At 43.2% G+C, this 72,089-nt stretch overlaps 1 protein-coding gene across 1 annotated transcript; it reads right to left on the reverse strand.

Moving 5' to 3' along the window:
• Positions 1-14,164: 14,164 nt before the first annotated feature.
• LOC137299691 (serine/threonine-protein kinase PLK2-like) lies at positions 14,165-50,432 on the reverse strand. The gene is made up of 14 exons (XM_067968630.1): positions 50,310-50,432; positions 49,600-49,707; positions 47,014-47,130; positions 44,688-44,817; positions 44,214-44,295; positions 43,013-43,108; positions 35,599-35,797; positions 33,045-33,183; positions 31,867-31,982; positions 30,148-30,295; positions 27,533-27,613; positions 24,972-25,131; positions 21,371-21,500; positions 14,165-14,980 (listed from the first exon to the last, which is right to left on the reverse strand). Exons 1-14 carry the CDS (start codon positions 50,430-50,432, stop codon positions 14,795-14,797), a joined length of 1,815 nt encoding a protein of 604 aa, XP_067824731.1. The 3' UTR covers positions 14,165-14,794.
• Positions 50,433-72,089: the final 21,657 nt, after the last annotated feature.

The raw sequence follows: 72,089 nt of genomic DNA on the forward strand, positions 1-72,089 counted from the left end.
CTGGCTGTAAGGGTCCTATGATAAATGAGTTTGGGCATATAATTACAAAACTGTTAATATGGCACTAACTGGCAATGTCACTCACAGGATGACTCATGTAAGAATTGGAAAAATTGTTATCGAGGGACGCTTCATGGGAAACGTGGTCGTCGGGTAAGGGCAGAATTGGACAAAGTGCTCATGTCCTCTACAAGTCTAGCACAATAACAATGAACTCTTGTGGGGAGGTACTGGAGGGCTACTGTCTTTCGTGCAACTGTACCCCAGTGAGAGTAAAGGGAGGCACCCTTTCACACAGTGGGTTATTAGAACCTGGAATGCTTTACTAGAAATAACTAAGATGCAATGTTTATAATGTCATTTAAAATGGAAAGAAAGAATATAAAAGGATACAAAAAGAAGGCAGGTTTAGAGTAGGCAGCTCCATTTCAAGAAAAAGAAAGTAGGAACTTGCTTTTACATAGTGCCTCTCATGACCTCAGGACGTCCCAAAGTGCCTTACAGCCAATGATATGCGTTGCGCAGTAGCACAAACTTGATAAGCTGAATGGTCTCCTGCAACGCAAAAGTCTATAAAGTAGGAAGAGGGGAGAAAATTGGTACAAAAAAACACTTAACAGGGAAAAAAAAATCACCCATTTAATTGAAAAGAAACTATTACATCTACTAAGAGGACAAATTTATGCACTTTTACTCCAGACCATTAAAGCACATTTATCAAACTCTGAGCTGCGCTGCTGTGATCAGATGTGTTTTCAGCCATGTATGGCTCCCTACCTTCATTTTTCTAGGAAGAATCCTGCAGCACTGCAGTAAAGCAACAGGCTTTTAAAAGTACTGGAGTACTGCGGGTGAACTATAATGTTAATGTGAAAATTGTGATTTGGGTCTGTACATGTTGGAAAAGGTCATCACTGTTAACACAAGCAGAATAATTAATTCTATTTTAGTCTTTCATTTTATATCGGACTCTATCTGCTCAAACTATATTAATGTCACAAGTGTCACTGACAATGAGGAATGAGTATTGCACTGTAACATGCTATAATCTATCGTATGGACTTTGTGGAATGAATAAAACATATGTTTTTATTCCAAATTTTCTTCTCTCCCATCCTGAAGATGTTCACTCACACTTGGATACAGTTCCACGGCTGATTGCCCAATTCTAAGAGGAGTCACGTAAGAATATAAGAAATAGGAGCAGGAGTAGGCCACACGGCCCCTCGAGCCTGCTTCGCCATTCAACAAGATCATGGCTGATCATCGACCTCAACTTCACTTTCCTGCCTGATCCCCATATCCCTTGATTCCCTTAGAGTCCAAAAATCTATCGATCTCAGCCTTGAACATAATCAACGACTCAGCATCCACAGCCCTCTGGAGTATAGAATTCCAAAGATTCACCGCCCTCTGAGTGAAGAAATTCCTCCTCATCTCAGTCCTAAATGGCCGACCCCTTATCCTGAGACTACGCCCCCTTGTTCCAGACTCTCCAGCCAGGGGAAACAGCCTTTCAGCATCGCTAGTGATCATGACCAGTAACTGGGTTTCCCCTCTCCCCTACCTGGTCTACTGATGCTGAGGCCAATTGTAGCAATCACGCTACTATCCTGATGCAGCACAGAGCAGGGATCAAACCATGGATCTTCCTGGTCAGTGTAGCTCAACATAACCACCATGTGATGCGTTTACCCACTAAGGCATTTGTGAGGAAGCAGAAACATATCTTTTATATTCAAGACATAGAGGGGTAGAAATCCGTCTCGGGCGGTAGTGCAAAACGGGCGGTGTCTATGAGCCACCCGTTACACTCTCCGCTCAAAATTCCGTTCCATGGACTTCAATAGAACGGAATATCAAGCAGGGCGTATAACGAATGGGGTGTATAATGGGCGGCCGATACGGTACTGCTTGTTTAGTGCCACCGCCCAAGACGGATTTCTACTCCAGAGAGTTAGTTTCACAACAGTAATACTGTATGTTAGAATTTCTAAGGCCCATAATGGATGGAGATCACAGGCTGTATTTTGTGCAGTTTCCTGCCTTGTTCTCCCACTGCTCTGCAGAATCGACACTTCTATGTCCAGATAAATTGTACCATGGAACGATATCGCACCCCAAACCTATTTAAAACAAAGAACCTTCCTTCGATATCTAACCTGTGTCATAAAGACCTTTTCATTACTATATCTACAAAGTGAACACACATTTCAAAGTGATCATTTTCACCTTACCGTACCAGTTTCGGATGACTGGAGTAGGGAAATTGCAGTGTATTTGGAGTGTGTGTTTGATTTTCTGGTAATTATGGAATGTTATCTTTGAACTAAATAGCTGCCATCTGCTGGAAGTCTTGGGCATTCCAAAGACACCTTCAATGTGTTGATTATTCCAATCTTCATTTGAAGAAAAAATTAAAAGAAAGACTTGCATTTATGTAGCGTCTTTCACAAACTCAGGATGTCCCAAAGCGCTTTACAGCCAATGAAGAACTTTTGAAGTGTTGTCACTGTTGTAATGTAGGAAACGCGGCAGCCAATTTGCGCACAGCAAGGTCCCACAAACAGCAATGAGATAATGACCAAATAATCTGTTTTAGTGATGTTGGTTGAGGGATAAACAGCATCCCGGACACTGGGGAGAACTTCCATGCTCGTCTTTGAAATAGTGCTACGGGATCTTTTACGTCTACCTGAGAGGGCAGACAGGGCCTCAGTTTAACGTTTCATCTGAAAGATGGCACCTCCAATGGTGCAGCATTCCCTCAGTACTGCACTGAACTATACTGGCAATGTCAATTCAGCACAAATATAAGGATATCCTAAGATATTTTTGGTAAACATGAGTCATGAATTGTGTATGTGTTAACAAAGGGGCTTTCATACTGGCCTTTTAGTACCATTGGTCCATGGCGTGTGGGTCTTGTGTGGTGGATGGTAATCCCAATGTAAACTTGCTTGGATTTGCAAATCAGGTTGTCAGGAAGATCTGGCTGATGTCACCTGGGGCACTGCGATCAGTTTCAGCACCCTGGGCTAAAGAGGGCAGTCATTCAGGGTTCCTGTGCCATTCACCGTTGCTGGAAAATACATGTGCGTGGACATGGGGTGATCATGAAATGAGGCTTGGCTGTGCTCCCTCCATTGATTGATTAGCCTACCTGCACTCATCCTCTAGCGGCGCCCACCAAGAACGCCCACGTGGTCACGGTACCAGAGGACAACTGTGACCTGGGGAACTATACTTCAGCAGAAATCAAATCTGTCAGGAGAGGAAGAAAAACAAACAAACCTGTTAGTTGGGTGGGGGAGGCGAGTATTTATTCTTTGGCATCTGTGTTTTGGTTTCTATGGTGATGTTGATTGATTCATAAGAACAGAACAGAAGAAATAGGAGCAGGAGTAGGCCATACGGGCCCTCTAACCTGCTCCGCCATTCAATAAGATCATGGCTGATCTTCTACCTCAACTCCACTTTCCCGCCCTACCCCCATATCCCTTGATTCCCTTAGTGTCCATAAATCTATCGATCTCAGTCTTGAATATACTCAATGACTGAGCATCCAAAGCCCTCTGGGGTAAACAATCCCAACGATTCACAACCCTCTGAGTCAAGCAATTTTTCCTCATCTCAGGCCAACTCCTTATCTTGAGATTATGACCTCTGTTTCTAGACTCTCCAGCCAGGGGAAACAGCTTGTCAGCATCTACCCTGTCAAGCCCTCTAAGAATTTTATACGTTTTAATGAGATCACCTCTTATTCTTCTAAACTCCATAGAATATAGGCCTATTCTACTCATGTGTTGGTTGTGGGTGAAGGGGCATCCAATCGTTGCTAGTGTAGGGGAGAGGTCTTCACATTCTTTGAGCGTCCGACATCACTAGGTATCACGGCTTTCTTTTCAGCTTCATGAATATCTGAACTGTTGATCTGTAAGGAAAATAGGAGAATCCTCAGCTCTGCTAGCTAACCGTAAAGCTTATATGCAAATCAAAAGGCCGGTACCATTCATTAAAATCAAATTTGTCTCAACTCTGCAACTCCATTCTCCCCAACCAAAGCTTGAGTGATCATGGTGATCCCATCTCTTCAGAAGCCTTGTAATTATGCTGGTCGCCCCGAAAGCACATACATTACTGGCTAGCCTCAAGTAGCCATTCCTCCCTTAATTGGCTCCATAAAGCTGTGTCTGTTCTCTGTACTTGTCATAGTTGCAAGCTCAGACTTTAATATTCATCGCAGTGCGATCAGATACATTTTTAATAATGCAGCATGTGGCTGAGGGTATCTGTTTATTCCAAGGAACAGTCTGTTCCTAAGCTACAGAATCCATGGTAGGGTAAGTGTGGAACTGAGCCAAAATTTAAATCTACCTGAACTCGACTGGTTCCATCTGGCTGGATCACGATCTGGACTCTAATGAGCTCTATTTTCATTTTTTTAAATTTGAAAAACAGCAGAGCTCATCTTATGAAGTGATATTGAAAATGACCCATCAATATGTTCCTTCAGTCAACAGTTCAGATCGGGGTTCAGCATTACAGGTTGTTAAATGATTGGGTCAAATCGGTCCAAGGCATTGATGGTACATTCAGGATGATTCCACCATCTCATGCTTTGGGCGGAGACCATAGCGAGTGTGGGACGGAAGTAGGCTACAACACCACAGCCCCGATTCTCCCATCTGCACTCTCGGTGACCACAGCCCCTCACTGGAAGCACGGGATCACTGTGACATCCTAACATGAGGACATGCATACTAACCACACCGAGGCCTAGAGTAATGAGTAGGCAGGAAACAGCTACTTGGAAATCAAGGTTCCCTGAGTACAAAAATGTAAGAATAAAGCTGAAATTTGAACAAGACCCATGTTGTTTCACTGACTATATCTCGTTTTGTTTTTAATATCGCTACTGCTGTTTCCAATTTTGATGATAGCTCCTTCAGGCAGGATGATCCAATGGTCCAAGCTGGAGATCCCTGTCCATGCGTAGCATTAATGTCAATCCATGATAAGCTCATAGCTCAACTCCTCGGATATGGAGCCAAGGCAGGTAAATGGAGTTGAGGTGCAGATCAGCCATGATCTAATTGAATGGCTCAATGGCCTACTCCTGTTCCTAATGTTTCTATGTTCCTTCGCGTTCCCCTTCATGCTCCACTGCCACACTGTGGCTAGTCTAACTGCACAATGATAGTGATTGAAACTAGAGTTTGAAATTGTGAATTTACTGTTAGGAGCTCAATTATTGGAGCTGTCACACAATCTCATTATTTTGTTGTGTTTATTCAAGACTTTGTGAAAGTATTTCATTCCTCAGCCTTTTAGTGATGACTAACAAACACAGGTATACCCCTCAGTATATGTTGATATCAATGCTTGGGTTTCATTATTTGAAATAAATGTTGGCCAAAGACAACGTTTCAAATACATCCTCTCTGCACCATGTCTGGTTTAGAGGGAAAACACAGTTGGCCTTTTTAGTGTGACCAGCCTTTGGACCTTAATACAAATGGCAGATATTGTGTGTGCATCTGTAAACTGACACAGGATAACAAACCTACCTACAGGAAAGAATTCAAATAAAGTTGGTTTGCCAGAATTGGGGGCCAGCAGATTTCATGAACAAAGGCACCTTTGAGTTCTAATAGTCTGCACTGATAGTAGCTAAACATACAGGGCCTGAAATTCATAAGTTTGCGACCCCTGGTGGTTACACGGTTACCTGGTGGATACCTGGTGGGATCACACCCAACAGTACCCTCCTGGGCATACTCCACCAGAGTTTACACGGTCAGTGGGAGGGCATTTCATTGACATGGTTAGGTGGGCAAAGTGCCAGTATGAGAACATCTCATCTCAAGTCTTCTGGAAACTCCAGCGTCCACATGCTTTGTGGAGGGGGTAGGCCCAGGACCCCCAAGCTCCCAACACCCCGACCAAGGCCCCACTGGCCCCCTAAGCAAGGGGGATGATCAGACAATATTTTAAAATTAAAATTATTCAGGAGTCCGGGTCACTTGCATGTCCTGAAGCCCACCAGTGTGGTCCACTGGCTTGGCATACTGACCACCACAGAAACATTAGGTTCCCTTCTGGGTCGAGGAACGGGAACTCCCAATGTAGGCTGTCCCTGTCCCTGTCTCCGCCCCCTTGGCCTCATTTGCATTATTTGGGGCAGGCGGAGGTTCCGTCCCATACAAGGCAGCCAGTAAACTCCTGCAAACAGCAGAGATCTGGCTCAACAGGGTTTCTGTCATTCTCTTCTGGATTCCACTGGTCTCCACGGACTGGACATACTGCCATGACTGTGTTGCTGTCAAGTCCTGGTCTGACTCTGGAACACAATGGTGTGAGGGTCCCTTGGAAAGCTGTCTCATGCCACTTGGTTGACGTTCATGTAGAATCTAACCACACTGATGTATCAGGTGTTTAAAAATACTTAAGCACCTTGGGACGTTTTACTACATTAAAGGTGCTATATAAATGCAAGTTGTTTGGTGTTGTTGTTGGCGATCGTGCTCTCAAGCCATAAAAAATTTACCTGCCAAGGAGCCCAGAGCTCAGAACTCTCAGTCTCATTTTAATAGTTGGAATTCATGGGCTTCAAATACACGTTGCTTTCCTGGCCTGCCACAGGAGCACAGAAGCGGAAAATTTACCTTTATATCACAAAATGTACCTTTACATCCCTAACCCGTTTGGAGAGATACAGATGTAACTAGAAGAAAAGCTAAAAAAAAACTAGGGGAAATGAACTAATCCCATAACCCAGTCAGCATTCAAAGGGAAGGCAGGAGGAAGAATCAACATGACAGTTGTTGTAGCCCTATCTCCGACCCACGCTCCTTTCGAGTGAGGTTTCCCATTGGGAAGACGGGCGGTGAATTTACCTTTAGATTCCAGACTCAGCTTTCATTTATACTAGATGTAATTTAAATCAAGGCCTATGGTCTATTTCAAAAGGATTAAATTAAGTTTTGAGTTGACAGATCTGTGCAATGTTACTCAATGAAATATTGCAAGTGAAGGCAAGTGAAGACAACTTGGCACAACCAACTGCAGCAAGCTAGCATTTTGAAAGTAGGATCTGACCTGAAGCTACACTCCCAGTGTTAGCTATTAAATGCAATCTCTTTTACCCATCAGCTTTTATAATAATGGACTGTTATGTGAGATTGCGAGACTGACAGTAGCACTGGCTTCAACTGTTTTCGATTCTTCTTTAAAATAATCAGAGCACATTTATTTTTTATCAGGTTTTGTGAAAGGAGGGCTGTGCATTTTCAAACTTTAAAGTTTTTCAATGGTAAAATACTCGGCGATTTCAACCTCCATTTCAACTCACCTTGCTCTCTCCCCTCTGAGTTCACTGCCCTCCTGTGCTCCCTTAACCTCACCTTCCATAGAAAGGTTCCTACCCATATTCATGGCCACCCCCTCGACCTTGCTATCTCAAGTGGCCTCTCTATTCCCATCGTCTCAATCACAGACAAGACCATCTCTGATCACTTCCTTGTATTCCTCACCACTTATATCCCTCTTCCCCCTCCCAACACCACTTCCTTCTGTGTCCACCCCTGGAAAAAAAACTCTCCTCCAAGTCACTTACAATGGCACTTTCAAACTGTCTAGCTTTGGCCCTCTGTTCATCATGATACTTCTGCAGCTATCAATCACACCCTCACCTCCACTTTTGATGCCCATGTCCTCAGTGGAACCCTTACTATCTCCCACCCTGGTCGATCCCCTTGGTGCGGCCCCCATCTTCGCTCCCTTAAGTCCAAGGGATGCAGACTTGAACATATATGGCGCAACTAGTTTGATGGCATGAGAGCCATTAAACGGGAGGTGAAAGAATGACAAATGGGGTGAAGCTCCATTTGTGGTCCCAAAATGATGAATAGTTTGGAATAGGAGCTGCTTTAACATTTAAAGGGACTCAATCTTTATGAAAAAGTTCTGCCAAACCTTTTTCCTATTTATTTGCACACACATAATATGATGTGTGATTCGTGTTGGAATGCATCGTGCACTTGACATTATTCAGCTGCAAATTTTCTGGCTCTTCCTCCTTCCCAAACATCAAATGGTTTGCCAAACACTTTATCATGAAGACCATGTGGCTTTAAATGCTAAACAACTTGAACAAAGAATTAACGGATTATTGTACTAGAAGCAATATATTGTCGAGTTTATTTGACAGATGTCAAAGATCCATAATTGATGAGTGCCACAGGTATAACTGAATAATAAGGGCTTTCTAATGAACAAAATAAATCTTGTGATCTACAGCCACCTATGGGTTGTTGAATTTATTAGTACATTAGCATTTAGATGTGGAAAAGGAATCTTTGCAAAATGACATTAATGTCAATGGTTGTCATGCTTATCCAGGTGTAGGATCGGTATTATTATTGTTCTTCTTGTGATGTCAATGAACGCAGGGCCACTCAACTGAATGCAGTCCACACAGTCAAGTGCATGACAGGGATTGTGGGGGTTATTTTCTCTCTTGCTCATTTTTCATTCTTTCATTTGTCATGTTCATTTTTCGGTAGGAAGAGATTTTGCCTTCAATTTTGATTTTGGATGTTTGAAATGAAGGAATAAATCAGTCTGACTTAATTTGTGAGAGCAAAAAACAGATCCATGACTAAAACTCAGCAACTGCGGCAGAGGATTATGGAACATCAACGGAAGGGCCGATTTTCCCATAGTGTGCTCCAAACAGCAAGACTCCAAGCCAGTACCATTCATTCAGAAAACCGAACCCTGACGTCTTCAACATTGAACCTGACATGTACATTGTAAGGAGACACGGCCCAGCTCTCAAAAATTCTTTGTAGGCGCTCCTTGTGTATTGTGGGAAGCCTTGATACCCTCGGGTATTTCATGCTTGCAATCAAATTTTTTTTTTTGCATGGACATAAATGTGAGTTGAGACTCGGATTTGAACTCTAGTCTCACAGCCGAGAGTTGTAGCTGAAACAGCAAACTTATTTTCTATATTTTTATATAACTAATTCTCACAATTTCAAAGGAAAGCAGAAAACTGACAGGTGAAGGGTCTCCATCCAAAGGATTATTCCATCTTTTTTCTTTAAGATATAGGCTGATATTTCAGGCACGATACTGAAGGAGGGCTGCATTGTTGAAGGTGCCATCTTTTGGATTAGAAATTAAACTGATGCCCTGTCAGCCTGCTCAGATGCAAGTAGAAGATTGCACAGCATTATTCAAAAAGAGCAAGGAGTATTCCCAGTGTCCTGGGCAACATTAATCTTTCAACCAACACAGCTGAAAACAGGTTATCTGGTCACTGCTGTTTGTGGGATCTTGCTGTCTCCAAATTGGCTGCTGCATTTGCCTACACGACTGACTGCACTTCAAAAGTAATTTATTAGTTATAGAGCATTTTGGAATATCCTGAAGACATGAAAAGGGCTTTATAAATGTAAGCTCTTTCTTATAAATACTGTACAGAGGAAACTTCCCCAATGTATTCACAGTGTTCCTGCAGACACTGACCAGAGGAATTCTTGCTCCTCTGTTTTGGGGACCAGAAAATACACATTTTAAAATAGTTAAGTAGCAAGGGCTTGTCTTGTGCACAGAGCAATTTCTGTGCCAGATGAGTGGCTAAATGTTTTGTTTTGTATTTTATGGAGTTAACCTCATGACTTAATATATCTTTTTATAGTAAAAAAAAATTGTGCGTCCAATTGTGGCTAACAATTGCAACCAGTGACTCAGAGTTTGAGAGCCACTATCTGCAACAGGCTCCTGTTTATTGACAGGTGCTTATCAACCTTCCCTGAGAAGTAAGTAAAAAGCTTTGTTATCTTCGGAAGCACGACAATATGGATAAAGCAAATACATGGTCATGGGTTACCAAGATTAGCAATGGCTTACTATACATTCCCGCAGGCATGTTAAAATCCTACATTCAGGTTGTATAAAGGATGCATGATGATGGATGTTACATAATGAAGCAATCTGCCAAATGACGTGAAGCCTAACCCTTTGTAATTTTTGTGTTTACTGGGTGTGAGTAATTGTGAGTTTCCAAATAGACAGTGGCGTCATTGAAGGCTGTCAGTGTTTCGGTGTTGTCTGCTGGATATGCATGTTCACCTTGCATCCGTGTATACCTTGTGACAAAAAAGATACAGCACTATTGGTCCCATTGTAAACATTGCAGGATCTTAAAATCCTGTGTTATGCAGTCAATGTCGTCAGCAGTTTTTAAAAAAATATTTATCAAGGGGAGGAATATTAGCATTGGGATCACTTTCCTTTTTCGAGCACCAAGTGTCAACATTAAACACTCCAAAAATCAGGGCCAGATGCACAACATAGCTCCCCTTGCCCTATATCAGTAATCCTTAACCTCAACCTTAGAGGACAACCTGCAGCCTCGGTGTGACACTTCCAACCCCCTTATCAGGTATCTTTGTGTGAAGGACATATACAACCGTAGCCAAATTACTGGAAGCTTTGTGTGCTGTGGGTCTACCCTACTAGGAACTGTGTTGAAGTGGTCTAAACTTATTTCACATAGGAGGCTTATAGTCAGCGGGGAGGGGAAACCTTCATCTTATTGGTCAGGGATACATTCAAATCCAAGCTCCTGAGGTAAAACAACACTAGAGTAGATTTTCAGGTCCAAGTTCCAATGCAAAACTAGCCAGAATTGTAAGCCAATTGGAAAATCTAGGCTGTAAGGAGTTTTCCTGGGTCAGTTCATTCCCATAAATATTCACAGCTCCCAAATGCAGCTTTGGTCTTGTGCAGGGAGTTAGCCTAATTGTAAAGAACTGGTAAATCACACAGAGCCATTGGGAAAAATAATCAGCCAGGGTTTCCAGAGACAGAGTTGGGCTCAGCTGTGATGCCTCTCATGGTAAAATAGCCTGCCCACACTCACTGCACAGACTTGCACATGATCAATGGCCACTTTGCCAAGGGTGGCTGGTGCTAATGGAACTGTACCCCAGCATGAATCATTGCCTTCAAGTGAGGAGGGGAAAAAACTGGAAGGAAAAGACAAGAGTGTAACTGCTTCCTCTACCCTTGCTTATTATAAGTTCTATCACCCAGAAGGACAAAAGCAACAGGCACATGGGTACACCATCACTTCCGAGTTCCCCTCCAAGTCACCATCCTGACTTGGACATATATCACCATTCAAGAAGGAGCCAGATAGATTTCTAGACACAAAAGGCATCAAGGGGTATGGGGAGAGCGCGGGAATATGGTATTGAGATAGAGGATCAGCCATGATCATATTGAATGGCGGAGCAGGCTCAAAGGGATGAATGGCCTACTCCTGCTCCTATTTTCTTTGTTTCTATGTTTCCTTCATCATCGCTGGGTCAAGATATAGGAACTCTCTACCTAACAGCACTGTGGAAGTACCTTCACCACCGTGACTGCAGTGGTTCAAGAAGTAGGCTCACCACCTTCTCAAGGGCAATTAAGGATGGGCAATAAATGTCAGTATTGCCAATGACGCCCACATCCTGAGAATGAACTTAAAAAAAACATTGATTGGGCGTGGTCCAGGACTCTGTCCTGGGGGTCTTCCACCTGACGTTATTGGCCATGCAAGGAGCAAGTGGAGGCTGCACCCCTTACACGATTGATCGGAAGATCCCAGAAATGGTGGGGACCTGGCCCAACCATGTCCCTGCCGCTTTCCGGTGGGTTCTGCAAGATCCCTGCAGGAGTCAGGTGGAACCCATATGGGAATTCGGGTTCCCTGTATTTTACTATTTCAAGCCATTCAAAAGAACATTCCAATCAGACTGGCACATCTAGTACCTTGTGATCAACTAAACAAAGTGATGAGAATATTTGGAATTCTTAATATACCCACATATATCTTTCTATACCGTTATAATAGAAACTGGACTAGATGGTAATGAAGAGATGTACAGCAGGAAGAATGCTGCTGCAATCCATTACTCCCTTTATGATACAAGAGCAGCAATTCTAAATATAGCGTATACCACATTAACGTAGATCTTCATTATTTTCTCTATAATTTGGACCACACAGGTATGTTTTTCTTCATTCCCACTTGTAAGAAGAGTTACTTTATATCCTGTTAGACGATATGTATAACCCATGCGAGCAGATCTCTTGGGCATGACGATTAAGGTATCCTTTACTCAGCCTTAGTGACTGAGGTCTCCTTTGGTCAGGTTAGTCCGCCACTTCCTGGGATCATTATTTTTTCTCTCACCTCAGTGAAATTAACTTATTCTCCGAATAGGTTCCCGCCTAGTCTTTGAAAGTTCAGCAGCAGATCACGAAGAGTGCTGTTCCCTAATACTTGGAATCCTTGTAGCCATTTTAATGTCAGCCACGTGTCTCTCATTGGTCTTGAGAACCTTATGGTGAGTCAGCATAGTTGGGAAGTTGTGAGCTACATCGTAAAGTTGAGGCTACTGGTGGTCAGCGCACTTTAAAAAAAATGTATTCTTGGGATGTGGGTGTCACTAGTATGACTAGCATTTATTGCCCATCCCTAGTTGCCCTTGAGAAGGTGGTGGTGGGCCTTCTTCTTGAACCATTGTAGTCCATGTGGTGAAGTATACACAGGTGCCTACTGCTCCACAATTCCACAGCCATGGAAATTGTTGCGGGATTTTTCCCCCACTGTGGAATTTCTCCTCTGCCTCAAAAATGGCAGAAGCAGAACATAGGAACAGGAGTAGGCCATTCAATTAGATCACAGCTGATCTGCACCTCAACTCCATTTACCCTCCTCTGTTCCATATCTTTTGATACCTTTACCTAACATAAACCTATCGAGCTCAGTCTTGAAAGCTCCAATTGTCCCTCAGCATCCACAGCCTTTTGAGGGAAGAGAATTCCAGATTTCTACTGCCCCTTGTGTGAAAAAGGGCCTCTTGATTTCCCTCCTAAATGGCCTAGCTTTAATTTTAAGATTATGTCTCCTCGTTCTTGATTCCCCCACCAGAGGAAATAGTTTCTCTGTATCTTCCCTATCGAATCCTTTTAACATTTTAAACACCTCGATCAGATCACCCTTGTTCGAATAGATGTGAGACATAAGGTCGGCTTTTACAACAAACTTTTTCAATTAGCATAAAGGTCATCCGGGGGAAGGCAGAAGACATCCATAGTAACTGAGTTTAGAGTAAAAGCTGACTATACTGATTGCTGTCCTTGGTTCTCTTGCTGATGAAGCTGCTATTTCATATTCTGCTATTGTTCCTGTTTCCATAATTCAGGCCACCTGAACCCTCCTCCTACCTTTTATTATTATGTGCTCTTAGGATGTGGCATTTATTGTCCATACCTAGTTGCTCTGAGGACTTTAAGAGTCAACCATATAATGTGGGACTGGAGTCATGGGTTGGCCAGACCAAGTAGTGTGGCAGGTTTTCTTCCCTGAAGGGCATTAGTGAACCAGTTGGGTTTTTACAAAAATTACAGTAGCTTTCATTGTCATTTTTTTTCTGATGCCAGCCCATAAATTACCAGATTTATGGAACTCAATTTCACAACTTGCAGCAGTGGGATTTGAACTCACAACCTCTGAGTTGATAGTCCAGTACCACAACCACTAGGCTACCATACTCACTCCTTCTGCTGGTTACTGGCTGGTTCGTTGACTACAGACAGTGGACTTTCTGCTCGTTTCTTAATCTACTCTCCTTTTCATCAGCTACTGTAGCCATAGCTTTTCGCATCTCCCCATCTTGATTTGGGGGGCAACTCTGACAAGGCGGGACTTCAATGCGCCATAGAGATGCACCCCTGACTCTGGCCATATTTCCAGCCCCAGGGTCATTAACATGTGGGTAGCAGGCTCCCTGGACTCCATTGTAGAGTCTCATCCGTCTAGGCCAGAGTCTGGGTCCATAGGGCTTCAAGGGCCTCCTGCAGGGGGAGGAAGAGGCAGCCGGTGAGTTGCCTGTAAAAGAAATTTACTATTTTGATAATGGAGCTAGTACACAGCTGAGCGTTCTTGCACAGGCTCCCTCCTCTTCAGGCCCTAAGCCTCATCTGCTGACTTCTGAATACTGAACTCCACGGCCTAACAGGCTGCTCCTGCATCCTGCGGTCAAAGAATGGCAAGAAACATGGTGAAGCCTTTCTATTTTTATTTCAGAATTCCAGCACTTAGAGTTTTAAAAAATCTATATTCATTTAACTTTTTAAAAAAATATATAAAGGATTAATCGTAGTGCATCATGAACCCTTGCCAATGGTGCTTAGTCCAATGATTTCACTGGTGAGAGAGAAATCTTCCAAGCTTTTTGTTTCCATGGGCCAATTAGGTATGGGTCATAGAGATTCATGGACCAATTAGATGTGGACCATAGAGATTCATGGACCAATCAGATGTGAGCCATAGAGATTCCTGGACCAATTAGATGTGGACCTTAGAGATTTGTGGGCCAATTAGGTATGACCATAGAGATTCATGGATCAATTATGTGTGGGCCATAGAGATTTGTGGGCCAATTAGGTGTGGCCGTTCAGGGGTGATGTCAGGAAGCACATCTTCACACAAAGGGTAGTGGAAATCTGGAACTCTCGCCCTCAAAAGGCTGTTGAGGCTGGGGGTTAATTGAAAATTTCAAAACTGAGATTGATCGATTTTTATTAGAAAGGGTATTAAGCGTTACAGAACCAAGGCAGGTAGATGCAGTTACGATACAGATCAGCCATGATCTAACTGAATGGCGGAACAGGCCCGAGGGGCTGAATGGCTTACTCCAGCTCCTATGTTTCCTATTAAGTTCAGTTACAACTGCTGCAGCATCCAATACGTGTATTCCATGCGTCTGCGCACTTCTGCTGAACACCCACATAGCAGCAGTGTGCTCAGTCTAAATGTGGCATTCATCCGGTCCCGATTTATAAAGGTCAGTACATACTCCTCTTCATGATTGCACAAGATAATCTTCGTGTGATCATGGTAGAAATTAACCTGGCATAAAAGTAGAAAAAAACGTCATTGCACAGTATCTGATAGGGGAGATTGAATTTATATCACACATAGCAGCTCTTTAGAAAGGAGGAGGCTGCAGGGTTTAATTGCCTACTTGCCAACAGGCAGTAACACAGAAACACATTGTACTAAGGGAACGTATGTTCACTCAACAATGGATAAGGTTAAAGATGCAGTGTCACCAGCGTTTCGATGGGGGAAGAACGTTTATGGTATACACCCAAAATGGGACCCGTTAATACCTCTGCCCTTTCAGGTGGAAGTAAAAGATCCGATGACACTCTTTTGAAGAAGAGCAGGGAAGTTGTCCCCAGTGCCCTGGCCAATATTTATTCCTCAATCAACATCACTAAAACAGATTATCTGGTCATTATCACATTGCTGTTTCTGGGATCTTGCTGTGCGCAAATTGGCTGCCGCTTCCTAGATTACAACAGTGACTACACTTCAAAAAGTACTTCATTGGCTGTAAAATGCTTTGTGACATCCTTTGGGAAGTCATGAAAGGCGCTAAGTAAATGCAAGTTTTCTTTTTTTTCTTTGATGGCAGCAACAAGCTGTGAATCCATGAATCTCTTTAATAGTGAGTTAGAAAATTCAAACATGGTGAATTTTGGGTCACCTGCCTTGCTGTTAGTGGCCCTCAGGTATATCCCAGAGGGATGGGACCGGGAGGGGGGGAGGGACAGCAGGAGGGAGCCCATTGCATATGGCAGTGGCCCGACTCCTGCTCAGCTCAGGGCAGCCCAATTTGGCAACGAGACCCTAAAACAGGTGTTAGGCTCTCACGGGCAGCTGCAAAGAGCTTAATGTCTGTTTCAGGTGACTGCTCCGAACGCCTGTAAAATCATCCAACCCAATTTCGGGAATCGGGGGTGCAGTTAAAATGTCACACGCATCCCGAAGACATCATAGGGATGTAACTTTGCCATTTAAATTAGCCCCTTGGCTCTGGGGAGGAAGCTTCCCGTGCCTGAATTCAGGGGCTGGAACATCCCGCGACCCCCGCCATCTTAATCCCATGTCCGCATAATTCTTGCTGGGCCGGGGGGTTAAAATCAGGCCTTTATTGCTTCAGGTAGGAGTGGTATTCAAGGAGCAAAAATCGACAAACTGATTTGTCTAGTATTAAATACATATCTTCCAGCCCTCTTGCTAAAAGCATTTAACTCCTTGAGAGTAAACCTCAACTTTAATGTAAATTGTACCAAGATCTTTCCATGGCAACACGGTCAGAAAACCCAAGATTCTCCAACCGGCCACTAGGAGGTGCCCCGGTCTGATGAATATCCCACTCTTCTGGGTTAAGCATCTGTCCACCTACTTAGTGCCTCACTGTGACAGCGCAGCTGAAACCAGGATCTCACCAGGTGGGAAATCGCAGGCAAGGGCAATGATTTGTAACAACAACAACTTGCCCTTATAGCACCCTTAATGTAGTAAAACCTTCCATGGCGCTTCACAGTTGCGTGAACAGAAAAAATTTGATACCGAGCTACATAAGGAAGCAGTAGGACATTTCAGAGACAGGTTTTAAGGAGCATCTTGTAGGAGGAGAGAGGTGGAGAGGCAGAGAGGTTTAGGAAAGGAATTGCAGAGCTTAGAGCCTAGACAGCTGAAGGCTCGGCCGCCAATGGTGGGGCGAAGGAAACAAACATTAACACATTCACATGAAATTCCTCTGTGTGCTATTGCATTTGCTAATCCGTGTACTTTATGTGGATTAACAATTAACGCATGGGGGGAATTTTATGCCCTGTCTATTACAAATACCACTGAGAAGTTCACTCTTATGGGATTATGGGAAATATCAGTAATAGACATTTCCCCTTTAACTTCCTTTACAGCTACTCCCACAGGTTTGGGCAGACTGAAAGATCAACAACCACGCTCATTCGGCTAAAAATATCATCTGAGGCAAGACTGTCACTTCTAATCTAACACCACCTGCTCTTGTTATCCATTCTTGCCTGCCTATTTATTTTTCTTTTGTTGCTGTTGATTCAAAAAAGCTTTTGAGGTTTCCTTTTTTATCTCCAAAACAATATTTGGTTTAAAGGCAAACCATGATTGAGTCACCATTGAACTTGATGGCCTCTGTGATACATTTTTAACATAAGATTCTAATTATAAATTGGAGAATGGGTGAGGAGGTGGGTTACCACATTGGGTAACATAGGAATTGCTAGACGATAAAAGACCAAGGTCCATCTAGTTCGCCTTCTACCATCCTGGTAGTCGCATGGTACAATGATAATGGAGTTGTTGACTAATCATGGCAATCGGTGTCTATCAATTAGTCTACAACAGACCCAGACATGACGTGAGGAAAGCCCCAGTAACGGAGAACTTTGGGAATCATAGGTCCAAAGTCAACTTTTCCCTCCCAAGCATGCTACATACTATATCCCAAAGTTTTATTTTCACAACTCTGCGTTGCTGGTCTGAGCCTCACCTGCTGCCAGTGCACATTGTAAATTCAAATGAGTTGCTGACATTTTACAAACCAAAAAATGGTCTCAGAATCCTGGGCAGGGCTGAATTTCCAATGTGCGCTGTTGGCGTGCGAGGCTCTCTCATCCCCCTTCACCACTCCACCCACCACCAGTATAGACTCATTAAATTACCGCTACTGTCCTCTCACTTTTAGGACCTGGCTCAGAATCCAGCTCGGACGCAGTGGGACGCAAGATAGCCCTGTGACAATAATCAGCGCAATTCAAAAAAAAAGCAATTCTTACATGAAGTGCTTTGGGATGTTTCTGAGAGACTTGTCTATAAGGTCTATATAAATCTTTTTTTCTTACTGTCTAGTAATACACTCTAGCCAAAGGGTTTATCCAGTATATAATCTAAGACACAGGTTTTAAATCTATAGCAATGCCTACCTTCCCAGACCACTTAAAAGAAAACCTCTAATCCTTAAAGAACAAAGATGCCCTACAGGTAAGTACTTTGAATAGGAAGTACATATCCAAAAATGTTTCTCATTTAGCAAAAACCTCAGTGGGGATGGAGTTTAAAAAAATAAAAAGACACAAATCTCAATTGGTCTGGAAAATGGCCAATTACACTGACATCAGCACTGGGTTGCAGATGTGCTCCACAGGGATCCTCTTGGCTAGTGTCACCAGAATGCGTCCCCTTGACGTTTTGATACAGGAAAGAGATGTCTTCTGGCCTCAACGGAGGAGCCTTTTAAATGAGATAAACGCCACATGGAACACATCCTAAGGGTAAATACTTTACATTCAAAATGCTGACCCAGAAAAGTTCCTTCTCCTTTTAAAGCCCTAGTTTCAAAGCATTTATCAGTGCTAACCACATTGCCTTCTAGATGACTGAATGCAGTTAACCCTTTGCAGTTAGTTTCCATCAATACTGTGAAGAGCTGCATGGCATCCTATGATTGATGTTGGGGTTATACCACGGGTACTGTTTAAAGTGGTCCCCACTGTTATAGTGGTACAAGCTCTTTTATCAACTTGCAATGGTGTCAAATTGGGGGGATAAAAGCAGTTCACTGCGTATGGATCCTAATACAGCATCGGTATGCCCGCTTGTCCGAAGTAATCTCGGCAGAAGAGCTGCGGATACTCTAGAAAAACGCACGCCGGGAATTTCCTCTGTCGCTCTATCTTTGGCGGAAGTTCCGCGGAATCTCCCAGTTTCCGCGCGTAAACCGAGGGTTTCTGCCAAGCTTCCCCCAAAGTTGCAGCAGTGGAGCGGGAAAGGTCCAGAGGAAATTCACCCCCTTAATATCAGTTAAAAAAGAAAATGACTATGTTATCGGCCTTTTGCCAACAATGAAACTTTAAGGACAGTCCAGTAGGAAAGGAAAAATCACAAATGCTGGAAATTTGAAATAAAAAGAAAAAATACAGAAAGGCACAGCGGTTCGATCAGTATCTGAAAGAGAAAGGCAGCTTCATGCCTTTAAGGGGAAGCTAGATAAGTACATGAGGGAGAAAGGAACAGAAGGAAATGCAGATAAGGTTAGAAGAAGTAGAGTGGGTGGAGGCTCGTGTGGAGCATAAACACCAGCATAGACCAGTCCAGCCAAATGGACAGTTTCTGTGCTGTAAATTCTATGTAATTCTACGTATTGTTTCAGGCTTGTCCCTTCATCAGATCCCCTGGTAGATTTTGTGCATTTCCAACATTTAGTATTTTTGCTCTACTCTATCGATATATGGCTGTCAGTTAAGATAATGTGTGAGGTTATGAAACGTACCTGCAAAGTGCCATTGCTGAACAGCATCATAACTGCCCAAGCAGACTTCAGCCACCGAAGTAGGTAGCGTTGGTTCTGAGTTTCTCCAGGTGGTGGCTGCACTGACCCACCCTACAAAGTTTGTTTTTTGAAAGTCAGTACAACATGTAAAGATTTAGGTCTTATGTCAATGACCTACCATTTTGTACGCAGTAAATTCTACAAACAGCAATGACCAGTTGATACAATCCTAGAAATTATGCAGTGTTATATTATCGTACAACTGCTTAAAGAAACAGCTCGCATTTACATACTGCCTTTCACAACCTCAGGATGCCCCAAAGCGCTTTACAACCAATGAAGTACTTTTGAAGTGTAGTCACTGTTGTAATGTAGGAAATGCGGCAGCCAGTTTGCACACAGCAAGCTCCCACAACCAGCAATGAGATAATAACCAAGTAATCTGCTTTAGTGTTGTTAGTTGAGGGATAAATACGACACCGGGGAGAATTCCCCTGCTCTTCTTCGAATAGTGCCTTGGGGTCTTTTGCATCCACCTGAGAGGGCAGACTGGGCCTCGGTTTAACATTTCATCCGAAAGACGGCACCTCCGACAGTGTTGCACTCCCTCAGCGCTGCACTGGGGTGTCAGCCTGGATTATGTTCTCAAGTCTCTGGAGTGAGACTTGAGCCCACAACTTTCTGATCAGGAGAACCTCCGGAATTTCAGGGCCACTAAGTTTATCGCAAGATTGTTTTAAATAGGTTATTGCGCTGCAGTATATCTTTATTTACAGTGTGCTGCTTGTGCATTCAATCACTTGCGGCATGCTGTTTATTTTGTCTCTGTTGTGAGCTGCATATTTTGTATGTATTTTGGAGTAAAAGCACAGACAACCAAACTGACCCCATTAACAAACAATTTTTGACACCGGGAAGGGAAATGCAGGCGCAGGGTCGGCTGCTTTAAGATCTTAACAAGCTGGAAAGAACAGAACACTTCATGCAGACCATTCACTTATTCTTTTCATCTGTTCCGGATGACTGACCCTCGCTGTCTTTCCAGCCTCTCTTTCTTCAGCTTGGCTAATTATGCAATTTGGAGGATGTCAATTTGACACTCTAAAAACCTGACAGCCAGGGACTGCTCATCTCTTATTCAGTCACCCTCTGCCAGTGAGGCATTACTCCCAGATAAATCTCTATCTGTCATTGTACACTGTGTCAATTTTCAGTAGAAATGTCACGGTACCAATGCTCAGTACGATTACCGGCACAACTTTTAATGAACAGACCTTTTTAAAAAAACATCTGTTCCCAGGAAGTGGGCGAGGTTGGTACGGTCACACTGACCGTCTCCAGTTGCCTGGAGAAGAGACGGTGGTGGACCTTCTGTGGCAATTGTTTTCGCAACTGAGTAGCTTGCTGGGTCAATTCAGAGGGCATTAAGAGTTAACTATTTAATGTGGAACTGGAGTCACACGTAGGCCAGACCAGGGAAGGGCATTAGTTGGAGCAGTGAACCAGCCACTTTCTGGATCATCGTTTTTCATAAATGACCAGAATTATTAACTTAAATTTTAATTGCCATGGTGAGAATTTGAACTCAAGGGGTGGGGGTGTGGGGGGAGGGGGAGAGAAAAGTTTCAACCTCGCCAGCTGGGTGGTAACCTGGGCGAGCGGATTGCCCGCCCATTATCGAACCCGCCCGCTTTTCGATCTGTTCCTCCAGCTTACTGCCCAACCGATGAAGTTCAAAATTACCCCCATGATCGCTGGCATTCTAGTCTAGTACCATAACCACTATACTACCATACACAGCATGACACAGTATTTATTTCCACCACAGTAGCAACTGTTCCTACACAGAACCAAATAACAGCACAGAAAGGACATCAACATCTCAACTGTTCCCTGTTGCCCACCTTCCATACACCAATCCTCGACTCTCCACAATATACGCTCAGTGTGAGCTATCCTACCACTCTCCACTTCCAAAGTTCAAAACTGGCATTAGACCCAGGTTCCAGAAGTGAAAGGGCACTGTACCACCCAATCACTCTCAGATCAAGGTGCTTTGCACCTTTAATGTCAGTGATGCAGTTTGACAGAGCCCATAGTGCAGGTGGCCACCGTTTTACGCTTAAAATTATTACCTGCATCAGGTGTTCTTCCATGTACTGAGTGAAGAACTGCAATACTGTCAGCTGCTCACTCAGCTGCCTGGGGACATCAGTCATTGGAAAAACGGACCAGTGCCCAAGCTCTGTACAACAACACACCGACCTAAAATGAAAATGAAAATATTATCTTGCATTTCATCAATTTAATATTATAAAATAACAGTGTTTCCTCTTGAAAACATTATCCAGCTAGAAGGATAGAAAAGTCCAAACCATGGACATTTCCAACGATATTGGCAATGCTGGTCCTTAGTCGGTCTATCAGAAGATGCTGGTTGGAACCCTTCACGACCGGCGCACTGTGGCTGCAGTGTGTACCATCTGCAGGATGCACTGCAGCAACTCGCCAAGGCTTCTTCGATAGCACCTCCCAAACCTGCGACCTCTACCACCTAGAAGGACAAGGGCAGCAGGCACATGGGAACAACAACACCTGCACGTTCCCCTCCAAGTCACACATCATCCCGACTTGGAAATATATCACCGTTCCTTCATCGTCGCTGGGTCAAAATCCTGGAACTCCCTTCCTAACAGCACTGTGGGAGAACCTTCAGAGGCCCTATATGGGTCAAAGATTAAAGTGAAAAAAATGTAACCTCCCCACAAGGATACAAAGTCAGGCATTATGATATAATCAATTGTCTCTGGAATTGATTATCTTTTTTCTTGAGATGTTTGGGGCCTTATTAAGGCCCAGTGTTGAAACCAGGCCTTCTCACAAAAACAGTGGATTCTACTGCCTTCGGAGGGCATACTGGTCAGAGTTCCTGGGGTAGCAAGGGAATTGCACCCCCCCCCCACCCACACAAATCTGCAAACAGACTTGAGGATGCAGGTGCAAGACTTATATACGCCTCGTCCCTCACTCCCAGTTCAGAATTATGGCCACAGTGTAATCGAGGCGAATACTTGGTGGATCCTAGTTTTGATTCAAATTCCTGAATCATAGTTATTAGTCACTTAAAAATTATTACATTTGAACACGTCGTGCTGAAGGCATCTAGGACAGGGCGGGAACACTGTGCCATCTACTTCTCCTATAAGAACAAAAGAACTTAAGAAATAGGAGCAGGAGTAGACCATACAGCCCCTCGAGCCTGCTCTGCCATTCAATAAGATCATGGCAGTTCTTCAACCTCAACTCCACTTTCCCGCCTGATCCCCATATCCCTTGATTCCCTTAGAGTCTAAAAATCTATCTATCTCAGCCAACAACTGAGCATCGACATCTGGGGTAGAGAATTCCAAAGACTCACAACCCTCTGAGTAAAGAAATTCCTCCTCATCTCAGTCTTAAGTGGCCGACCCCTTATCCTGAGAATATGTCCCCTAGACCGCTCTGTTTTTTGTCCGTTAACCAATCCTCTATCCATGCTAATATTTTACCCCCAACCCCATGAGTTCTTATCTTGCGTAACCACCTTTTATGTGGCAGCATATCAAATACCTTTTGAAAATCCAAATATACTACATCCGCTGGTTCCCCTTTATCTACCCTGCTAGTTACATCCTCAACAAACTCTAATAAATTTGTCAAACACGATTTCCCTTTCATAAAACCACGTTGACTCTGCCTAATCATATTATGATTTTCTAAGTGTCCTGTTACCACTTCCTTAGTAATGGATTTCAGATGACTGATGTGAGGCTAACGAGCCTGTAGTTCCCGGTTTTCTCACCCTCCTTTCTTGAATAGCGGGGTTACATTTGCAACCTTCCAATCCGCTGGGGCCGCTCTATAATCTAGGGAATTTTGGAAGATCATAACCAATGCATCCACCCTCTCTGCAGCCACCTCTTTTAGAACCCTCAGATATAGGCCATCAGGTCCAGGGGATTTATAGGCTTTTAGTCCCATTAGTTTCTCCAGTACTTTTTCCCTACTGATATTAATTACTTTAGGTTCCTCACTCTCATTAGCCCCTTGGTTCCCCACTCTTTCTGGTATGCTTTTTGTGTCTTCTACTGTGAAGACAAATACAAAATATTTGTTTAACATCTCTGCCATTTCCTTATTCCCCATTATAATTTCTCCTGTCTCAGCCTCTAAAGGGACCAATGTTTACTTTTGCCACTCTTCCTTTTTACATACTTGTAGCTCTTACAATCCGTTTTTATATTTCTTGCTAGTTTACTTTCATATTCTATATTATCCCTTTTTATCAATTTTTTGGTCATCCTTTGCTGGTTTCTAAAACGCTCCCAATCCCCAGGCTTACTACTCTTCTTCGCAACATTATAAGCCTCTTCTTTTAATCTAATACTATCCTTAACTTCTTTAGTTAGCCACGGATGAATCACATTTCCCGTGAAGTTTTTATTTCTCAATGGAATGTATATTCATTGAGAATATTGAAATATTTCTTCAAATGTTTACCATTGGCTTTGCAATCAAGATCCAGTACACCATCTTTTCCTTGATTTCACTGTTTCTGAAAACTGTGGAACTCCTCACCTACCTCTGTCTGCCGTTCCTCCTACAATCTGCAGGCTGCTAAACCCCCAAATTAGCCACGCCTAACCAATTTTTCTTCATTTATCTTGTCTTCTCTCCTACTCCCTCTCACTCTTGGTGATCTTCTGCACTGTGTGCTTTGACCCTTCACCTAGCTTTCCCAACTTTAAAAGACAACTATAAAAATGGAACATGGGAGTGAAAAATCAATGCCTACTTTTTAGAATTCTGGATCTAACAAGGGCCCAGACATGATGATCGAAAATAAAAAAAAATCCTAATGGAGTTAACCTTGACTAACAGTCTGATTCTGTACCATGTGATATGCTCCTGAACAAATCTGAAGTCAAATCCACAGAGAGAAAATCCCAGACTATCACATCACTTATGGTATATCCCGCTCACCCTCTACTTCAAAAATCTATATTTTTCTGTTTTAAAACAGCTGCATGGATCATTTTCTGTAATACTGAATGTTACCTCATAATATGGAGAAATCCATCAGACACTGGCATAGAATTTCCACAGGGGTTTTCTAATCTTCTGCCGTAACTTTGGCAGAAGATTGGCAAAAACAAACAACGAAATGGCGTGAACGGTCATTTACGCCGTTTCACCAGGGTTCCCGCTGCAGTTACAGCAGGATATTGGCAGAACCCCCACGGAAATTGCTCATGATTGTGTAACGTCTTTAAGATGAGACATTAAACCAAGGTCAGGTCTGCCCTCTCGGGTGGACATAAAAGATCCCATGGCACTATTTCGAAGAAGAGCAGGGGAGTTTTCCCCAGTGTCCTGGGCAATATTTATCCCTCAGCCAATATCACTAAAACAAATAATCTGGCCATTATCACATTGCTGTTTGTGGGACCCTGCTCTGCGCAAATTGGCTGCCGTGTTTCCTACATTACTGCACTTCAAACATATTTCATTGGCTTTAAGGTGCTTTGGGATGTCCTGAGGACGTGAAATGCGCTATATAAATGCAAGTCTTTAATTAATAATATTTAAGAAATAAGCATGAAAATTATAATTAAAAGAGGTTTTATTTTTGTGAATCTTGTAAGCAAAGCATGCACAGACGCTGATGCAATAGATCTACGTCCCAGGGTCACTTACTTTGCATGAGGAAGTAGGGTCATGTGTGATCCATTATTCAGGAGAATCCCAGTGCTGCTGTCAGACAACTGGTAGCCAAAGCCATATTTGTTAGAGTAATCAATCCACTTTGTGACCCACAGTAAGGAGCAATTCAATTGGTCTTCAGGATTCTGGTCACCTGAACAACAGTATAAGAAAGATAAATAAATTAACGGATAGAAAATGAAAATTGTAGAAAACTAATATGGACATTTGTCAACTTTGGACTTTTACCTGTAAGGCATGTTCGGGATTTTGTTTTAATTTATGCCATGGTATTGCAATAATGATTGGATTCAGCTTATAAGGGGTTAACTCCCAAACCCAGCAGACATGGAATCCAAACTGTTGCCATTTAAAATTGGAATGTTAATTAGGATATATTTGGGAATTGTTGTGTTAAAGCAATGAGAAGATACATGGGGTCAGTTAACTAAAATGTTCACATTATTGAGTAACATCTTGTACCATCAGTAAAGATGGTCTCCCTTGTTTTCAGTTAACTGTGGTGGAATACCCATTGTGGATTAATAAAATTAAAAAACACATATTGTGTACACGCCTACACACACAGGACACAGAAAGATCTGACTGCGTATGCGAGCAACCTTTGGCAAAAAAAAGTTTTGTTAGATTAGGAACAACTAGCTTGAAAGTGACCTATTGCCTAGAACAGTGGCAGAGTTTTATCCTTATTGTTTTTCATGGAATAAGAATCAGTAGAAAGCTGTATTCTGTATATTTGTGCATTTTGTGTATAATAACCCAGTTTGTTGCTTTACAATCATGCTGCGCTCACTGGAGTGCTTTTCAGCCCATTTTCCATAAAGACAGAAGAATGCACATGGTGGCACATGTGAGATAAGAACATAAGAAATAGGAGCAGGAGTAGGCCAATCGGCCCCTCGAGCCTGCTCCGCCATTCAATAAGATCATGGCTGATCTGATCCTAACCTCAAATCTAAATTCATGTCCAATTTCCTGCCCACTCCCCGTAACCCCTAATTCCCTTTACTTCTAGGAAACTGTCTATTTCTGTTTTAAATTTATTTAATGATGTAGCTTCCACGGCTTCCTGGGGCAGCAAATTCCACAGACCTACTACCCTCTGAGTGAAGAAGTTTCTCCTCATCTCAGTTTTGAAAGAGCAGCCCCTTATTCTAAGATTATGCCCCCTAGTTCTAGTTTCACCCATCCTTGGGAACATCCTTACCGCATCCACCCGATCAAGCCCCTTCACAATCTTATATGTTTCAATAAGATCGCCTCTCATTACAGTGACCAACACAAACAAGTTTTCTCCGTTATGATCCCTATTGTTTAACCGATACTGGGCAGTAAAGGTGCTCTCTGGATTGTAGGAGATGCAAGATCTACTCGTGGGAGTGACTCATGACCCTGAACCTAACATCACATCTAGCATCAAACCTGAAAATTTGTAACAACGATATTAACAGATCAACGGTTAATGCAGTCATATGCCATCCCTCCGTCTACTACTTTAACCCAAGTATTAAGCCACTTAAAATAAGAGTTTATATCTGCATCAAAGTAGTGGACAGTCTGCATTCAATACCATTTTGTACCGGCTGGGAAGGATTTTGCTTTACAGTGTTCAATGTATCTCCTTGGTACTCATTCCTTGGGATAGAGTGAGACACTATTGCGCTGTATCTAAGGGCCCAAAATTTGTGAAACAAATTTGATGACCACTTTCGAATGCCATTTAAGGCTGGAATTTAAGCTCATGCTCTCTCAACACTTCCACCACGAAAGCTACCCTGCTATACATTAGTTGAGTAAATCAATTAATATTTTGGAAATGGATAGCTGTAAGTTCGCTATCTACATGGCTAGTGCATGAATCAGGACTAGAAGCAGTGCAAAAATCAACTCTTTCATACTCAACTATCCCTCCTTCTTTCCTGAATGTACTAATTCTTTCTTGAGTACACTCCAGCAGGCACCAGCGGTTCACCAGTACCACAATCAAGTAGCCATTCTTCATGCATAAACAGTGAATGTCGGTGAGCTATTCTACCATGGGGGCATCAATGACAACCTCGATTCCACCTTCACCCGATGTTCACATTTTCTAGGAGTCACTGGAATTTAATCAGGAGCAGGAACCTTGGCTAATTTATCCCTACCTTATCCCAAGACCAATTTCAGCACTTCCATCATTAGATCTGCTAACTCTGCACTGATCTAATATTGAACCCGAAAACCTTTCTGGTCTGTGTGGCTCGGCTCTATACTCCAACAACGTTCACCTGAGGAAGGAGGAAGCCTCCGAAAGCTTGTGAATTTAAAATAAAATTGCTGGACTATAACTTGGTGTTGTAAAATTGTTTACAATTGTCAACCCCAGTCCATCACCGGCATCTCCACATCTGGGCTGTACATGAACAAACTGAGCCACTGGGACAGCCAACAGCAGCAACTGTTTTCACAACTACATTTACCAGAAGCTTCAGTCAGGATCATGGGAACAAGAGACTATTTTTTGCTCACTTATGAAATATTTCCGAATTTCTTACCTTCAGGCATGTTTTCCAGACATCCTTTTAAAACCCTCGCAACAGAATCTACAATGCTCTCCACGGTGCAGTCACCCTCACCTGCAAATGAGAAAATCACTTGATATTTGTCTGCATTTTTCAGTTTTAGTTTAACATGCTCGCTGGTCTATCCTGTGATTACAGATGCTAGGAGTGACTCCTTAACACATATTATCAGCTTTAGTTCACAGAATCATAGAAAGTTACGGCACAGAAGGAGGCCATTCAGCCCATCGTGTCCGTGCCGGCTGAAAAAGAGCTATCCGGCTTAATCCCATTTTCCAGCACTTGGTCTGTAGGTTACGGCACTTCAATTACACATCCAATTACTCTTTAAATGAGTTGAGGGTTTCTGCCTCTACCGCCCTTTCAGGCAGTGAGTTCCAGACCCCACCGCAATATGGGTGAAAAAAATTCTCCTTTGCTCCCCTCTAATCCTTCCACCAATTACTTTAAATCTATGCCCCCTGGGCACTGACCCCTCTGCTAAGGGAAATAGGTTCTCCCTATCCACTATATCTAGTCCCGTCATAATTTTATATATCTCAATTAAATCTCCCCTCGGCCTCCTTTGTTCCAAAGAAAACAACTCCAGCCTATCCAATCGTTTCTCATAGCTAAAATTCTCCAGCCCTGGCAACATCCTCGTAAATCTCCTCTGTACCCTCTCTAGTGCAAACACAAGTATCCCAGACGCCTTTTTAACCACCTTATCTATCTGTCCTGCTACCTTCAGGGATCTGTGGACATGCACTCCAAGGTCCCTTTGTTCCTCTACACCTCTCAGCATCCTTCCATTTATTGTGTATTCCCTTGCCTTGTTTGACCTCCCCAAATGCATTACCTCACACTTCTCTGGATTGAATTCCATTTGCCACTTTTCTGCCCACCTGACCAGTCCATTGATATCTTTCTGCAGTCTACAGCTTTCCTCCTCACTATCAACTACACCAATTTTTGTATCATCTGCAAACTTCTTGAACAAGCCTCCCACATTCAAGTCCAAATCATTAATATATACCACAAAAAACAAGGGATCTAATACTGAGCTTTGTAGGACCCCACTGGAAACAGCCTTCCAGTCGCAAAAACACCCGTCATCCATTACCCTTTGCTTACCCTGAGCCAATTTTGGATTCCAACTTGCCACTTTTCCTTGGATCTCATGGGCTTTTACTTTTTCGACCAGTCTGTCATGTGGGACCTTGTCAAAAGCCTTGCTAAAATCCATGTAGACTACATCAAACTCATTACCCTCATTGACCCTCCTTGTTACCTGCTCAAAAAATTCAATCAAGTTAGTCAGACACAACCTTCCCTTGACAAATCCACGCTGACGGTCCTTGATTAACCCGTGCCTTTCTAAATGACGATTTATGCTGTCCCTCAGAATCGATTCCAATCTAGTTATCAATCTTACCACCATACACCATAGATATCAATCTTACCACCATACACAGTCCCCACTGTGTAAAAACTCAGACAGACACATGCATTATGCATGCAGTATACAAAAGCGGTATGTTATTTACACAAGAGGCATGCTCCATTTCCATGGGAGATGTATTTATACAGCTATTTGAGATATGTGAAATGAAAAGTGGCTTCTTTATCACCAGCATAACTAGTCCTGCGAACAAATATCAACTCCTTTGTCATGGTGGTCATATAATTTACCCAGGTTTTGGGGTATGCATGTACAAGAATTAAGGGTGAGACTTTCAATACCAAATCACAGGATGGATCCAGATGAGAGAGACCATTCAGCATTACTTAGCTCATCCATTCAACAGGAAGAACCTGCAGTTCCCCCCATCACACTACCCAACTCTAAGGCTTTTGCCTCCAGTGCCTTTCCTGAAAGTCTATTCCAAGTACTGATTATTCATTGTGTGAAGAAAGTCTTCCTGAGATCAACCCTAAATTTACCTTCAAAAGTTGGAACCTAGGCCCCTTGTCCTACTGTCAGGTTTACCTTTTCTATACCCTGAAATATTTTATATACTTCTATTAGGTCTGCTCCCCCATCACTTTCTTTTGAGACTAAACAGCTTTGGTTTCCTTAATCTTACAGCTCAGGCCTCTGATGTTATGGATCTGCCTTGTGACTTCTCTCTGAATTGCCTCTATATTTGACATTTTTTTAAAATCAAGATGGACTTGCTAATACATTAAGCTGACACACTTAACATTGTTGTGGTTCTAACCAAGATTCTTGCAAATTCCAGAACTCACGCGCTCTCAGTGGAAGTTATGTCAATTGGTATTTTGAATTTCCGCTGCTATACTGAGTTTACTCTAACCTTGATTTACATGAAATCCATGTTTGTGGACAAATTGTGAGTTTCTAAAAGTATTTGGGAGTGATCCCTCATACTGTTTCAACCATGAGTTGCCAGCACTGGTCAGGTGCAATCTCCAGTGTTTTTCTCTTGAACACACTTCCCAAACCTGCTGAAAATCCTCTTAATGTGTACTTGTCACATAAAGTTTTATATAACAATTCTATTTTCAGATCCTCTTCAAATCTTGCTATCGCAGAGGTAGATTATATCATTAGACAAGGTTAACAGTCACTGAAGAGCTTTACTTACACTTGCTGCCAGAATTCCTACTTCCCAACGTTCCTCTTGCCAGCACCCTAACTTGATGTGTATAGTTTGGCTCTAGTTGGTCCTGACCAACGGGAGGTTGTGTTTTTGACAGAGGATATACTGGAGAGATGGGCACCATTTTTTCCATCTGTGCAAGGAAGGACTGGAGAATTACTGACATTATATAACACAATTTTATGATTCAATGACACTTTCCTGCCCATTCATTTTAATAGATGGAAAATCACAAGCTGGAGGGCACAGAAATGGAGAATCCCAGCCCTTTTGGTATTTCAATTAAGTAATGAATTTACTCCAGTGACTCAATTGGTAAAGACAGTGTGTAACTATATAAATCAATGATACTATCACATTACAATCACAAGATTCAGCTTGGAGTCTCCTTAATATTCACAACTGTCAAAAGAATCGGTGTCTATAGACTCAAACTTATCAACTAAACAGAAAATTGTTGCATCTTGCTGGAATCTAGAAAGCAAAGGAAACTGTCTACTTTGCATGCTTTTAATGACAGAGCGGTAGATTTTGACTTTGACACTGAAGTCAATGGTAACAAAAATCGGGAGAGATGTAAAATGGGCTGCCGATTCGCTGACACCCGTTCTACACTATTGCACGAAGTCAAAATTACTCCCAGAGACTTCAATGTCTCCAACTACGTTGACTCCCATTACCGTGTACAGCAATTCTGAAAACTGCACAGTTTTCATTTAAGACATCTAGAAGGGCCATACTCCGAAAGAGATTCACCAGCAATACGTTCATGGAGGTGCTGATCACATTAAAGCTGCTGGAATCTGAGAATACTTGACTACTTTACCTCTCGAGAGGTTAACTCGAAGAAATTACTGTGGCACATTTGATCTCACTCTCCCAGAATACCTTCCCTACTGTTTTCCCACTACTGGTATTTTGACTTCCACTCAGACAGGACTTCAGTTTAACTTCTCACCTGAAAGACGGCACCCCTGACAGTGCAGTGCTCCCTCAATATGGCACTGCAGTATCAGTCTAGATTATGCACTCAAATCTTGGTGTGGGACTTGAACCACAATCTTATGACTCATAGTCAACAGTACTACTAACTGAGCCAAGCTGACATGCTAACATACTTCAGCGCAATCTATTATGAATTATTTTTATCAGGAAACAGTTTGAACTGGGTGATCATAGCTTTGCTTCTAGTTCATGTACATCACACTTAAGGGCATCAAAAGTATGAAAAGAAGAAAGTTAGCCAGTCCCAGCTGTTTTTTCTGACCTTGATAACTTCACATTTCCTCAAGACCAGGGACCAGAGATTTACAAGCAGCTGCCAATCTACAGAAACTTTCCTCAACAATTAGCCTCCAACGGATTGCAAGATGTACCTATTTAGGCAACTTTCCCACAGGGAGTACCGGAATGGCAGCCTTAAAGGGACAGGCCACGTCCCTTTAGCTCCACCATGGCAGCTAAACATCACAACTATGTTTCAGAACCCAGTCTACCGGAGAGCAATGCCACGGAGAATCAGCTAGTATCATAAACTTGCAATAGTCTTTAACAATACAATTTACAGTACTCTGACCACAATTTAATTTAATGCATATACCACCAAAAGTGATCAATAGATTTGAACCATTTACGCCACAATACGGGCAGACATTTTTCTTGCAAGTAGTCTTTTAGAACTGGCTTTCAGCTGTATCAACCTACCTCACCTTCTCCAACCTCACTGCCGTTGTGTCTAATTTTACACTGTTCATTGGCTTTTAACATCTTCAATCCTCTGCTCAGGTTAATTACTTCATCTTGTTCTATTGGGAAATTTTCTACACATAAGGAAATAAAAGATGATTGTGTCTATCATAGCACACTTTAAAATTATTTTATATAGCGATTCTAAATATTGTTGAAAACACTAGTGTGTAACAATAATAATGAACAATTATTCGATATGTTTTTAATATATCAGCATTTAGGAAGTACCAAATTTACCTTTACAATAAAATTATCAGAGAACTGCTTAAAATTTCAGTCCAGTCAGACTGGATCAGAGCCAAGAAATGTCTGGCCCTTTATAAACACAATTGTGGTTTGTCTTTGTTTCACAATAGTAGCAAATTCCCCGTGGCTTTGCTCACGGTAAGTCGGATGATGGGCTGTTTTATAATGACAGGAAAACTATGCTATGTAATGCACAATATATTATTTTGCTGCTAAGGTGGATCTATGCACAACCTAGCCTGCCCTTTTAAGGCCATAAAGTCTGACTATTAGAAACATCCATATCCCTTGATACCCTTACCTGATAAAAATCTGTCGATCCCAATCTTGAAAATCTCAGTTGACCCAGACTGATTAATGAGAGAATGTTTCCATTAGTATTATTGTGAAAGAATGAGAAGGACCTTCTTCACCTGCCCTTATTTTGTGAGCTTGGGATCCCAGTGACATCAGCCTACCACTAGTATGTTTAGTCTATTGGGCTCCATTTCTGAATGTGGAAAATGGAAGTTCAAAATTGTATGACTCAAAATGCAGTGACTAAAACAACAACTTGCATTTATATAGCACCTTTAACATAGTAAAACGTCCCAAGGCGCTTCACAAGAGTGTTATAAGACAAAATTTGACCCTGAGTCACAAAGAGATATTAGGACAGGTGACCAACAGCTTGGTCAAAGAAGTAGGTTTTAAGGAGTGACTTAAAAGGAGGAGAGACAGGTAGAGAGGTGGAGAGTTTTAGGGAGGGAATTCCAAAGCTTAGGGCCTAGGCAGCTGAAGGCACGGCCAATGGTGAGGTGATAAAAACCGGGAATGCACAAGAGGCCAGAATTGGAGGAGCGCAGAGATCAGAGAGGGTTGTAGGGCTGGAGGAGGTTAATGCATACCTGGATGGTCAGGAAATCTCTTGTTGCCCTTTTTCTTTCTGAAGAAGTATTTCCCAGCTCTTTCTAACAGGTTCTTTGATGTGCTGACGGTGGGTGAGGTATAACAGCAGCTGGGTGAGAGATTTTCAGGAGTGAGGCCCTAAAATGTGAGATAAAGCAGCCATACATTTATTTTTTCCAAGTATTAATGCTGTATTCATCCACTGAACTGTTATGGTGGTAGGACTGCCACCCCCCTTTGTCAAGTGAAAACTAGACAGGGAGCAGGATAAGGGGTGGGAACAAGGACTGCAGTTCTGGGATTTGATTTGCCGATGATAAAAATCCATCAAAACCTTAATAACTTTAATAATTAATGTCTCTCTCGAGGCAGAGAAACAAATGGAAAAATGAACCCCTGTTTTAAAACCAGAAAGTTGGCTTCATGTTTATGTTTTAAAAATTTCCACACTCGACTCAAAAACCAGACAGGCAAGCAACCATAAATGACAGCCAGTCACTGAGATGATTGAGACAGACAGGCAGCAAAATCACTTCAGAACGTTGCAGGAAATGAAGTACGATTAGTTCTAGTTGAGTGGGCGATGGTGGTTATTCAGTACTGTTTTAAACTGGGTCCCCTTGATGGCTCACTGGCTACTGAACAATTCAGATCACAAAGGCCCAGGTTTGATCCTTGATATGCTATCTGATCACTCAGCCAAGGTCACTGTAGGAAACGCTAGAATTGGTCCCAATGCCCTGGAACAGTAAAATTCAAAATCACCCAGGGGCCCTGCTCCTGATTACAATTCAGGGACACTCCCCCCTCCCTCCCAACCCTTACTAGAGGTGGACGTCCGGTGAAGACAGGCTATGTTGCTCCCTCCCACAGTTAGCCTTCTGATTTCCATTGCCTAGGCTCACACATAAGGAAAAACCTTAAGTCAGAAGGCTGGCAGTGCTCATGCCCCAGGTGATATCTGCAGAAAAGAAAGCAAGAAAAGTAAAAAAAAATAAAAGGCAAGAAATTTGGAATAAAAAGATAAGGGGCTACTATAGCTATTAAAATGGTAGAGCAGGATCTATGGGCAGAATAGCCTACTCCTGCTCCTATAAATAGGAGTATGATGGTTAGCACATCATTTGATCCTATTGTGACCACATTGCAGAGTACTGGCCAAAAAATTATTTTAACAAATATTCTTATTAATAAAGTGCCTTTTGCTCACTACCTCTTCTCAATTGGCTTTGTCCACAGTGGAAATCTAGACTTTCTTACATTTGACTTCAGTGTTCAGTTCCATTCGCAACCCCTCAAATAATGAAGCAGTCCGAGCCCGCATGCAACAAGACCTGGACAACATCCAGGCTTGGGCTGATAAGTGGCAAGTAACATTCGTGCCAGACAAGTGCCAGGTAATGACCATCTCCAACAAGAGAGAGTCTAACCACCTCCCCTTGACATTCAACGGCATTACCATCGCCGAATCCCCCACCATCAACATCCTGGGGGTCACCACTGACCAGAAACTTAACTGGACCAGCCATATAAATACTGTGGCTACAAGATCAAGTCAGAGGCTGGGTATTCTGTGGTGAGTAATTCATCTCCTACTCCCCAAAGCCTTTCCACCATCTACAAGGCACAAGTCAGGAGTGTGATGGAATACTCTCCTCTTGCCTGGATGAGTGCAGCTCCAACAACACTCAAGAAGCTCAACACCATCCAGGACAAAGCAGCCCGCTTGACTGGCACCCCATCCACCACCCTAAACATTCACTCCCTTCACCACCGGCGCACTGTGGCTGCAGTGTGTACCATTCACAGGATGCACTACAGCAACTCGCCAAGGCTTCTTTGACAGCACCTCCCAAACCTGCGACCTCCACCACCTAGGACAAGAGCAGCTGGTACATGGGAACAGCACCACCTGCACGTTCCCCTCCAAGTCACACACCATCCCGACTTGGAAATATATCGCCGTTCCTTCATCGTCGCTGGGTCAAAATCCTGGAACTCCCTTCCTAACAGCACTGTGGGAGAACCTTCACCACACGGACTGCAGCGGTTCAAGAAGGCGGCTCACCACCACCTTCTCAAGGGCAATTAGGGATGGGCAATAAATGCTGCCCTCGCCAGCGACGCCCACATCCCATGAACGAATAATAAAAAAAAACTTGAGACACATAATTGGTCAATCTATAAATAAAGGTGATTGCAAATAAATATCACTTAAGATAATTTTTTCCCTAACTCCTTCTTAGTATCCCTGCACACCTACAGCTGAGAAGGTACAAGAAGGGACTGGGGGAGTCTTCCATGCCATCCCAGTAGAGATACAATTGGGCTCCATTAGGTGGCACTACCAAGACTCATTTCAGTACATGGAGCATTCCATGTTGGAGGTTGTTTACGCTCCAAGATGATGTGTCACAACATTGCTAACACTGTGCTTTATTCTTTTGGCTTCATTACTTCATCCCCCCAACTCAGAGTATTTTTAAAATTATTTTAATGGTTAGTCCTGCAACAGGAAATTGAAAAACGTATAGCGATATATAGGACACACACCTGTGTGAAAAAATCATGTTGAATGATCTCATCGAGGCTTGGTCGATCCTCTGGGTTCTTTGCTAATAAACTGGCAGTCAGGTGCTGAGCAGCTGGAGACAATGAGTTTGGTATGCTGTACTTTGCCTCCCTGAGCATCTGGTATGTGTCTTTGATGTCTGAGATTTTGAAAGGCAAATGACCAGACAGCATTGTATAGCTAAAGAATGAAGAGAATGCCTTTTATTCTGGTTTGGAACATTCCATTGTGTATCAGCATTAAAAAAAAAATCACTGTGTATGAAAATACATAATGCATCTTTTCCTTTCCCCATCAGGATTTATTAAGGTTTTGCATTTTGGTAAACATTCAAAAATTTGAAATTCTGCACAACATTCCAAAATAATCCATGTCTTCTTCAGATACAGACTACGTTTTTGGCAAAGAAACTTACCTGTGACATTGTTATCCTGACTCCTCTTCTACCTGATTCTAATTACCTATCGTGAAAAGTGCACATGAAAAGGGCATCTGCAAAGAAATAATTACTGAGCTAATTTTGCAGAATCCACTTCACTAATGTTAAGGGGTATTCTTCACTAAGGTGATTTGGAATAGTGATGAACAGGACATCTGGACAATTCATTTCTACGGAAAAACATAACCTCGCGGATTCTGAGTATAATACTACATCTAAAAGGATGTTGGATTAACCCCTGGTGTGCCAAGGGCGAGTTTACTCTTCTCCCAGTGGCGGTAGGGGAGTTTATTCCTAGTCAGTGGGCCCTTCCTGTTCGACGTAAAGTCATTAAAGATTGACTTTGTCACATCTATGACATAACCATTTGATTGGCTGGAAAAAAAAATGGTCCTTTGAGGCTGGTTTTTAGCCAATCAAATAGCATTCTTTTTCAAATTTGCTCTCACCTGCAAAATGGCCAGTGGGAGCAGACCAGCAGAGGGGAAAGGATAGTTGGAATACTAAATTTTTAGTTTTGAGTGAATTTTTGTGCTGACTAAAGCGAGCAATGACCGTGCTGGGGAATGTTTCGTGGGCAAATCAGTCAGGATCAATCATAGAAACATAGAAAATAGGAGCAACAGAAGGCCATTCGGCCCTTCAGGCCTGCTCCGCCATTCAAAATGATCATGGCTTATCGTCTAACTCAGTACCCTGTTCCCGCTTTTTCCCCATATCCCTTTAGCATTAAGATATATATCTATCTCCTTCCTGAATACATCTAATGACTTGGCCTCCACTGCCTTCTGTGGTAGAGAATTTCACAGGTTCACCACCCTCTGAGTGAAGAAATTTCTCCTCATCTCGGTTCTAAATGGCATACCCCGTATCCTGAGACTGTGACCCCTGATTCTGGACTCCCCAGCCATCGGGAACATCCTCCCTGCATCTAGTCTGTCTAGTCCTGTTAGAATTTTATATGTTTCGATGAGATCACCTCTCATTCTTCTAAACTCTAGAGAATATAGGCCTAGTCGACCCAATCTCTCCTCATACGTCAGTCCTGCCATCCCAGGAATCAGCCTGGTAAACCTTCGTTGCACTCCCTCCATGGCAAGGACGTCCTTCCTCAGATAAGGAGACCAAAACTGCACACAATACTCCAGATGTGGTCTCAGCAAGGCCCTGTATAAATGTAGTAAGGCATCCCTGCTCCTGTACTCAAATCCTCTTACAATGAAGGCCAACATACCATTCGCCTTCCTAACTGCTTGCTGCACCTGAATGTTTGCTTTCAGTGACTGGTATACAAGGACACCCAGGTCTCGTTGCACCTCCCCTTTTCCCAATCTATCACCATTCAGATAATAATCTGCCTTTCTGTTTTTACAACCAAAGTGGATAACCCCACGTTATACTGCATCTGCCATGTTCTTGCCCACTCACCCAACTTGTCTAAATCACATTGGAGCCTCTTTGCATCCTCCTCACAGCTCACATTCCACCCCAGCTTTGTGTCGTCTGCAAACTTGGAAATGTTATTTAGTTCCCTCATCCAAATCACTGTGAATAGCCGGGGCCCAAGTACTGGTCCCTGCGGTACCCCACTAGTCACTGCCTGCCACCCGGAAAAAGACCCGTTTATTCCTACTCTCTGTTTCCTGTCTGTCAACCAATTCTCAATCCATGCCAGTATATCCCCCCCAATCACATGTGCTTTAATTTTGCACACTAACCTCTTGTGTGGGACCTTATCAAAAGCCTTCTGAAAATCCAAGTACACCACATCCACTGATTCTCCCCTATCTATTCTACTAGTTACATCCTCAAAAAACTCCAGTAGATTTGTTAAGCATGATTTCCCTTTCATAAACCCATGCTGACTTTGTCCAATCCCGTTAATGCCTTCCAAGTGTTCTGTTATCACATCTTTTATAATAGACTCTAGCATTTTCCCCACTACTGATGTTTGGCTAACTGGTCTGTAATTCCCTGTTTTTCCTCTCCCTCCTTTTTTAAATAGTGGGGTTACATTTGCCACCCTCCAATCTGTAGGAACTGTTCCAGAGTCTATAGAATTTTGGAAGATGATCACCAATGCATCCACTATTTCCAGGGCCACTTCCTTTAGTACTCTGGGATGTAGATTATCAAGCCCTGGGGATTTGTCAGCCTTTAGCCCCATTAATTTCCCTAGCACTATTTTTTTAGTAATACTGGTTTCCTTCAGTTCCTCCCTCTCACTAGACCCTTGGTTCCCTAACATTTCGGGCAGGTTATTTGTGTCCTCCTTTATGAAGACAGAACCAAAGTATGTGTTTAATTGTTCTGCCATTTCTTTGTTCCCCATTATAATTTCCCCCATTTCTGACTGTAAGGGACCTACATTTGTCTTCACTAATCTCTTTCTCCTCACATATTTATAGAAGCTTTTACAGTCAGTTTTTATGTTCCCTGCTAGTTTACTCTCATACTCTATTTTTCCCCTCTTAATCAATCTTTGTCCTCCTTTGCTGAATTCTGAACTGCTCCCAATCCTCAGGCTTTTTCTGGCAATTTTATATGTCTCCTCTTTGGAATCTAATACTATTCCTAATTTCTTTTGTAAGCCACAGTTGAGCCACCTTTCCTGTTTTATTTTTGTGCCAGACAGGAATGAATAATTGTTGTAATTCCTGCACACGTTCTTTAAATATTAGCCATTGCCTATCCACCGTCATCCCTTTTAGTAAAGTTCTACAATCTATCATAGCCAACTCGCACCTCATACTTTCGTAATTTCCTTTATTTAGATTCAGGACCCTACTTTCGGATTCAACTACTTCACTCTCCATCTTAACGAGGAATTCTATCATGTTATGGTCGCTCTTCCGTAAGGGACCCCGCACAACAAGATTGTTAATTAATCCTTTCTCATTGCACAATACCCAGTCTAGGATCGCCTGTTCTCTAGTTAGTTCCTCAACGTATTGGTCCAGAAAACCATCACGTACACACTCCAGGAATTCCTCCCCCACAGTATTATTGCTAATTTGGTTTGACCAATCTATATGTAGATTAAAGTCACCCATGATTATTGTTGTACCCTTCTTGCATGCGTCTCTAATTTCCTGTTTAATGCCCTCCCCCTAAACCTCCACTACTGTTTGGGGGCCTATAGACAACCCCCACCAACGTTTTCTGCCCCTTGGTGATTCTTAGCTCCACCCATACAGATTCCACATCGTGATTTTCCGAGCCAATATCCTTCCTCACTATTGCATTGATTTCCTCCTTTACTAACAATGCTACCCCACCTCCTTTCCCTTTTTGCCTGTCCCTCCTAAATATTGAATACCCCTGGATGCTCAGTTCCCATCCTTGGTCACCCTGCAGCCATGTCTCCATAATCGCAACTGTATCATAACCATTAATATCTATCTGCGCTGTTAATTCATCTACCTTATTGCGAATGCTCCGCGTATTAAGACACAATGCCTTTAGACTTGTCTTTTTAAGATTGCTGGTCATCTTAGTTTTATTTTGCACTATGGCCCTATTTGTTTCTCGCCCTTGTTTTCTCTGCCTTCCACTATTGCTTCTTCCCTTTCTGTCTTTTGTTTCTATCCTTGTTTCCCCCTCCTCTGTCTTCCTGCTCAGGTTCCCATCCCCCTAGTTTAAACCTTCCCCAACAGCACTAGCAAACACCCCCGCGAGGACATCGGTCCCAGTCCTGCTCGGGTGTAGCCCGTCCCACTTGTACAGGTCCCACCTTCCCCAGAACCGGTCCCAATGTCCCAGGAATCTAAATCCCTCCCTCCTACACCATCCCTGCTGCCATGCATTCATCCTGTCTATTCTCCTGTTCCTATACTCACTAGCACGTGGCACTGGTAGTAATCCTGAGATCACGATCTTTGAGGTCCTGCTTTTTAATTTATCTCCTAACTCCTTAAATTCACCTTGCAGGACCTCATCCCTTTTTTTATCTATGTCGTTGGTACCGATATAGACCACGACTACTGGCTGTTCACCCTCCCCCTCCAGAATGCCCTGCGGCCGCTCCGTGACATCCTTAACCCTAGCACCAGGGAGGCAACATACCATCCTGGAGTCACGTTTGCGGCTGCAGAAATATGTGTCTGTTCCCCTTACAATTGAATCCCCCATCAATATAGCCCTGCCACTCTTATTCCTCCACTCCTGTGCAGCAGAGCCACCCGTGGTGCCACGAACTTGGCTCTTGCTGCTTTCCCCTGATAAGCCATCTCCCCCAACAGTTTGAGAGGGAGATGGGCCCAGGGGACTCCTGCTCTACCTGCCCAGTCCTTTTACTCTGCCTGGCAGTCACCCATTTTCTTTCTGCCTGCATAATCTTTACCGGCGGTGTCACAGGTCAGAGTTTCCTTATTCTGTCCAGCACCTAGATTTTCAATTTTTCTACACATCAAACCAGTTGTCATGAAAACCACAGAGGACAGAGTCTCCTCTTCCTTTGACTGGGAAACACTCACTTTCCAGGTACAGCAATGAGGAAATGGTGAAGGACCCACTGGGTCAGGTCTCCACCCCACTAAACTGCCAAGGGATTTCCGAGGCTTTCTCAAACTCAAGTAACAGGGCTGGCAGTAGGCATAGGCCCAGCACGAATATGAAAGTGAGGCAGGATGGAATGTTCCTGGTCTCCCGCCTCACTTTCCTCTTCACCTGCCTGGGGCCCACCTGAAAAAATGGACCGGGACCCTCCGTGGACCAGAGGGTGTGCAAGGGTCCCAGGAGAACTCCATAGAAAGAAGCTGACAGTAAGGTATTTTATTAGCCCTTCCCCCCCATTCCCCCTCTACCCACCCGGAAAACCTTGTTGCAGTGACCAGCTGCTTCCACCCCCTCAATCCCTACACAAGGCCTTGCTGCGGGCCAGACCTTGGCTGGAAGTGCGTCAGTCCAATGAAATGGCCCAGGCAAGGAAAATTGTGGGCACACCTCCCCTCACATGCACTGTACCTGTCAAGCACCCAGAGGGAACCTAGAGAGCCCTTACAAGTTTACAGCACAGAGGAAGGAGACAATTTGGTCTATTGTGTCTGTGCTAACTCTTTGCTAGAACATCTTTTTGGCCATTCTGAGTGAGAACCAAATTTGGTATGAATTTGTGTCAATGGGGGTAATTTTGACTTTAGTATAAAATGGGCGTTATCGGCTTGGCCACCCAGTAAACACCTCTCCCCCCCTCTTTCATTCCCATTGATTTCACGGGTTGTCGTGCATTTTAAACTATTGTCCAAAGTCAAAATTACCCCCAATGTATCAACAATTTTCAGCTGTTGACACGCAGCAACTAAGAACTGGACTGAGACATCCACATTTCATGGAAGATCCTTACGGTCATCAAAAAGAGGGGACAATTGTTCTACAAATATGGACTGGATTTAAACCCAAGCATTTAACGTGAAAGTGTTAACCAGCTGTGCCACCCAGTCCTGCCAAGAAATGTTTAAAGTTTCTGACTAATTATTTCAATGTGGTTTTAAGCTGGATCCCAGCAACAGAAATAAAGCACTGAAGCAATTTTGTCCAGTTGAGCATAGAGTTTCCATCCACACTTGAAACAGGTCCAAAAGGAGTAAATAAAAGAATGACTTACATCTATGTCTCAAAGTGCTTCACATAAGACAATTGCTTTCAAATGTAGTGATTGTTATGTAGGCAAATGTGTCAGGTCATGCTGGTCCCACATGACAGCAAGGTGCCACAAATCACAATAAGATAAATGACCAGTTAATTTTTTTTTCCTAGTGCTGTTGGTTGAGGGAGGAACATTGATAGGACACAGAAGAACCTATTACTCTTCCATGAATCATGTCATAGGATCTTCAACATGCACATGAAGCACGGAACAGGCGGAGAGGGCCTCGATCTAATGATGCACCCGAAGAGCAGCACCTCTGACGATGTACTTTATCAGTAAGGCACTGGAGAGTCATCTTGGATTATGCATCAAATCTCGGAGTGGGGCTTGAACCTACAACCTTCCAACTCAGAGGGTTCAGGCATTTGGCAAGGTAACTTCTCCTCCCTCCCCCAGATCTATTTAAATTCAGATAACGTGCACCGAGAGGAGCTTCAGGTTTTTACCCCACCTCCGCAGTAGCTGGAACACTCTGAAGCTCTGTTATAGAAGGTTTAGTGTGGTGAGATAGTCATATACGAGGGTCTGGAAACCCAATTGCCTCAATGTTATCAGTGCCAGATAAATAAGGCTGGTTTCTGCTGGGCACCTATACGCTATCTTTTTTTTTTGGTTTTCTATTTCTGGAACCTTCTTTATCTGATGTAAGGGAGGCCCCCCATGTGTCATAGCAACTGGTGGATAATTGAGCATTGTTAAACCTCCTATCAACAGGCGTTTGAAAGGAACTTCATAAACTTCTCCCTTTATTTTAAACTGAAACACCTGGAACTACTGTATCGATTCTCCTGATCTCCTGCCATAATTTCACGCAAAATATCAGAGGTATCCCTGGGGAAATGGTGGCTTCCGCTGTTTCTTCATTGTTTCCGCCAAAGTTACAACAGGAGATAGGGAGAATTCCACGGAAATCCTACCCCTAAGTGTCTTTCTTATTTTTTTTAAATAAATTGTAGCTGCCGCTAGTCCTATAAAAATTCTGGCAACCATGAATTTCTTCAAAAAAAATCCAGTGGGTTATAAAGCCTGCAGATAATGAGCGTGTGAATAATTAAGGTTTCACTGTAATCTCTCTCTTAAAAACCTGGAAGATCAATAAACTGGGTTGAAATTATTGTTCGCCTGCTTCAAATCTATTGAGTGCACTTTGGAAACCCAGTGGTTCAAAAATGAATAATTATTTGGGGTGAAATTTCAACTGACTGCATGTTGAACTTAACGTTGAATAATTATTGTAGAAAGGGACAAAGGGTTCATGTCACTAAATACTCATATATCGAGCACATTGTGCAGAAGGCTGACTTACAAAACGCAACCAAGAGCCCAGATATCCGACTTGTACACGTGTCGCCTCATGCTGAGAACTTCTGGAGCTAAGTAACTACGAGTACCGCAGATAATCCTGTTCAAAAATAGAAAAGTGGAAAAAATATACTGAATATGAATTGTCATTTTTAAATAAAATTACAACCTTTTCATCTAAAATAATATTACATCAAATGGAACAAGTGATACACAGAAAGGGATGGTTGTTACCATTCTATACAAGGTAGGTTTGACTTTGGGTGTATGTGCAAGATATGGTTGCTCAATTATATTTTAGTGTGCTCCACACGATGGACGAGTTTCCTCTTGTAGTTTCCTGCGCTGCGCCTGCTGCAGGACCCGTGCTCTTAAATTTCCTAAGCCCACACCCATGGCAGGCCCTTGTACCTCAACTGAGGATGGAAAAAGGAATGTTAGCTGTAAGACCAAAGAGGCCTGCAGCTGTGCTTTTGGTTTCCAACATCAGGGCCTTCTGGCTGCTGCTGATGAAGAGCAGGAGCCAGAGGCTGCAAGTTCATGCTGAGGGAGGGGAGAGAAAATGTACTTTTCATTGAACTTGTGCCTACATGGATCTCTAATCTGCCCCAGGGCCCTTGGAGATGCCCCCCCACCCCCCATCCTGCCACAAACTCCACCATCCGCTCCTTGAGATGCCCCTCCATTTGGACACCCCACCAATATACTGAGAGGAAAATGAGGCGGGAGGTCCAAGAAGTCCCCGTCTGCCTCACTTACATTCTTATTGGCCGTCTGCCTAATGCATTTGCAGACCTTTTTACAAGGACTTTGGAAACCCTTGGAAATCCCAGGGGAATGCAGTAGGGGTGGAGACATGACGCAGTGAGTCTCCCCGCCACTATATTTTCTCTTTGCTACGCCTGGGAGCAGAGCATTCCCAGGCACAACAAAGAGAAAAATCTACCCTCTGTGGTATGCAACTTAAACAGTGAATGCCATGATTACCACCATTAATAAAAACAATGGGCCAGTGAAAGGCTGAATGTCACCCAGCATCCGATGTCAGCATGTGTTTTATCCAGTGCAGAGTTAAATTGAGGTATATCCTGGGATTAGAACATCTGCAACACCTGGACAAGTTTACTTCAGACAAGACATCACACAAGGTGAGTCGGCGTGCAGTGCTTAATTATAATTTCCCACCTAACCTTCAATCTGCTTACCCTCTCTTCTGCTCCTCCAGCTTTGTAGCAAGCCCAAAGTCACCAATTTTAACTTCCATATTTTTATTTACAAAGAGATTACCTGTAGAGAAAAGAAGCCACAATATGCATCTATTGAATGAGTCAGTATCTATCAATTAATGAACACAGTGTATATCAACAGAAATGAGCCAGTGTCTATGAACAACAACTTGCAGCACCTTTAACGTGGGAAAAGGTCCCAAGCCACTTCATATCTCAACTGAAAGATGACACCGCCAATAATGCAGCACCTCTCAATACTTCACTGGAGTCAGGCTAGACTATACGCTCCTGAAGCTTGATCTACAATCTTCTGACTCAGGTGTAATTGTTACCCATTGAGCCAAGCTGACTCCAGTATTCATCAATTACCGAACCACCATATATATTTATTGATTGATAACTTAATATTAAAACAACCAAAAGGAGCTGGTAGGAACACCGACTACTTACTTAACTTTAAGTCTCTGTGCACTATGCCTTTGTGATGCAAGTACTTCAGTCCGGATACTATCTGTCGGAGATAATGACGAGCTTCTGGCTCTGTGAGCACTTTTCTAGCTTTCAGAATGTGAGCCAATGTCTTGGAAAGAGAACGTGCAGAATAGCAGAACACCAGTAAATTCAATGGATTTCAGATATTAGTCATCACAATTGGAATCTAAATCAAAATCTGTTAAGTTTCCCATTATTTGATTTATCAGTGGCCTAGCAAGATAAAGGTAGTGATTGGGTGTAGAGCTTTCTGTAAGAAGTCATGGTCCAACCATCCAAAAGTGCTGCAACAATCAAAGCCACCCAAGCAGAAAATTAAACCCCTAAAATATTATTTTTAATGATTTTAATTACAGTTTATAACTTCTTTAAGAGCAAAGGCACAACATATTTCTTCTTTCACGGGACAGTTATAATGGCCTTTATCGCAAGGAGGTTGGAGTACAAGAGTAAGGAAGTCTTGCTGCAATTGTACCGGGCTTTGGTGAGACCACACCTGGAGTACGGTGTACAGTTTTGGTCTCCTTACCTAAGGGAGGATATACTTGTCTTAGAGGCGGTGCAACAAAAGTTCATTAAATTGACTCCTGGGATGAAAGGGTTGTCCTATGAGAAGAGATTAAGTAGAATGGGCCTATATTCTATGGTGTTTAGAAGAATGAGAGGTGATCTTATTAAAACATGTAAGATTCTGAGAGGGCTTGACAGGGTAGATGCTGAGAGGCTGTTTCCCTTGGCTGGAGAGTCTAGATCTAGGGGGCTTAGTCTCAGGATAAGGGGTCAGCCATTTAGGACTGAGATAAGGAGAAATTTCTTCACTCAGAGGGTTGTGAATCTTTGGAATTCTCTACCCCAGAGGGCTGCGGATGCTCAGTCGTCGAATTTATTCAAGGCTGAGATAGATATCTTGAGCTGGCTTATAACCATGTCTGCATGCTCTCTCTCTGATGATTTCTCTCCTAGGCTAAGGCTTTTTAGCTGCTGATAGGATGCAACTGAGGCAGTAAGAATGAAAATGACTCCGGTGACTGCCCTTCAATTTTCCTCAGTCCATTCCATAAATGTGGCAGCAATCTAATAACTACCCCAAAATACCTTGAACTATGCAAAATTCTTTGTGCTACCCACTTCATAAAGAGTGGTGTAATTCTCAGCCTACCACAGTTATGCATTTCTCATTCATGGTGGGAGAAGATTCACTCTGACAGGATTAATTAAATGGCACTGAATAACAGTAGCTTTTTGAGGTTTCCTGTAACCAGTAACACTTGTGGTATTGCCGATAATTAAATATATTTTGTCTCAGTTCATGTAGAGGTGGAGCATATACTCCACGTTGTATCTTTTTTACTGAACAGCAAGTCTAAATACTGCTGTCTGATAAAACTAAGACAGGAATCTAAACAATGTTGTAACAAATGGTGGCTATTATGTGACCTCATCACTTCACGAAAAGGAGAAATGGAGCTGGGTTCCCTGGGCTCTGTTGGCCAGATTGCCAAGGCTTTCAGCTCAGATATGGTTCACGGGCCATAATTTAGCTACCTACCTCTTGTGGCTTTTTATAGAGACGTATTAGTAAAGAAACTACACAGAGGCTGCACATTGTGGTGGTTAGATCTTTTTACTCTCTGTTTGTTTTCATTCTCTTTACAAATAATTTTAACTTTTTTCTCATTATGTCTTTAATGAGTGGATTACGTATGTAGCAATTATATAGGATGCAATAATCCCACAATATGTTAAAGCAACATTATCAATATGTTGAGCATTACACTCCTTGGGATAATTTTGACTTTGGGTGATATTGATTCAGTTGCCCGTTATACATCCATCCCGATCTTCCATTGAAGTCAATGGAAATGTAAATCAGGAGAGATGTATAACAGGCGGCTGAATCGATATCACCCATTTTACATTATCACCCAAAGGCAAAGTTACCCCCATTATGTTTTCCTTTTGCTGACAAAGGCCCTTTATATCCTTCACTCATTGTGCTAAAGAGATGGTATAGGTTACCAGTAAGTAAACTTTAATGTTCATAGATTGCTCATCTCTTTATATCTAATATTAGATCATAGCCCCCTTGTGTATTACATCAATAATAAAAAATGTCTTAATAGTTCTATTCATCTTGCAAACTTTCACTCGGTTATAAGCCTGCCAGAAATGGTTTGAATCCACTGGGGCTACATGGGGAAAGTGAGACAGAGGTATATGTAGGTGCATTAGAGCTGGTCACTGATTAAACCCACATTGTTTAAATAAACTCCTAAGCTCTTACCTTCCTGCTGCAGTATTCCAGTATGATATAAATATTCTCAGTGTCCTCGAAATGATGATAGTAGGAAACAACATTCCTGTGATGGAGAGTGCTGTGGAGCTCAATCTCCTTCTCAATCTGCAGAACAAAAATGTTCCCTTTTTTAATGTATTCACTGTGGATATAACACTGGCTACACATGGAATATACCAGTGGAAATAGAAATTGCAGGGTTGAAATCACACTGGCCAATATCAGTAACAAATTCCTTTGTCTGCCACATTAACCCATTTATCCTAAACAGGTTAGTGTCTTTATTAAAATAGTGGACTGAAAAACTTCACGTAAACTCATTATCGTGTTCATTGCCCAACTCAATTTCGACCTGAAACGTTAACTTTGTTTCTCTCTCCACGGACGTAATTGGGGTCTCTAGGGTTAAGACTCCAAGATTACATGCCTGGCAATGGAAGCTCAGAACCAAGTTAATTCTCTGTGGCAAAATTGGTAATCTGATACTGAACCAGGCTGTATTCCAGGGCACTGCTAATGATTGATCGGCTAACCTAGCTCACTAATGGTTACTCAGGAGCTAGGATTCTTCCCATTCAAATAATCCTGAAAGTCAATGTCCCATTGGGTAGAGTGGTCCCAGCTAGACAAGGTGAAGGAGCTCTGGTGAGCTACACGGTTTTAGCCAGTTAAACTCCACTCAAATACTTGAGGATCCCTAAGCCTTGGCTTTGTCAACCTGCTCCTTATCTCTCTGGGTAAATGGGATGTGTGCGCACCATCAGAAACCCAACAGGTGGATATAGATTTTTCAGTAGCTTGATTTGGAGATTCTTAAACATGGGATACGTTTCCACAAGCATCAGACACCTGGCTGACCAAAAAAAAAGGACTCATCCATTTAGGTACTGCATCGCTATTACATGTACTATTATGTGCCTGTGCACAATCAGCCTGTATGCATATTGTGCATGTAATACATTATGAACATAACATATCTGTACAATATGGTCACATAGCATGAGTTCTGCACTCTCTTTCAAACACCAAGGCTTCTAAATTCTCTCTCCCAAACAGATCTGCAGCAGATTGGTCATAAGGACTAAACTATATAATGTCTGGGGATGCACCACCCATTCCCCTGCTAACATCTCCAATTATACAGAAGTTTAGCCTTTTAACATGAATCCTGGAATTCCCTATCTAACACCATCGTGGGAGCACCAGCAGCACAGGACTGCAGCAGTTCAAGGAGAAGGCCCACCACCACCATCGGTGGCTTTGCCCACATCGCCCATATCCCAAAAACAAATATTTTTATAAAGTGGGGGCTGAGGCACAGAGATTTGACCTTTAAAACATTCCTTCCTGCTCTACATTCTCTCTCCCATTACTTTGTAATGGGTGCAACATTATTTGCACATATCTTCAACAACTATTTTCTTTATATTCATATATGCTCTGTGCTGCTACTTTACAGCAATATTCTTGCCTCTGTGCTCATTTTTAAATAGTGTAACTTCTTCAAGCCATGTCCATTGGTTGACTCTGTGACGTACTGCCACTTTTCTTGGTTCTTTTGTATATTTGCTGCCTCTCTACACTATCAAAAGTGCACTTATGTTTCTCCATAACAGAACATCCTGCAATAGCCAGGGCCTGGTTGGCAAAATGGGCTATTTTCAAATTACTTTGTTCAATATTCCTCCAAAATTGTGCACTCCACAGCTAGATTAATGAGCTTTTGGACTTTTAGATCAGTGCAGTGGCTCATTAGCTGCTTGAGAAGTGTTGAAAGACCATTGTTACAGGTGCATCAAGATTGGCTGTCAATTTTTGGTCTCGTTGACAAAAGAATCATGGTCTAGAAATTCGATGGTGCCACTTCTGTTTTTCAGGCGCAAAACGGGCGCCTAAGAATCCAATATGGCGGGCGGGGTAGGCAATCTCATAATGCGCCGTCCGCCATGTTGGCAAAGGCAGACAAAGAAGAATGAGCATTTTCAGCCATGATGTTACAGTTCTGTTACTGGTGAAGCTGAGATGAATTTGTCACAGTGCAGTTTGTGAACAACTTGCAACTCCAACACTTGACTAAATCTTCACCCTCAGAATGTTTTCCTCGGGTTTAGAATGCCCGATGTTATCTACAGTGATCTAATTACCGACCTTACATGGAATTAGTTAGAAATACACAGAAATTACAACACAGGAACAGGCCATTCAGCCCAACTAGTTCCTATCAATGCTTACCCTCCACGTGAGTAAACCGCATTTACCCACCTCCTTCCCATATTCTTCCATCCCCTTTTCCTTCATCCACCTATCCAATCTAATCTTGAATGTTGACCTAGTTTCGGCCTCATGCACTAATCCTGGGAATGATCTCCACAGCCTCACGTAACCTAACCCGCCCATTGGGGAAACCGATGGGATCGGGTGCAACGCTGGTTTTATTCCCCGCCTGATTTTACTCTCCGCTGAAATCAATAGAGAGTAATATTGGGCAGGGTGTAAAACCAGCATCCCGCCTGATCCCGTGTGTTTCCCGCCCGGCAAGTTGCCCCCTCTGCGGAAAGAGGTTTCTCTTTGTACCTCCTCTCTTTGATGTGCTCCGGGTGCTCTTGAAAGTGGCATTACTTTCACAGCCAGGATCTTGTTCGTTGCAACTTCGATCAGTTGATAAGATTTTGCAAATGCGCCCTGATAACACACATCAAAAAAAAAAATTTTAAAAATTGTTACAAACATTGTCAGTGTCTTTAAAAGCAAGTGAAATTGTAACTCTTGGGAACCAATCATCCTCACCTTTCACATGCCAATCAAAGGGGAAAGGGGCGGGCCTTGCAATGTCCAAACGTGTACAGACAAGTCCCAGGACACGTGTTTGCAGTTTTATTTTAAAAAGTTCATTATGGCTTACTTTATTAACATGTTTTATATAAATAAAAGTAATATGCATCTCTTGGGACTGCGCTTTAAGTCTAAAATTTTGCAAGTTGATCAAACGAGGGGTTTCCCATAAGTTTTATTTAGAACTATCATTTCCCCCACAATAATACAGATAAAATGTATTGTAAAGGCAACTTGCGGTTCAATAAAACGTGCCTTTTATGTAAATCCAACATGTGCATTTAAAATAAAGTAACTGTAATCTAAACATAATCGGAATTTTTAAATAGCAAATCCCACAAGAACAACTCAATGTTAAACAATGGTAGAATACACAAATCAGCTGCTATTTTTAATCGGATTGTACCCGTTTCTGCAGCTCCCCTCCCACATCCAGAAATATCTGCACACACCTTTCCAAGACTGTCCCCCCTGTAGTACAGACTCCCTGTGGTGGGATCCCGGATCAGACGGTTCAAATTAAGGCGATGACCTCTTGCTCTGGGAGTGAAATCCTTGCCCGAGGATTTTGCCATTTGATCCGAGTTGTGTGTTGACATGTGAAGGGGTCCCCTTTATATCTCTGCTGTCTGCCTGATCTGAGCTGTCCCATTCACAAAAAAAACTCTTTTGAATCACTCAGAACCTCCCTCCCTTGCGCTGCGGGGAATCCCAGTGACTCCGACACAAAAGATGCTCAATGAAATGGATGGCGACGCTTGAGGGGCGGGTCCGTTATAATTCGGTCATGTTAGTCTTCCGTTATACTGCAACTACCGGCCGAGCCCGGTAAACATCAAGAGTACACGGCAGGGGCCTGACTTTAAACTGTATCCTGTGAATGACATTCTGCTTCTCGTAGAGTTCTGTACACCCAAGCAGAACTCTGCTGATCTCTTTTAAGATGTGGAGATGCCGGTGATGGACTGGGGTTGACAATTGTAAACAATTTTACAACACCAAGTTATAGTCCAGCAATTTAAAATAAAATTGCTGGACTATAACTTGGTGTTGTAAAATTGTTTACAACAGATCTCTTTTAATGTTGAGAGTGGCGGTGGGAAAGAAAGAATTTGCATTTATGTAGCCCCTTTCAGGACCTCAAGATGTCACAAAGTGCTTTACAGCCAATGAAGTACTTTTCGAAGCATAGTCACTGTTGTAATGTAGGAAACGCAGCAGCCAATTTGCGCACAGCAAGGTCCCACAAACAGCAATGGGATAATGACCAGATAATCTGTTCTGGTGCTGTTGGCTGAGGGATAAATATTGGCCATGATACCCGGGAGAATTGCCCTACTCTAATTTGCCGTGGGAGTGTCTGCTTTCTCTGCAGTGAGGTTATAAAGTGCCCAGGACGTCCAGCTGGCAACCTGAGTTCTTCTGAAACCCGGCTTCACTCTGCAATAGAATCCCAACAGCGTGAAAGCCAAATGATCAGAGCCCTTTGCTTAGTGCGTTCTGGGGCTGTATTTTCCAACCAGCACTGTTCCTGTACAAACACCTGTACTAAACCATTAAAACAGGGGGGAGAGGGTAATTTAGTATGATTTACCCGTTAGCTGTGGCTCTGTAGGTAGCACTCTCACCTCTGGATCGGAATGTTTTGGGTTTAAGACCCTCTCCAGAGACTTGAGCACAAAATCTAGGCTGAGTGCAGTACTGAGGGAGTGCTGCATTGTCGGAGATGCCGTCTTTCGGATGAGACATTAAACCGAGGCCCTGTCTGCCCTCTCAGGTGGACATAAAAGATACCATGGCACTATTTCAAAGAAGAGCAGGGGAGTTCTCCCTGGTGTCCTGGCCAATATTTATCCCTCAACCAACATCACTAAAACAGATTGTCTGATCGGTATCTCATTGCTTTTTGTGGGATCTTGCTATGCGCAAATTGGCTGCTGCGTTACCTACATTACAACAGTGACTGCACTTCAAAAAGTACTTCATTGGCTGTAAGGCGTTTTGGGACCTGAGAAAAGCACTATATAAATGCAAGTTCTTTGTTTAAACTACAGCTGTCAGCATCAATATCAACTTTATGCCAATGCTAACGTTCCATTGTAATTCTGGAGTCAGTGCCCAATATGGACTTTGACCTCCAAGAAATCCCATTTCACTTCACTTGAGAGTCAGGTGGAACTCCATATTTACATTGTTACTTTAGTGTCGGTGAAGTGAAAACCATTTCATACCGTGCTAACGGCTTTAGTGTAGGTGCAGCCATTGGAATGTCATGTTCCTGTGAAGATCAACCCTGACTCATTGGCCTGCTCTTCTTGGCCACAGTGGAATTCCATGAACAACGAGGACCTGAAGAAGTCTAGACAGACATGGATCGTCCGGTAATGGCTCAAGGAATCACTGCCAGGAATTGCCTAGGGAGTTCCCCCGATCGGCCGCCATAACCTCGGTGGAAGATTGGCAGAAACCCTGTTTGCACGGTTTATTGGGAGTCTCTGCTTATCTTCCACTGAAGGTACTGATTAGGAGAACTCCCGAGGAAAATCCCGACGCAATAGCATTTCCTTGATCTGGGATAGCCGATGGCTTAAGCTCGACCAATGGCCTTGTGAGTAAAGGCACCGCCTGGTTTAGCATTAAGCTGTTTAGACCATGAGGTTACAGTTCATTTCTCAGCCTGTGTTGAGTTTATTGATCTCAACCAGGGCAGGGCAGGGGGTTGGGCAACACAATCAGCACAATCAGCCAGGGGTTCCGACTGCCGTTCTGTCTCAGGCATGAAGAGCATCACAGCCAAGCCTGATCCTGTTCTTATTTGATGTCCACACGTGCGCACTTTCTGGCTGGATAGCGGTCAGGATCCTGACTTATTTTGCCCTTCCCTGGCCCAAGGGAATTGTGCATGGAGAATGATTACTTGGGTGGGTTACTGGAGGGTTAATGGAACCTGTGAGCAGAGTCGGATTAAGAATTCTTGCAGCCCGTTCCTCAACAGTAATTAATTTGTGATCAAAATTTGACTCCAGACTGTCTGCCTGCTCTACATCAACCCCGGCCTGCACTTTGTGAGCCTAAAAGTCTGAACAATACGCTGTAGTCATCCTACCACCTAGAGTGAGCACTACTGTGCCATGATCTCCTCAGCCAAAACCTCCTGTTACTCCAGGATCATTCTGGAGGGCAAGAATAGTGTTGGGCCAAATGGTCTGTTTCTGTGCTGTGCATTCTATGTAATTCTATGTAATCCCAAGCTCCCTCTTCTATGACCATCTGCCTCCCTAAAACCTTTCCCCGACTCCATCTACCCTCATCTCAAATGCCAAATGTGAGGTGTTTATGGGTTTCTTCATCTCAAGATTCAGACCATCTGTGCGGGTGCCCCAGACACCGTTTCCTTCTGTACAATGCCACTTACTTCTCTTCCCCCACCCCCCCATCTCCCAACACCTCCATCTCTTTGCAGTTTCTCGTCTATCTCCCACCCATTCTCTCAAAGTTCATCTTGTCCATAAGACCCATCTACTGCCCTGCACTCCCCTCGTTATTCACTTCTGAATACTCAACACCCTTTCCTGGCCCCCATAATGGCTGACATTATCAGTGGTTCCCTTTCCTCAGGACACCATCCCCACTCCCTTTCAAAACTGCTATCACCACCCCCATTTCAAAAGCTCACCGTCCACCCATCTGTCTCTCCAATCACCATCCTATCTCCGCCTTCCCTTTTCTCTCTACAACAACAACTTGCATTTATATAGCGCCTTTAACGTAGTAAAACATCCCAAGATGCTTCACAGGAGCATAATCAGATAACAATTGGCATCAAGCCAAAGAAGGAGACATGAGGACAGGTGACAAAAAGATTGGTCAAAGAGGTAGGTTTTAAGGAATTTCTTAAAGGAGGAAAGGGAGTTAGAGAGGCATAGAGGTTTAGGGAGGGAATTCCAGAGCTTAGGGCCTAGGCAGCTGAAATCACGGCTGCCAATGATGGAGTGAAAGAAATGTCCATGAACATATTATCGCCTTCCAGCTCTTTGCCCGTTTCCCTGTTTGAATTCCTCCAGTCAACCTTCCACCCTTCTCACCGAAATAGCCCTAACCAAAATCATGAATTGTATTATCCATGACTGTGATCGTAGTGCGCTATCCCTCCCAACCTCATCACCCTCTCCGCAATGTTCAATATGGTTGACCACACCATCCTCCAATACCTCTCCTCTGTCACCCAGCTTTATGGGGCTGATCTTACATGATTCCATAACCACCTATCTGAACACAGCCAGCGCATCTCCAGCAAGGGCTTCTCTCTCCCCTGCATCGTCACCTCTGGGATCACCCAGGAATCTACTGTCTGTTCCATTTTCCTCCATAGCCATGTGATAACCCTCAAACGAACAACATTCGCAGGCACGGGGCCTGCTCTCACTTGTACACCGATGATACCCAGTTCCACCTCTCCCAAATCTCTCTCGACCCATCGACTGAATTTTAAACCCCACATTCTATCCATCACCAAGACCACATACTTCGACGTCCACAACATCACCAGCCTCTGTCTCTATGTCGGCCCCTTCATCACTGAAACCCTTATACACGACTCTCGCCTCCAGACTCAATTACTCCAGCACTGTCCTCACTGACCTCCCATCCTCCACCCTGCATAAACTGCCAACTCATCCAAAACTCTGCTGCATGTATCCTGTCCCACACTAAGTCCTGTTTTCCCATCAGCCAGTGCTCCCTGTCCCCCAGTGCATTAAATTTAAAATCCTTATCCTCATCTATCAATCCCTCATGGCTTTAACTCACCCTATCTCTGCAATCCCCTCCAGCCCAACATCCCCTCCCAAATGCTGTGTTTCTATGCATTTCCCCCACCCCTCATCTCTTTGCCCCACCATTGGTGGGAGAGCGTTCAGCTGCCCTGGTCCTACTCTTCGGATCTCCCTACCTAAACCTCTCTGCCTCTCCACCTCCCTCTCCAGCGTTGGAAACTTTCTCACAGCCCCATTCTTTATCCAAGCTTTTGGTCACCCTTCCTAATCTCTGCTTTCTGTCTCATTGTCTGTCTTGTGAAGCACCTTGAGCCATTTCTTATGTTAAAAGCACAATATAAATGCAAGTTGTTGGAGCGTACCCATACATACTGTGTGAGAGGTCCCATACGCTGATAACTCTCACTGATAGTTATTGTCACAAAGGGTATTACACAAGACAACAGCGCCACCTGCTGTTAAAAGCCACACGTGAACAAAAATTTCTTGATGGATTTTCTTTCTGCCATGTAAAAGCGAGCATTTGCTTAATTAGCTCATTCCTAACCAGGACTGCTTGAGGTAGCTCTTGACTTTGTGCAATAGTGTAAATTGGGTGACAGTGAGCTGGCAGCCCGTTTTACATCTCTCCAGATTTTTACTTCTATTGACCACCAGAATCCTGCTGTGTTCAATGACCCCTCAAACCAGGGAAATAGGTCAAAGAGGAGAATCCCGCCCTATAATTAATTGACAATCTCACCGAGAGAGGTCAGATGATGGTGGAGAATTTCTGCAGGGAGTGCGGTTCTTCTGATCTCCTACTGTAACTTCAGCGGAAGATTGGCGGACCGCCCGGAGAAATTTCCACTGATTTCTTGCTAAAGTTTCAGTGGGAGATGGGGAGAACCCAGATTATGTGCTCAAATCCTGAAATGGGTCTTAAACAGACAACCTTCTGAGTCAGTGGGAAATGCATTATCAATTGACTTGAGTAGTGATGAGTGAAATAGAAGGCAATTGGAAGTTTAACATGTTCCGATGAAATGCTGCTATTTTAACCAAGGCGTAATCCTGTTTAAAATAAATGATTGTAAACAATTTTACAACACCAAGTTATAGTCCAGCAATTTTATTTTAAATTCACAAGCTTTCGGAGGCTTCCTCCTTCAATCGCCAAACAGGAGGGTTCCCTCCCAGTCGGGGAACACTTCAGCAGTCATGGACATTCATCCACCGACCTTCGGGTAAGCGTACTCCAAGGCGGCCTTCGAGACACACGACAACGCAAAATCGTCGAGCAGAAATTGATAGCCAAGTTCCGCACCCATGAGGACGGCCTCAACCGGGATCTTGGGTTCATGTCACGCTACACGTTACCCCACCAGCGAACAAATGTTATCTGTTTTTAATATAATGGGTCATTTGCTGGCTTTCTCTGCCTTCCGGATGTTTCTGCCTCTCTCTGTTTTTTTTCCTGTTTGTTTTTTTGTTGAATGTGTATTCGGGGGTTCTGCAGGTGACACCTCTCTGTCTGAACACGGTGATTGCCTTGGCAACGGGCAGTTGCAGGGGCAGTCTGTAAACACCATGTATTGTTCTGTGATGTATAAATGCGTAGGCTTCAAGGAGCTCCTGAACATTTACCTGACGAAGGAGGAAGCCTCCGAAAGCTTGTGAATTTAAAATAAAATTGCTGGACTATAACTTGGTGTTGTAAAATTGTTTACAATTGTCAACCCCAGTCCATCACCGGCATCTCCACATCATAAAATAAATGAGTTAATGCCTCAGTTGATAGCACCTCTGAGTCAGAACGTCATGGGTTCAAGTCCCATTCCACAGATATCCACACAAAATCTAGGCTGACACTTCAGTGTAGTACTGAGGGAGTGTTGCACTGTTGGAGTTGCCATCTTTCAGACCAAGGTCCTGTTTGCCCTCCTGGTGGACATAAAAGATCCCATGGAACTATTTAAAGAAGAGCAGGGGAGTTCTCCCCGGTGTCCTGGCTAATATTTATCCCTCAACCAACATCACTAAAACAGATTATTATTACATTGCTGTTTGATGGACCTTGCTGTGCGAATTTCCTGCATTACAACAGTGCCTACACTTCAGAAGTACCTCATTGGCTGTAAAGTGCTTTGGCGTGTCCTGAGATCGTGAAAGGCGCTATATAAATGCAAGCCTTTCGTTCTTTTCTCATTAAAATAGTGGACAAAAGAATTTCAATAGAATATAATTTCAAGGCCAACAAATGGCTTCTGATACGTAAATATGTCAAATGAATATTGTAGCTCATAGTAGCGAGCTCATGGGCTGAGCAGTACAGCCTACTATAAAGAACCAATGGACGAAATAGCCCAGACCATTCAAACATCTCTGCAATAGAATGTTATTGGCAACGAGTTGGGACAGATCACCTACCCATCCCTTCTACCACATCTTGGTACTTAGAAATCAGGGGACCAGAATGACTGAAGTAAACATGTGGTGCAGGAACGATTCAATAATTTTGTTCTGCCGCCTTGGGGACTAAATCGGTAACGGGAACTGCAAAAGATGTTACTTTAATAAAAATCGGTGATGATCTGAAAGAATCTGAAAAGGGGTTTCTGGCACACGTCTATTATTGTTCTGATCAAACTGGCCTTTTGGTCTCCCATATACTTGACTTTTTGTTTTGATTTATGAGACTCATCAGTGTTGCAATGAGAAGTTACAGCATTTGCCAAAGATTTCTTGACATTTGGAGCTGAACCTTTGAACACTGCAGCCAGATGTTAGAATGATGGAGTAAAGATTACAGTGGGAGGTTTGATGGTGCAGCATTATAACACTCTGGCCTTTCACCTCTGACACCTGGATTCGGATTCAATTGTGTGTGCTATGCGGCATATGGGTACAGTAGGGTAGTGGTTATATTACTGGACTAGTAATCCAGAGGCCTGGACGTATAAACCAGAGAATGTGAGTTTAAATCCCACCATGACACTTTGAGAATTTGAATTCAGTTTAAAAAAATCTAGAAATAGTTGGTATCAGTGAAAAGTGACCATGAAGCTGTTGGAATTGTTGTAAAAACACAACTGGTTCACTAATGTCCTTTAGAGAAGAAAATCTAGCAAGCCACAGTTACCACCTTCTCAGGACAATTAGGAAGGGGCAATAAATGCCAGTGGTGCCCATATCCTGAGAATTAATTGAAATAAAGATAGATAGGATAGAAATGCTTATCCAGATAGGACCCTCCTACCCATTAGGGCTTTGGCCTGCAGGGTTACCTGAAGCTGAATGGAGAGAATCCCAGCTCTCAGTGTCAGGTCTACTACCCCGGGTTCCATTAGAGGGACAGGCTGGCTAGTCAGTCATCAATGGTGCCCTGCAGAACTGCAGACCTGCCTGGTTCAGGTATCAGAGGGTGACTTGGTTCCAAACTTCCATTGCCAGGCATGACATCTTGGAGCCACCTCCACCACCCCCACAAAGAGAAGCCACCTACCTCCCCCTTTCCATTGCATGGCTAGGAGTTTTGAAACATGAAGAAGAATTTTCAGACACACACCTTATACGCTATAAGCTTAACCTGAATTAGGACTTTGCTGTCATTGAAGAACAATCAAGATGTCCTTCGCCCCTTCTCTGCATGATCACAAAGGACTATGTCTAGGCTTAAGTTGGCATCCACCAGGGCCACAGGTACTAATATGAATCAATTACTGTGACATTTGCCTCCTGAAACAACACTAGGCTGGAGAAAGCCTTTTAACCCTGATTAATACCAGACTTTAGCTAACAGAAGGATGATTTAGGCTCATGACTGGTAAGAGAAGAAAATAGCAATTATGATTGTCACCATGAATTATATTGTTAGTCATGAGGTGGATTTAACATTGATATGAACTCCAATGAGGGTGAAGCTTTGGTTAGGTCGCAATCAAATGAATAGAGTTCAGAACTGCAAAAAGCTGGGCTGGCAAGATAAGATCAAGATATTCATAAGTACAGCAGAGTCAGTGTTAATATATTATACTGACACTTGGGCATTTACTAATAAATTGGAAAAGAAGCTAGATGGCACCCGCACAAGACTATTGAGAAAAACCTTTGATGTCAGCACATTCCCGATGAGATACTATATGGAAATTTTGACAGAATAACAATAAATCTTAGAAGGCTAAAACTTGGTGGCCATTCTTTCAGAGAAAAAGAGGAACTGGTTTCAGAACTATTATTCTGGGAACCAAAATGTGGAAACAAAAAGAGAGGTCAGCCTAGGAATAAGTACAATAACTCAGCTTGTACAGGATTCAGAAATTCCCACAGAGGAATTACCATCAGGAATAAAGAGGTGAGGAGGACAGTTACAGGAGCTCTAATGATATTCGTCCAATGGTGATGATGATGAAGATTGATAGATTGTTTTGGAACTACAGCTGCATGTAAAATTCACAATGAATATTCTGTAAATACTTACACAAAGGCCTAGAATTTTTGCTCGAATTGCGCTGGCTCCCAGTATAACACAGACGGAGTATATCCCAGTATAACGCAGGTGGACAGAGGCGGAAAATTCTTCAGGAGCCATTATGGCAGCTCCCAATTTGCCGGGATTTTCCATCGGAAGTGACAGGAGGACGGACGATACGTTCCCCCATATATGGGCGGGCCGCATTGAAGTGCTATGCAAATGACTGAAATACATCATCCAATGTATTTTCCATCATTAGTGTTATACAATGCTGGACGCTAGGGATTGAGGGTTGCCAACCCTCCAGGATTGTCCTGGAGTCTCCAGGAACTAAAGATTAATTTCCCCGGACACTGCAGTGAGAAACCCAGGAGAAAAATCACAGGGGCATTAAGAAAAATTGTGAATTTTTTCATTTTCTTTGAACACTTTCGTTTATTAGTTATAAAAATATTGGAGATGGTAAAAATGGTTGCTTGACTTGGGCAGGGCGCTTGGAGGCAGGAGGTCATGTGATGAAACCTCCAGTAATACATCCAGCCAGAGTTGGCAACGCTAGAGAGAGCTCCATTTGTCCCCAGCATCCAGAGGCACCGTGGCAGCAACGGAGGAGTCTTTTAAAACTTAAATGGTCAAAAAGTTTTATTTCCCCTATAACGAGGCAGTACAGAGTCCATTGGCCGCACACTGCCGTGTTCTACAAAATGTTAGTAATATTAGTTATAAACCTCTAGCTTAAGTTATCAATATTGTTATCTGTGTTTACAATATATTCAAATATGAATGATAAGTTACTTTAATCTTTCGTAGAGCATGCCATAACTGTAATCAAGAACTTGTTGGACACCACTACACTAGTAAAATTCTAAATAAGGGAATCACAGTGTCATTTTTAAAACAAATAAAATTCCCTATGTTATTTTTAAACTCCGACAATTCTGCAAACAGGAATGCTCAAATAAAGCCAATTAATGCCTTCTCACCGAGGAACATCTTGCTCATTTCAAAAACCTGCCTACAGTCCGTCTTGAAAAAATAAACTTTTGCACAAGAGCCCCAGACAGTTGACTTTGAGGAAAATAACATGATTTTAAAAGCTGCATTTTAGCAACTTATTTGTTATATAAACCTTCTTTGGGAACAGACCTATAATCAGGAGAAACTTCTTTACCCAGAGAGTGGTTAGAATGTGGAACTTGCTACCACAAGGAGTTGTTGAGGCAAATAGCATAGGTGCATTAAAGGGGAAGCTAGATAAGTACACGAGGGAGAAAAGAATAGACAGTTATGGCAATAGAGTTAGATGAGGTAGGGTGGGAGGAGGCTTTTGTGCAGCATAAACACCAGCACACACCAGTTGGGCTGAATGGCCTGCTTCTGTGTTGTAAATTCAATGTAGTATGTAATTGTGACTCTCAGAAATCATCAGCTCATCTTAAAAAAATTCTGCTTCAAATTTGTGCACAACTAACAATGAGAAAAAATAAATTTGACTGATTGGTTCCAACAGCTTTCACTCTCACCCTCCAACCAATCTGAATCACAATTACATATGACATGGAATTTACAGCACAGAAACAGGCCGTTCAGCCCATCTGGTGTGTGCCAGTGTTTATGCTTCATACGAGCCTCCTCCCACCCTACTTCATTTTTTGTTCTCGAGTGTACATGACGCTGGCAAAGCTACATTTATTGTGCATCCCTAATTGCCCTGAGAAGGAAATTGTGGGTCTTCTCTTCAAACTGCTGCAGTCCTTTTGGTATTGGTACTCCATTAATGGAGTTAGTAAGGAATTCCAAAATATTGACCAGCAACAATAAAGGAATGGCAATATATGTCCAAGTCAGTATGGTATGTGACTTGGAGGGGAACTTGGTGGTGATGCTGTTCCAACAGCATTGCTGCTCTTGTTCTTCTCAGTGGTAGAGATCACAGGGGAGAGAGCTTTTACCAAAGTAACCTTTGTCAGTTGCTATGGTGCATCCAGTAGATCATTCATACTGCAGCCACAGTGCACCAGTGATGAAGAAAATGAATATTCAGTCCAGTAGCAGAGGGCTGATGAATCAAACTGCTTTGGCCTGGATAGTGTCAAACTTCTTAAGTGTTGTGGCAATTCCAACCATCCACGGGAGTGCTAAGTGTTTCATCACACTCTTGATTTGAACCTTGTAGATGGTAGAGATGCTTAGAGGGATCAGGAAGTGATAAACTCATCATAAAATACCCAGCATCTGCCTTGCATCTGTAGCCATTGTGTTGATATGGCTGCTTCAGTTCAGATTGTGGTCAGTGGTGACCCCCCCCAAGATGATAATGGTGGGGGACTTGGTGATGGTGGTGCCATTGAAGGTCGTGGGAGAGAGTTGGGCTTTTTCTTGTTCAAGATGGACATTACCTGGCATTTATGTGGTGCAATATTACCTGCCACTCTCACCTGACTGCATATCACTGTGCCTCTGCTTCTGGTGGGGCAGGGATGGAAATGGAGGAATCTGGGATGAAAGATGCAATCTATCTGGTCTGTGGGAAAGCACTTTGAACTTGGGCACCGGTCGCCAGATGTTAGTGAGGAGGAATTGGAAGATTGACTGGGCTGAGATTGCCCAACACATGTCGTGATATGATGCCTAGATCATTGAGGACAGTGAACTTTGCAGCCATTGTTTAAAACTGAGTGGCATGTTAGGCCAATTCAGAGGGCATTAAGAGTCAACCACATGGTGTGGGGCTGGTGTAGGGGTGTCAGACTCTTGTACCTGAAGGACATTAGCGAAAAAGTTGGGTTTTTACAACAACCCAAAAACTTACATTTTTCAGAACTCAAGTTCGCAACTTTCCATGATTTAAACGCATAAACTCTGAGTTGCTTGTCCAGTACCATTAGCACTAGGCTACCTTTAATCCACCTTTCAACTCAATTGACTGATTGATATTGACAACCTTCAGTCCTGGTGAGAATATCCGATTTTTCTCGTGAAGTGACAATAAGGGGCTCGATTTTAGGGTCGGGTTACCTGCGGGTTTCAAGCGGGGGGGTCCCGAAAATCCCGATCTCCGATCACGTGACCGGATTCGGACGAAATCCCGGCCACTTCCGGGTACCGCGCTGACGTGCGGGGCTGCGCGCGCAAGCCCCGCTGGTGGGAATCCCGCAGGCAATTAAAGCCAGCGGGGTTCCACTTGAGAGCACTTAACTTGCTCGTTGTGGTCAGTTAATGAGCTGAAGCAGCTGTCAAAAGAGGAAGTGTGGGATTTTACGTTCAAAGCAGTCAGTTTCCCACACTGGGGGAAACAGGACCCTTCAAACCAGGCGTGTTGCAGCCAGCAGCCTGTGGCAGGTGCCAAGGTGCGCTCCACGGGGGAGCGCCCTCACCCACGCAGGAGGCCACCGCGTCACATAGGGCAACCCCTGCCCCCCACCACCCTCCGGCCAAGCCAGAGGACAGACCGACACGAAACCGCAGCCCCAGTCCGAGGACCCACACACCTACCCTGCACAACCCCTCAGATCAACACCTGCCAGTTGGGTGGTGTGTGGACACCCTCGGAGGACGAAGAGCATGACCACCACCAGCAGCCTCGCAGTCCACGCCGTCCGCCGCAGAGACGTGGATCCCCCCAACACGGTGTGGTTGCACGCCCACCTGCACAGCAGGAGCGAGGGCTACCGCAGAGAGAGACGCGTCGCAGAGGGCACTACCCTCGCCACAGGGTCCACAGACCGAGGCGCAGCTCCCCGGACCTCTCCCAGCAGCAGTGCACAGGGAGGCGCAGATTCGCTCGACATGTAGTCGTGGAGATCTGCAGCCTCTTTCATGCCGAGCTGCTCCTGGCTGGCCCCAGCACCAACTGCTTACCTGTCGCTGGCAAAGTCACCACTGTCCTCCACACCTTCTCCTCCGCATCCTTCCAGGGTGCAGCCGGCAACACCGCCGATGTCTCTCAGTTGTCTGCGCGGACGAGCCCTGCAAATACACCTGCACCTACTCTGCAGTAACACGATGGGTGGCATCAGTGGTGGATCCTCATAGTGATACCCAGGAGCGGGCATTATTGGACACAATGGACAGGATTCGCGGAGACATGGCAGTGGTGGTGTCAATATAATGTGTGCTGTTTGTGGCTCTGAAATTCAATATGGGTAACACCCATGACAAACCCTCAGACACCCTTGTGCACCCCCTTCATGCTGACGAGACGTTTGCCTTACCCTGCCTAATGCACATATGTGATGCATGCCCTGTGGCTGCAGCACAGGTGGTGGCAGGTTGAGTGAGGCTGGCCGTGAGGGAGATGCACGAGAGGGTGAGTATGGGATGGAGCCATGAGATTGTATGAGGATTGGGTCGCGTGTTAGTGGCAGGATGAGTACTGGCGAGGTGAGTAGGTGGAGGTAAGATGAGGATGGGGTGTGAGTGGGCATGAAGGGTGATGTGACAGAATAGTGTTGGCGGTGCCGAAGGAGATTTGGGGTGGGGGCAGTGTTGTGGCAGACGGAGTGTAGGGGAAAGACTTCGTGTTCTCACTGTGGCTGACCTACTGCGGTCATTGCAGCGCCTCCTGCACTGTATGCAGGTGGGCGATATGTTGGTGGCGCAGGTGACCCCCTCTGCCACCTCGAGCCAGGCCTTCTTGGTGGCAGAGGCAGGCCGCTTCCTCCCGCCCGCCGGGGGGAAGATCTGTGTCCTCCCCCTCCTCCTCACCCCATCTGATGATACCTGGGGTGAGGCATCATTAAACTGGGAGCAGCCTTCCCCCTGGGCAGCTCCATGCTGCAATTTGTCCCATTGGTTGCAGCATCTGTCAGTGGAGGACTGCCCCTTTAACTAGAGAGCCTCCAGCTGACAGATCGTACTGCGCATGCGCAGCCCGCCCGACGCGCAGGCCAGCGCCGTGGACCCCGGAGGAGCAGGTAATTGGATCCTATTAGTGGATTGCCTGCTACGATCGCGTGGGCAACCCACTAATTTCGCCGTTCGCGTTTTCGACGCTCCCGGAGGACCACCCGCTGGGAACCCGCAGGCCTGCTAAATTCGAGCCCAAGGTGTCACATTAGCGGAAAGATTGACTCTCAGTTTAAAATGCTGATGGTTGACATGTATACATGCAATGAGTTAAACTGTCTTAGACAATGTGAAACAGGCCTACTTGTATCCCCAAATTACTAGATTAGATTATCTGAGCCTCAATTGCTTTACTTTAGCAAAGCCTGCAGTGATACAAGAAAGTGAGAATAAAGAAGTGTGATTATACAGAGTTAGAAAGAGAGAAATGCAAAGGCCAGGAGATGTGAGCCGCCAGCACTGGTCTCAGTAAAGATTTGTATTAATGCAGCTTGGTAGTCTAAAACTGTAAGCTTTGTATGTTTGATGTTGAGCAGTTCCATGCCTGTTATCTCCAGATCTGATAAGCAAAGTCTCTTGGCAGGATGTGTTGTAAAATACCAAATAACTGTTTATATTTTTCAGTAGCCTTTGAACCTATAGATTACCCATTTCAGTCTTTATCAGTTTGTCTCCAAGCTGTTAAACAGGGCAGGCTGTGGCAGAGCAGTAGCAATTAGTCATTTAATCCCAATGTATTTACACTATGGCTATAGATCGGCAGACGTTTTATGGCAGTTGGAATCAATGAAAATACAGTTGAGATTACTTTATAATTTCCACCCGGTGGTAAGGTTTCTATAATTTTTTTCTCTGTTTGTGAAGTTGTTTGCTCCCTTTGTTGAACCCACGACCTTCGGACTGAGAGTTGAGAATGCTATTATTGATACTTGGCTCTTGCCTCTCAATCAGAAGATCACGTGTTCAAGTCCCACTCTATTCTAAACATAATCTAGACAGACAGCATTGTATTGAAGGAGTGCTGCATTGTTGGAGGTGTTGTCTTTCAGATCAGACATTAAATCAAACCCCTGTCTGCATGTGTAGGGGGATGTAGAAGATCCTCCAGCAATATTTGAAGAAGAGTACTAGAGTTCTCCTGGAACATTCATCCCTCGACCAACATCACCAAAACAGCTTAACTGGTCACTTATCTCATTGCTGTTTATTGGACCCTGATATGTGCAGATTGGCTGCTGTGTTTGCTTACATAATAACAGTGACTACCTGAGGAGTTTAACTCTCCCCGATCGACAGGATAGGAGCTGGGGGAGTGGTTAAAATGGAGCGTCTCAATTTCCCACTTTGTTCCTGCTAATTCCCAATTTTAATGCGGCTGGACATCCAGATAATAGCTATTTATCCTGCTGGATCAAGAAACCAGAATCTGTAAAAAAATCAATTGAAAATACTTAATTGCATTTTAGCTTGGTTACACAAAACTAACCCCAACTGCCACAGAAATTCTTGCAGATAAGCAAGAGCGTGGATAATCCTATCCTAGGTGTACTTTTCCAACTTGATACCCATCTTTTCTGTCTTCAGTGACTATCTCTTTGCCTAGTCTGGGGTGTCCCTCAGCCAAGATGGAAAGATTGTCAACAAAGATGCAGAAGTGATGGAGGTAAAGTTGGAAGAGCAATACCTAGGAAAGGAATGTGATGCTCACAGAAGATACTGCAAAGACCAACTTCTGACCTTCAAATCGTTACATTGATCAACTAAAGAGCAGAATATATTCTGTACTATGGCAACTTATAATTTTTTTCAAGTGTTGGAGCAGACCCGGAAAACAGGCTCAATTTAAACCGCATCAATAATAAAAATTGTTAAAATTCCACTTGCAGCAGCACCAATAATAACCCGACAGAGTCGTCTACAGATAAAGCCCAACCAAGTATTTTACTGTCATTGGGTTATTTTCTCGTACAGTGGCTGACTTCATCGATTCTGTGCTGTTCAGATCTCCAGATCTGACATTTTGGTTTCAGATTTCTCTGTAGGACAAGCTGTCTCCCAGTGAAGTTGTAGGTTTTACTGGGGGTGGCAGGCAGTGGGGAGGGGGGGGTGGGGGGGGGAATCTGTGTGCACTTAAAAAGAAATGTTAGCAGGTCTATCATGATCTGGAATGTACTGCCTGAAAGGTGGTGGAAGCAGATTCAGTAAGAACATTCAAAAGGGAATTGGATATATACTTGAAGGGGAGAAAATTGCAGGGCTATAGGGAAAGAGCAGGGGAGTGGGACTAATTGGATAGCTCTTTCAAAGAGCCGGCACAGGCACGATGGGCCGAATGGCGTTCTTTTGTGCTGTAAGATTTTGTGATCTCCTGAAGCGTTGCTCGTGATCCAAGGATTATGTTGTTACGTAATGATGGGAGTTTGATGCCATGAAGCTTTCATTTTAATCAGCAGTATGTTTTAAACATGTCTAAGAGTGAAAAACATTTTCAGCTGGTTACTGTAACAGCTGTTCATTCAGTCTGCACGCGCTCTGCTTACTGGCAATTTTATTAAAACTCTCATTTTAAACGGTGCCGGTGAGCAGAGTGCTTGTTGACTGTATTGTTACAGTAGCCAGCTGGTATGCTACTTCAATGTTAGGTGGGCTGAGAGGCGCAGAACACGGAATTTTAAACATGTCGCTGATTAAAATTTGGCTTGTCTTTCACGACTCATTCTCTCTATCTCTCTCTCTTTCTCTCACTCAACCATGCCTCTGCTAAAAACGGACAGAGGAATGTGATATGGATTTGTTAAGTATTCGTACACTAATATCAGCACCAGTAATTTCTAGGCTGTAGCCTAATTAAGGAATGAAATGTGCTACCAAATGCATCAAGTTGTTAAATGTAAGAAAACATATAACCAAATTACCTCCCTGGTTATAGATAACCACACAAATGAGCACTGCATCTACATTCGTTCATATTAACTGAATTTCTGGTATCTACTGGGCATTCACATGGCATATTCTGCATAAACCAGCAAATCTCTGTCTGGACTAGTTCTTATCATGTGCTACAGTTTTAAAACACAATGCAGCATAGACACAAAAGCTTGGTCAAAGAGGTGGGTTTTAAGGTGGGTCTTAAAAGAGAAGAGGGTGGTGGAGAGGTTTAGGGAGGGAATTCCAGAGCTTAGGGCCGAGACAGCGGAAGGCACGGCCGCCAATGGTTGGGCGAAAGGAGTCGGCAATGCACAAGACGCCAGAGCTGGAGGAATGCAGAGGGTTTTTGGAGGGTTGTAGGGCTGGAGGAGGTTACAGAGATAGGGAGGGGCAAGACCATAGAAAGACATGAACACGAGGATGAGAATTTTAAATTGGAGGCACTGGGGAGCCAATGTAGGTCAGCAAGCACAGGGGTGATGGACGAGTGGGACGTGGTATGGGTTAGGATACAGACTGAAGAGTTTTGGATGAGCTGAAGTTTATGGAGAGTGGAGGACAGGATGTTGGCCAGGAGAGCAGTAAGAATCGTCGAATCCGGAGGTGACAAAAGCATGGATCAGCTCAGAGACCAGACATGTTGACTGCAGAAGGCTTCACAAGGTGCAAAGTGTTACAGGAAAACACAGTTCAGAGTCCAAGGTGTTAATGGAGTTGAGGTACAGATCATCCATGATCTAATTGAACGGCGGAACAAGTTTGAGGTGCTGAATGGTGTACTCCTGTTCCTAGAGTTCCATGTAACAAAACTCTTCAAAGGAGAATGGTTTATGTTGACTGAATATAATACTGATCCAAACTGGAAAGAAAGAATGCATTTCTTATGCAAATATGCACAATAATTATTTGACCTATGCAGTTAACCATGATGGTATTCCAGTTGCTGACAATTTACTGTTGTCTTTCACCTGTCTCCAATTATGCCTGATTAAATACAGCTGTTTAAAATGATGGACTGTCCACTTTCCATTCAACACGTGCCTTATGCCCCAGTACCCGACCGACAATTGGCAAATGATTGATTGTGGGCCCTGGAGCAAATTATAAATAATAATGTAATGTGCATTTCTGCAACATGCACTATAATTTCATAATAGCCAGACGTTTCCAAGACTATTTGTTTTTTTCCTAACATGACAGAACAGAATGCCTTTTTGTTTCCTTATCTAAACTATGACTCAAAACAATGAAAAGTCAACAATATATGTGGCCAGTGTCATCCATGGAATTACATCGAACCTACAGCCATTCGCCCCAATTATTCACCATCTATGCCGGCGTTTATACTCCACACGAGTCTCCTCCCACTCTAATGACCTCTTCCCACCTGCCCCTATATCCCTTTATTCCCTTCTCACTCATGTATGCATCAAGCCTCCCTTTAAATACATCAATGCTATCTGCTTCAACCACTCCATGTGGCATGTTCTCATCACTCTGTGTAAATAAATTCTCCCTAAATTCTTTATTTGATTTGTTAGTGACTATCTTATATTTATGCCCCCTTGTTTTGGACACTCACAGGTTGAAACAGTCTCTCCACATCCACCCTATCGAACCCTTCATCATTTTAAAGACTGCTATCAAGTCTCCTTTTAGTCTTCTATTTCCCAGAGAAAAGAGTCCTAGCCTGCTTAATCTTTCCTGATAGCTGCACTCTCTCAATTCTGGTAACATCCTTGTACATCTTTTCTGCACTTTCTCCAGTCCTTCAATATACTTTTTGTATGGAAACCAGAAGTGTGGTCTACTCAAAGTTCTACAAAAATTTAGCATTACCTCCCTGCTTTTGCATTCTCTTCCTCTAGAAATGAAGCCCAGAACATTGTTTGTACTTTTTATGGCCTTATGAACTTGCATTGCTACTTTTAGTGATTGATTTATCTGTATTCCCAGATCTCTTTGCTCCTCTACCCTATTTAGTTTCTTACCTTCCAAGGAATAAATGGAACCGCCTCACCGCTATATTGGCCACTTATCTGCCCATTCTGCAAGCCCGGTTATGGTTAAGATAATGATTGAGAGAGATATAGATAGTACAAAGCCCAAAGTAATAGACTGGAAAAAAAGGCAACCATGACGGAATGAGGATGGGGCTAAGGAAGGTAAACAGAAGAAAAATATTGACAGACAAAGAAGTAGAACAACAGTGGGCAATATTTAAAGGGGAGACCAATAGAGTTCAGGAGAAATATAATCCACTAAAGAATGAGATGTCGAGGATAAATAAAGAGATGAGATAAAATTGAATTTAAAGAAAAAGGCATGCACAAAGTACTTACGCTGCCCGATTGCGCTGGTTCATGGAAGATTTTACGTTTGTGATTATGCAAATACATTTCAACGGAACCTTGAACTGTAACCTAACCAGCACAATTTCAGGTACATTTTGGGCGCCATTTCCCGATTGTGCCCAAAGCGGAAACTCTACCCTCTGATCTTTTAGCCAAAATTCTAGGATCTTTCCTACCACTGACATTATGGGCACAATCGGGAAATGGCGCCCAAAATGCACCTGAAATTGTGCTGGTTAGGTTACAGTTCAAGGTTCCGTTGAAATGTACTTGCATAATCACAAACGTAAAATCTTCCATGAACCAGCGCAATCGGGCAGCGTAATAAAACGTAATCATTTTTCTTTCTTTCCATTAAAAAATATTCAGTGTTGTATTTAAGAGTGGTAACCTGGTGCAGTTTTATTAATACATCTGAAAATGTTATTATCACAAAAAATAAGCATTTTTAATAAGTGTCCAGTCCTCGACCTGTGAGTAACCTAATTTAAAATCACTGAAAATGACTTAAAAAAAACTATACTGAACCATTTATTAGTTTCGTTGGTGTACACTAGTCAGTTTCTTAGTAAATTAAATATTTTTTGATATGTAAAAACTTTTAAAATGTGCCTAAGGAAATGAGTGCAATTTGAAGAGTCTTCCCTCACCAGCCCAATCGGCGGAATCTTGCAATGTCGACCTGGGGGCATGGCCAGTTTTGTGGGTGGGACCTGATCTGGGCGGATTGACCCTTAAACCAGTATGAAAGATCGCGGAAAACCCGAAAGTAAATGATTTTGAGCGTTTCTAATTAGGTTTAAAATTCTCCGATCCTTTGCGCTGGTTCGGCCAATTGCGCTGGAATCTGGGTGCAAAACTAACGAAAACAAGCGGAATCTCTACCCCAAGGTAATTAAACATCTAGAGACGGTGAATATAATAAAAAAATAGACAGCATAGATTTCTAAACGAAAGGTCATGTTTAACCAAGCTTATTGAATTCTTTGAAGAAATAGTCGACAAGAGCAACGCAGTGGATGTGGTGTACATGGACTTTCGGAAGGCCTTCGATAAGGTGCCTCGTGACAAAGGTAAGGAAGTATTAAGTCGTTGGCCAGGTAGCAGAATGGATTGAAAGATGGCTACAACACAGAAAACAAAGGCTAGGAGTTAAAGTAAGTGTCTCGGACTGGTAGAAAGTGGGAAGTGGTGTGCCGCAGGGATCTGTGCTGGGATCACTTGTTCACCGTATACATAAATGATTTGGACTCAGAAATTGGAGATATTGTGTCGAAATTTGCAGATGATACCAAATTCCGGGGTGGGGAGGGGAGGGGAGGTGTAGCTAATAATGTGGAGGGCTGCACCAAAAATACATATCCTGAGAATCAATCATTTTTTAAAAGTTAAACATGGAGACCACAGTAACACTTCCCCTTAAATCAGAATATCTGGGTCACATCAAGATTGTTTTTGTTTAACAGAAACCAATACAAATAATTTCCACCCAACAACTGCAAAAGAAACAAAAAAAATTGCATTTAACATATCGACACATCTCAAAATGCTTCATACAGTGAGTTGTTTTTGATGTGCATTGACTGATGTTGGCAAATGTGACAGGCATTATGGAGGAAACTGAGAGAAAGTGCAGTATGATATTCACAGAAAGATGATTGTGATTTCATTGCATTACATTTATAAAGAAATAGACTACGGTTGATTAAAGGAACATTCTCCATCCAGGATATCCAGCATTTAGAGGGTTAATGTGAAGTTCCTCGCCTGCACGTAATATTCCTGGATGACTGTTTCTCTGTGCACTGCCCACAGCTGTTTCCTTTATCTGCAGTAACCAGTGAATTTTCCATTCAGTAATCATCGAGTGGATAAATCTGGCTAAAAACTGGCAATACATTCCATGAGATTACACCACACATGCTGCAAAAATTCCCCTAGGACTGTAACATTTACACTGGGCAGGAAGATGAAATCCAGTATGATTATTTTGAGTGTAATGAATTCAGGGACAGAACTTTGGAAGATCAGTTTGAACTTGTGCCATTCAGGACATGGCTGAATGTGCAACCAATTCACAAGCAAAATCGTCCATATGGATTTAAGCAGCGCCTATGAAACAGATGGAGAAATACAATAGAAAGCTCTCAGTAATCTACAGGCCCAACCCAATGAAATAGCTATGTTCTTATCACCTATAGCCTAGAAATAACAATTGCCGAAATTAATGGATGAATGTTTAACGTGCTCGTACAACATTCCTTTGTTGGCAATTTTAGAGCCTGCGTTAATCTATTTAAAATAAGCAGATTAACACATGATAAAATAGCAGAGGAATCTCATGCGACCACATTAATATTCTCCGCTAATATTGTCAACAGTAATTTCCAGACGTGGATGTAAGCGTATTTCGGTTAGATAAGGGCATCAAGTGATATGGAGCAATTGTGGGTAAATGGGGTTCAGGTGCAGATCAGCCATGATCTAATTGAATGGTGAAACAAGTCTGAGGGTCTGAATGGCCTAGTCCTGTTCCTAATATTCCTATATTATACAGGCTGTGCAGTAATTATGAGACAATTGCTTCTGCTTTACTGTAAAATGCAGTATATAAGTTGCATCTGTCTATATGCTGCCCCATGATGTCAAGTGGACATAAAGTGTGATTTGTCTCCCCTCTGAATATAACAGTAACAATTCCCTCATGTGGCAAGTAAAATACTTGTCTTCTCGACGTGTGCTGTATTTTTATAAAGTAATGAAGTTACATAAGCAGAGGAAACAACAGCTTGGGAGTTGAGGGATCAGCTGGGGGAGCACATAGAGGAAAATCGGATGGGAGGAAGGGATGCAGGGATGCCCATAGTGAGTCAT

This window comes from Heptranchias perlo, chromosome 29 (genome assembly GCF_035084215.1).
Source record: "Heptranchias perlo isolate sHepPer1 chromosome 29, sHepPer1.hap1, whole genome shotgun sequence".
NCBI classification, from domain to species: Eukaryota; Metazoa; Chordata; class Chondrichthyes; order Hexanchiformes; family Hexanchidae; genus Heptranchias; species Heptranchias perlo.

Bases quoted from the DNA above. Each gene is read 5' to 3' on its own strand.
- LOC137299691 (XM_067968630.1), bottom strand. From the start codon at position 50,432: ATGGCAAAATCCTCGGGCAAGGATTTCACTCCCAGAGCAAGAGGTCAT. The intron at 44,296-44,687 runs GTAAGTAGTCGG...TTTTCTCTACAG, and splicing joins GCACAGAGACTTAAAGTTAA to GTAATCTCTTTGTAAATAAA. The intron at 43,109-44,213 runs GTAAGCAGATTG...ATTTTTGAACAG, and splicing joins CTGGAGGAGCAGAAGAGAGG to GATTATCTGCGGTACTCGTA.